Genomic DNA, 72,089 nt, shown 5'->3' with positions numbered 1-72,089 from the left:
ATAGAGACCAATGGAATGATCATGGATCTTCCATGAATGGTTCCCCCTAGGTGTGAGATAGGTTACTGAGACTATTAGGAGGTTAACTACATGATCCTTGAGCCAATTGACCATTGGTGGTAGTGGACTCAGCCAAATGCTGAGTTCAGCTTGTATAGTGCTACTGGTCGATCACCAGCGATCGATTGGTTTGACACAAGGTGAGCTTCTCTCAACCAGTAAGTCTTCTCTCCTCAGCATGTCAATTGGTAGTGGTCACGAGGGCGAAGTGCTCATCAGAGTGGGTGAGGGCGTGAGTCCGATCAGAGAGCTCGTCGCCCATTCTCCCACTATAGACTTGTTGGGCTCGACCTCAGACGAGCTCGTTGTAGTGAAGCCTCGCCAGGCCGATGCTGCCAAAGTTCCCCTGCCCCCAGAGTCTAGCCATGAGGCCCTGCCAATAACTGGAGACCGAGCCAAGAGCTCGAGATCGTCCTTAACAGACGATGATGAGTCAGACGAAGAGAAGTCCTCCCAAGATGGGGTCGGCTCGGTCGACTCTTCCATCGACATTCCCGAGCCAGAAGAGGGAAGCGTTGGTACAGTGGAGAGATCGATCGACGAGGCCGACCTCTGACGCCTGAGGGCCACCTATGCCATTCCCGAGGACATCCAACTCTGAGTCCCCAACCTTGAGGAGATGGCCTGCTTCATTCGGCTTGGCGAGGTGGCCTTGTATGAAATAGCATTCAGGTACACCTTTAGGTTCCCAATGCTCGGACTGGTGGACCAAATTTTGGACCATTTTCACCTCTCTCCGGGTTAGCTGACTCCAAACGCGTGGTTGCTGCTGTACGGCTTCCACGTCTTCTTCTGGGAGATGGGTCGAGCTGCGAGTGTGGCCCTCTTCTCTCGGCTCTATTACCTAAAGAAGTCTACGGAGAAGGGGTGGTACTACTTTACCCGCCGAACAAAGAAGGGTTCAGCACTAAGCAGCTACAAGTTCTTGGTCGGGGTGCCGACCTCCAATAAGCACTGGAAGCCTCTGTTTTTCTTTGCCTCCATCTCTAACTATCCATTCCGAGCCGAGTGGAAGGAAATAAAACTGAGCTATGTTAATAGGGAGTTGCCTCTGAATGATAACGAGCAAACCTCGCTCGATCTGATTCGTCAGCATCTGCCATTCGACGTTCAGCAACTCCAGGATGAGGGGTTCCTTCAGAGGTGGAATATGACCCCCGATAGGGTATCCGAGCCGAGCTCGCTCCTTGTGATATTTTTCAAATTTATTTTTAATTTTTCTTCTTTTTGCAGTGGGCGGCCACATCCCCCGATGCATCTGGCTCGGCTCAAGGCCGAGCTTGTAGAAGAGAGGAGGAAGAAGGCTACCGATAAGGGCAAGTCAAAAGCTGGGACCTCCAAACCCCGGAAGGGCAAGGCGACTATGCTGAATCTAAGGGAAACAGTGGTCTGACTCGAGGCTGAGATGAGCAAGGGTGATGTCAACCCTTCGAAGAAAGAGAAGTTCAAAGGGGACCAAGGCGAGCGGAGCTCCCGAGGGAGATCTAGCGGCAAAAGCTCTCCTTCAACACCACGGGGGGTAACCCTCCCGGGGTTGCCCTGGGCGTGGACATTGCTCGGCTAGCTTTGGGAAGGCCCTCGGCTAGCAACACCCACATCCGATCGCCCTGGCGCCTCTTCCCCGGGGACTCGGCTCTGACTTCGGCTGCTCACACTAAGGAGTGGTTGGATGCTGGTCGGCTCCCCCAGGACAAGGTTATGTTGGAGGAGCTCTCCGACCCCAAGCTCCTATCCATGCTTTTTTAAGATTTTACAATGGTGAGTCTTTTTCTTTTCTTACTAAGGAGTTCTTCTTGCTTTAGGTCTGACCTTACCAGTGCTCGGCCTATTTTCTCAGGGTTTTTCCATGGCAGTCGAGGCGATCCTTCGATTTGAGCGAGTTCTTAACGAGACCGCCTCCCTTGAAGTTCAGTGTAAGCAGGCCGGGAAGGAGGCCAGCAAAGCCATCAAGGTGCACCGAGAGGTAGAGGCATTGCTCAAGAAGGCCGAGGTTGACCTCGAGGCCGCTCAAGATGAGGCGAGTTCCCTTCGGTCTCGACACAGGAAAGAAATGCAGGCCTTGAAGGGTGAGTGTGAGGAAGCGAAGAAGAAAGCGGAGGCCGACCTGAAGCATGCTCAGACCGAAGCGGTGGACGAGTACCTCTTGTTCGAGGAGTTCACCGAGGTGTGTCATGGGCTGAGGAAACCTTCATACGCCGAGGGTTATGATGGGGGTCGAGTTGACCTCCTTGCCGAGCTCAAGGCCACTTTCCCCAACCTCAATCTCCCCCAATTCGACAACGACGCAGCCACAGTGGTTGAGGAGTTGGGGGATGAGGAAGGGGTGGAGGTTGCACAGACCGTCCCTACCGAGGTCACATCGTAGGCCGAGCCTTCCACCTTTGTCTAGGACCCGAAAGGCTCGCCCACAAAGATCCCCGTCAAGGACACTGCCGAGGTCGTCTCCAAGGATTCCGTCGAGGAAGCTACCCTTTGACGAAACCCTCTTTGTTTGGCCCCTTCTGATGTATATGTCCCCGTGTTTGAGGTTTGAAAATTTTCTTTTTTTTGTATGCACCGAGCCAAAAGGTTCTTTTTGTACCATGCCGAGCTTTTCGGTCCTGAATGAATGAAAAGAAACTTTTTCTCAAATTTTGTCCAAGTGTTTAAGCTTGGTAGTCCTTTTTTCGCTTCTTCATTAACGTTCCTCTTATGATTGAGTACCGAGGCCGAGCATCTAGTCCTAGTGTTCTGCCGAGGTTTGTCCCTTGGCAATTTTCAATTCTTTTGGCCTGGGCTGTCGGCTCGGTTTTGGTGCTTGGGCGTGTCTCAAGGTGCTGGGGCGAGACCGAGCTATCGGCCGAGATTAATGTCTTAGCTAATTCATTAGCAAGGTTTTGAGCTCGGCTCGGTCATGTGTCACATTAGCGTTGGATTGTGGCACTGAGCCGTTCATTCTGTCGAGGTTCTGAGCCGCTTGCTCGACCATCGTGCTCGGTGCTGAGGTGGCTATTTCTTGAGTAGTTCAGCCAGCCTATGAGGACCGATCTTATAACCTTGTTATCGACCTATGAGGGACAGTCTTTGCCGTCGGCCAATCTATGAGGATTGGTCTTGTGACCTTGTTGCCGACCTATGAGGGTCGGTCTTTGTGGTCAGCCAACCTATAAGGATTGGTTTTATGACTTGTTGTCGATCTATGAGGATCAGTCTTTAATGTAGGCCAGTCTATGAGGACTGGTCTTATGACTCGGCATGTTTTAGACTCAAAACAAACTGTAGAATGGCGGAGAATCTCAATTTATTGACTTTCAAACTGAAAAGAACATCCGAGCTTAACCTTACAAAGTCGAGGCCGAAGCTGAGTACATAGGTGCTCGGACTGAGCCGAGTTGATCAGAATACTAATTGGAAAAATTTCTTCAAATTTTTCGAGTTCTAAGGTCTCGGTACCTTCTTACCCCCTGGAGTCTGCAAGTGATATGTCCCTGGACGGATTTGCTTGGAGACTATATACTGCCCTTCCCAATTTGGTGCTAACTTTCCTTGCTGCTGATGAGCACATTTATGTGTGAAATCTTAGGGCATAAAGCATATATTTTACCACATTGGACAGAGTTACTTTGTTGCTTTCTTGTGTTTTTCAGGTTTTGGGCTATTTTGGACTATCGAAAGTTACATGTCCCAAGTTTCACGTAAAGTTGCCATTTTTCCTTCCATGGCTGTAAAGAGGACTAAATTTGGAGCAAGTTGGACGTGATGAAACGCAAATACGCATTCGTCTAGCCCATCGTACAGTTGATTATTCTTTTCAGCCCAAGAAAGGATAATGGGTCAGAAAAGGAGCTGTAGTGCAAGCCCATAGTCAATCTACCACTGGCCCAAGGACATTTTTGATATTATAGAAGATATTTCTAAGCAATGGTGGAGATCTACTGCAAGTACAAGGCCATTTTAGTAATTTTGCATTCTTGAAGAGAGAGAAGGACTGCTACCCACATGGAGGGACCCACACTGCGATTAGATTTCATTAGTTTTGAAGGCCCACAAGGTGTCCACGATTTTTATGGGCTACATTTAATGGCCCATGATTTTTAGAGGATACATTAGGGATTTTGTTATTTGGTTGAGTGGAATCTTAGTCATCACTATCCTAGTCATCGTTCTCTCTCTCTCCTCCAATTTTTCAAGGGCATTCTTAGAATTTCACTTGGGATAGATTTATTTTGAAAGATATTTTCTTATCTATGGAAGGTTGAAAAATCAAAGATGCTTTGCTTGGAGAAGATATCTACAAAGAAAAGGAAGCACAAGTTAGAATTAGAAATTTACTTTTCTAGAAATAGAAGGTTTATGTAAACAATATTCTCTTCTTTTCTTCTTTCTATTTTTTTTCTTTTTCTTACGAGCCAAGGCAATGTAAAGGGGGAAGGAGAAGAGAATATTCTCTTTTCGTAGGGAATATTTCTCCTACACTTCCCTCTTCTCTCTTCTCCCCTTTCCCCTATAAATACCCCCTACCTCTCTTGTAAAGTTTGCTCATTCACTTAGTGAAATTTCTTCTCTTCTTCTCCTTCTAATTTATGATTTTTTACTTTTCTAAGTTCTAGTTTGCTTTTTTGATTTTCATTTAATGGTTATAATAGGTTTAGTTTATGCTTTAATTTCAATTTAAGTCTTCAATGGATTGTAATTTCTTAATTCTAGTTCAGGTTTTAAGCCTTCTAGTCTAAATTCTTAAGTTGATGACAAGACTTGAAGATTTAGAAGAGGAGGCCATGGTAAGTGTATGCAGGTATTCAAGCTTTTCAATTACATTCATTCAAGCACATCCAGGTTTTAGTATCTAAACTCTCAATCTCATTCTCCATCTCCTCTATCTCTCTCTATCTTCTTCTTCTTCTCCCTCTATTTCATTTATTTTAATTTTATATGGTTGTGGTTTGTGGATGCATTTTTATTCCCTTAATTCTTTTTATGTGGTTAGTATGTGTGGCTGCATTTTTATTCCTCTCAATTCGCATTAGTTCGATAGGTTAGATGTGGTTAGTATGTGTGGCTGCATTTTTATTCCTTTCAATTTTTCGGTAAGGGTAGCGGCGGTGGTAGGCTTAGCCCGTTCAAGTTTGGCTCGACCTGTGTCCGATCAGCCGCTGTGGTGTCCAGCACACTTCCACCATTCCCACCCTCCGACGGGGGAGTTGGATTGGCTGCGGTGCCCGTGCTGGGCTGCACACCCCCTGCCGGAGGGGGTCTTCCGATCTCGCCTTGCCATGATGCCTTAGGGGGCGGCGAACGTCTCGCTTGCCTATCAGGTTACGGCTCATCCCCGTGGGAGGCGGAGCCGTGCTGTCCTGATCTTGTTTGCACCATTGTTCCTGCTCTTGAAGTTAGTAGAAACGACGATGGCTTGCTGACGTCGTTCCCACAGACGGCATCAAATCTGTTACATGTGAAAAGCTCTGTCGCTCGGTTCACCCATAGATGAGCCTGCAAAAAACCGAGTGAGTGCAAAACAGTCGGTGTGGCTCCGGCCTAGGACTCTCCGATGCACAAGTCAGGTCTCCAGTGCAATAGCGTAACAACTAGTAAAAAGGTGAGATCCTCAATGGTACTCCATACCTGGGTATTTATAGAGTGAGGATGAGGTGAGGCGGTTGGGAGAGTCCTAGTATGGTAGGAGTCCTTCTTTTGGAAGGTTCTATTGCGCAGAGCGGTGTGGAGAGTCATTTTCGGGGTCGGACTCTTGTTAAGGTAAGAGTCCATACTTGGCGTGATTCCATATCGCGTTGGGATTGTGGCTCAATCCTTATCCCATGATTCTCGGGACGTGCTGACAGGGCTCTGCGATTCTCGGAGGGCCGTTATGAGGACCTTGGGGAGGGCTCGGCCTCGGAGGTCGGCCAGTGAGGTTAGCATGGGAGGTCGACCTCGGCAGTCACCTCGGCCTAGGCCGCCCTGTGTATGCTCGGTCGAAGTTTTAAGGCTGACTTGGGTGATGTGTTATGGGCTCGATCGAGTGCTCGGCCCAGCCATGCGACCTGATGGAGATCGGGTCAGCCCGGATTCCGATTCAGCTTGGTTTGGTTCTTGGGGTGACCTCGGCTCGGCCACATGGCAGCTTCTGACTGGTGAGGTGATTTTATGCTTTATCACCAGGTACAAGGCCAATAGCTTCAAGGGCCCTTCAGCCAAGTTAATGCTGTCTATGCTTTAAGGAGTGGTCGTGAGTATCAACAGGCTAGTATACCTCAGTCTTTACCATCTCATGCTCCTATTAACTCTCCCCCTTCTGAAGAGGCCATTGAAGTGCCTACTGTTCCTGGTTCGTCTGTTGAACCTGAGGAGATCCCAGATAATTTGGTTAAGGAAACCAAAGATGATTATGTTGAGAAAGTAAAAGAGACCACCCCTGAAAGAGTTTATACCCCACCTGCCCCTTTCCCAAATAGGTTGGTTAGCAAGAAGTCTCCTTCTGTGGAGAAAATTTTGGATGTTTTTAAACAAGTTCAGGTGAATATCCCCTTGTTGGATGCTATTGCCCAGATTCCTGCTTATGCTTAAGTCCTCAAAGACTTATGCACCCAAAAGCGGACCACCAATGTGCCTAAAAAGGTATTCTTGGCTGCTAACATTAGTTCTCTCATCTCACAGCCAGTTGCAGCCAAGCATAAGGATCCTGACAGCCCCACCATCTCTTGCACTACAGGCAATACCACTATTGATCATGCCTTATTGGACCTTGGTGTAAGTGTGAACCTCTTACCCTTTCATGTCTACTAACAACTGGGATTGGGAGAACTAAAACCCACCAAAATCACTCTTCAGTTTGCAGATCGATCGGTTAAAGTTCCTAAGGGAATGATTGAGGATGTCTTGTTGAAGGTTGGGGAATTTATTTTTCCTATGGAATTTTTTATTTTAGATACCCAACCTACTGCCAACTTCAAGGACCAAATCCCTATCATCTTGGGTAGACCATTCCTAGCTACCAGTAATGCTTTAATCAATTGTAGGAATGGTCTCATGAAACTATCTTTTGTCAATATTTCTGTTGACTTCAATGTGTTTAGGTTGGGCAAGCAGCCTGATATGGATGAAGAGGTGCATATGCTTCAAGGATTTTCCGATGATATTGATACGTTCTTTGAGATTGATTTTGATTCGGGATTTTAAGAATGTATGCAGGAATTGGAGGGTGTTGATGATACCCCCTTATCTGAGGTCTGGAGCATCCAACCACCTTTGGAGCCCCTTGGACCCCTATCCACCTCCATTCCCAAACCCTCGGTTATTGAGCCCCCCACATTGGAGTTGAAGGCATTGCCCTCCAACCTCAAGTATGTCTTCCTAGGACATGATCATACTCTCCCTGTTATTATTGCTTCTGATTTGACTTCTATTTAGGAAGAAGAGTTAATTAAACTTCTAAAGGACCATAAGGAAGCCATAGGTTGGACCATGTCTGACATCAAAGGTATTAGCCCCTCCATTGTTCAACATCATATATATCTGATGGAGAGTTCCAAACCTTCTAGGGAACCCCAAAGGAGGGCTAATCTTATGATGAAAGAGGCAATCAAGAAAGAGATCCTAAAGTGCTTGGATCATGGCATCATTTATCCTATTTTTGATAGCCAATGAGTGAATCCTGTGCAGGTTGTGCCTAAGAAAGGAGGAGTCACTGTAGTTGAGAATGCCAATAATGAGTTGATTCCAACCCGTATCCAAACGGGATGGAGAGTGTGCATTGACTACAGGAAATTGAATGCGGCAACATGGAAGGACCATTTTCCCTTGCCTTTTATTGATCAGATGTTAGAGAGACTAGCTGGCCATGAATATTATTGTTTTCTTGATGGTTATGCAGGCTATAACCAAATCCCTATTGCTCTAGAGGACCAACACAAGACCACTTTCACATGCCCTTATGGAACTTTTGCTTACCAGCGTATGCCTTTTGGGCTTTGTAATGCCCGTGTTACATTCCAAAGGTGCATGATGAATATCTTTTTTGATATGGTAGAGCACTTCTTAGAGGTGTTTATGGATGATTTTTCTATTCATGGCTTTACCTTTTCTAATTGCTTGCATCATCTCTCTTTGGTTCTCAAAATATGCATAGAAAAGAACTTGGTCTTGAATAGGGAGAAGTGCCACTTCATGGTGAAGCAAGGCATAGTTCTTGGTCACATTATGTCCAAAGAGGGGATTAAGGTTGATAGATCTAAGGTGGACCTCATTGCCAATTTACCACCAACCAAGAGTGTGAAGGACATTAAATCTTTTCTTAGCCATGTAGATTTTTACAGAAGATTCATCAAGGATTTTAGCCAGATAGCTAGACCTCTCACTTCCCTTTTAGCAAAGGATTGCCCATTTGATTTTTCTCCTGAGTGTCATAAGAGTTTTGAGCAATTAAAAAGAGTATTGACCTCAGCCCCCATTATGCAAGTTTCAAAATGGACAGTGCCATTTGAGCTTATGTGTGATGCCTCTGATTTTGCTATAGGGGCTGTTCTTGGGCAAAGAATCCGCAACTTGTCCCATGTGATTTATTATGCTAGTAGGACTCTTGATAATGCACAGCTTAATTATACAACCACTGAGAAAGAATTCTTTGCTGTTGTGTTTGCTTTAGAGAAATTTAGGCCCTACTTGGTTGGATCACATGTTATTGTTTACACTGACCATGCAGCTAAGGGTGTCAAGTTGGGATCAGAACTGGGAACCGTCCCAATACCATCCCGTTAAAACCCGGTACCAGACCGTCCCAATAGTAAATGGGACGGTACTGGTATCTGATTTTGGTACTGAATGATAAATGGGACGGGACGGTTCTGGGACAGGATTCCCAATGGTACCAGTACCGAAATACCAATTAGGTACCGTTTAAAAAGAAAGAGTATATAAGAACTTTAAAAAAAAAAAGAGGGTATAAGAATTACGACTCATTAGGGTTTCACTAATTGCCTTTTGAATATGAAGAGGAACAATAGGTCAACAGTCGTAGTTTGAAGTCTCTCCTCACAAAACCTGCTATGGTGCTACTCCCTCCTCCCTCGACCAACTACATCTACTAAGTTCTTCTTTTTAGCACTTCGTACCATACTACCATGTGACATGTGTGATAAATAGAGTTTTGTTTGGAAAAATCAAAGAGGAAAACACAACGAGATTCTTCCATTTTGTAGGACTTCCCTAGATCTAAAAAAATGAGAAGCTTATCACATATGATCTTAGGGAATTTGAAGAAGTAAAACTAGGATTTCATAATTTTTTTTTGGTACGAACTATGATTTCATAATTTAAGTTGCTTTATAAAAAGCTGTAGACAGCTTAGATCTCATGATAGTGATAAAATTCTACAACAGTAATAAACCCGCCTTGTTAGAAACAATCAAACTTCTTCTCCCTTTTTCTACAGTGCCTACAACCGTTTAAGAACCGATACCGTCCCATCCCGCTAGTAATCGAGACTGGGATCTAGGTTTGGTCCCGTTAACTAAATGGGATGGTACTGGGATTGACACTTTTGGTGTCGGTACCGGAACCGTCTAGTCCCAAATATCGGAAACCGTCCCAATTGACACCCTTACATGCAACTATCAAATATCTTGTGTAGAAGAAAGATGCCAAGGTTCGCCTCATTAGGTGGCTCCTTTTGTTGCAAGAATTTGATCTTGAAATTAGGGATAAGAAAGGGTGTGAAAATTTGGTTGCAGACCATTTATCCCGGCTGCCTAATTCTTTGACTGTTGATTCTCCTATCAACGAGAACTTTCCTGATGAGTATTTGATGGCAGTGTCTAGTGAACCATGGTTTGCTGATTTTGTCAATTATCTGGTTACGGGTGTGACACCTGCATATTGATCCACCCAAGATAAGAATCGTTTCTTTTCGCAAGTTAAATATTTCTTTTGGGACGATCCTTATCTTTTTAAGACTTGTCTGGATCAGGTAATCCAGAGATGTGTTCCTGATCATGAGCAACAATCTGTCTTATCTTTTTGCCATGATCAGGCTTGTGGAGGCCACTTTGGGCCCAATAAGACGGCAGCCAAGGTTTTACAGTGTGGATTTTATTGGCCTAGTCTATTTAAAAACGCTTTTACTTATTGCAAGGCATGTTCTTTATGCCAATCTTTAGGACGTCTTTCTAAGAGGAATATGATATCCCTCAACCCAATTTTGGTGGTTGAGGTGTTTGATGTATGGGGTATTGATTTCATGGGGCCTTTCCTTAACTCTTTTGGTAACCTGTACATATTACTTGTTGTGGACTACATGTCCAAATGGATTGAAACTATTGCTTGTAAGACCAATGATCATAAGGTGGTTGTGAAATTTCTGAAGGAGAACATCTTCTCCCATTTTGGTACTCCTTGGGCTATCATTAGTGATCGGGGCAAGCATTTTTGTAATCGACCTTTTGAGGCCCTCATGAAAAAATATGGTGTCATTCACAAGTTAGCCACACCCTACCATCCCCAGACTAGTGGCCAGGTTGAGGTTTCAAATCGACAGATAAAGCAAATTCTTGAGAAAACCATTAATCCGAACCACAAGGATTGGTCTAACTGGTTGGTAGATGCTTTGTGGGCCAATAGGACAGCCTTCAAGACTGATCTTGGTCAATCTTCGTATTGTCTGGTGTATGGACATGCATGCCACTTACCTGTAAAGATTGAGCACAACGCCTTTTGGGCTACCAATAAGCTTAACTTTGACCTACCCACTACAGGTGCCTATAGGAAACTCCAACTATCTGAGTTGGAAGAGCTTAGGAATGAGGCATATGAGAATGCCCGAATTTACAAGGCAAAAACCAAGGCTTTCCATGATCGGCACATTTTGAGAAAAACTTTTGAGGTAGGCTAGAAAGTTTTGTTGTACAATTCTCATTTGCACATCTTTCCAGGTAAGTTGCGCTCTAGATGGGATGACCCCTATATAGTTCAGACTGTCTATCCTCATGGGGCTGTTGAAGTCCTCAATCCAAGTACAAGAGCTACTTTCAAGATAAATGGCCAACGTTTGAAGCCATACATAGAGATGCCTACTCCAGTTGAGGAAGAGGTCATGGATCTCCATGAGCCTCTTTACCTTGACCGCTGATATCCTGGTATGTATCCCCTCCCTTGTCCTTATTCTTTCTTTTCTACATGCATTGAGGACACTGCATAACTTAAGTGTGGGGGGGGTGTGTTAAGACTTTATTTGTAAATTTTATGAATTTTGATTGTGGTGATAGTTTGGTTATGTGCATAAGTCTCTTTGATTGCAAAGCGAGAGAAAGAGGGAATTAGGTTCCCTAGCATGCGTAGTAATAAAAAATCTCTTTTCGAGGATGGTAGTTGGTTTGTATCCAGTGATGGGGATTGAGTTTGAAAATATGAGTGTTATTTCATTTGATGGTTAGATTCCTCTATGTGTTTATGGACCCTTTAATCTTTTGGCTAGTAGTTGATACCAATTTGTTTGTGGCAAGGCAAGGCATGAAAGTGAAAGTGAATGGAAGAAAAAAAAAATGAAAAAAAAAGATAATAGAGAAAGAGGAAAGTGGAATTCCTTGGGACTAGACAGGGCACTGTGCCTCATGAAGCAGGGTGACTTGATCGAAATTCCTTGAAAGAAAACTCAAAAAAATTCTTGCATCAATGTCTCAAAGTCTTCATAGATACATGTAAAAAGCGAAGCTACCAAGTATTTGGGTGTCTGGTGTATGCTCCACCATGTCATTTAGGGAACAGTAGTGGAGTAAAAATAGAGTTTATGGAAAAAGGAAAAAAAAACTTTTGCCTTAATGCCTGGAAAAAAAGAAAGTATGGTCAACAATGCTCAATGCCTAAGTCTTTGGTTCCATCAATGCTATGGGGGGTTTACTTGAAGGTGAGTAGTGTTCAGAAGATAAGAGGAGATCCCTTCATCTTGATATATGCTAGTTGCTTGAATTGATGTGGGGTGATAAAATTCAAGTGTAGGGGAACCTTTGGCTCCTTAATCTTTAGTTGAGTAGTTCTTTGAGACTGTGTGCACTATCTTACTTATGCCATGAGAAAAAAATTTACATCATTCTTTTTTATTTATTGAATTTTGGGTGTATATTCACTGCAAATACTCACGAGACACAACTCGTCCACTAGGGGTAACCTAGGGGTTTAAAGGCTTGTTGCATATGCTAAGTGCAACCGTGATTCCTACGAAAGTGAGTCAGGATTTTCTACATTCTAGGTTAGTTTTTCTTTTGTTTACTTGAGGACAAGTAACATTCAAGTGTGGGGGAATCTGATGAGCACATTTATGTGTGAAATCTTAGGGCATAAAGCATACATTTTACCACATTGGACAGAGTTACTTTGATGCTTTCTTGTGTTTTTCAGGTTTTAGGCTATTCTAGACTATTGGGAGTTGCATGTCCCAAGTTTCACGTAAAGTTTCCATTTTTCCTTCCATGGTTGTAAAGAGGATTAAATTTGGAGCATGTTGGACGTGATAGAACACAAATACGCATTCGTCTAGCCCACCGTACAGTTGATTATTCTTTTCAGCCCAAGAAAGGATAATGGGTCAGAAAAGGAGCTGTAGTGCAAGCCCATAGTCAGTCTACCACTACCCAAGGACATTTTTGACATTATAGAAGATATTTTTGAGCAATGGTGGAGATCTACTGCAAGTACAGGGCCATTTTGGCAATTTTGCATTCTTGAAGAGAGAGAAGGACTGCTACCCACATGGAGGGACCCACACTGCCATTAGATTCTATTAATTTTGAAGGGCCACAAGGTGTCCACGATTTTTATGGGCTGCATTTAATGCCCCATGATTTTTAGAGGATACATTGGGGGTTTTGTTATTTGGTTGAGTGGAATCCTAGTCATCACTATCCTAGTCATTGCTCTCTCTCTCCTCCAACTTTTCAAGGGCATTCCTGGAATTTCACTTGGGATAGATTTATTTTGAAAGATATTTTTTCATCTATGGAAGGTTGAAAAATCAAAGATACTTTGATTTTATTGCTTGGAGAAGATAACTACAAAGAAAAGGAAACACTAGTTAGAATTAGAAATTTACTTTTCTAGAAATAGAAGGTTTATGTAAACAATATTCTCTTCTTTTCTTCTTTCTATTTTTTTTATTTTTCTTAGGAGCCAAGGCAATGTAAAGGAAGAAGGAGAAGAGAATATTTTTCCTACACTTCCCTCTTCTCTCTTCTCCCCTTTCCCCTATAAATATCCCCTACCTCTCTTATAAAGTTTGCTCATTCACTTAGCGAGATTTCTTCTCTTCTTCTCCTTCTAATTTGTGATTTTGGCTTTTCTAAGTTCTAGTTTACTTTTTTGATTTTTATTTAATGGTTATAATAGGTTTAGTTTATGCTTTAATTTCAATTTAAGTCTTCAATTGAGTTGTAATTTCTTAATTCAAGTTTAGGTTTTAAGCCTTCTAGTCTAAATTCTTAAGTTGATGACAAGACTTGAAGATTTAGAAGAGGAGGCCATGGTAAGTTTATGCAATTATTCAAGCTTTTCAATTACATTCATGCAAGCACATCTAGGTTTTACTATCTAAACTCTCAATCTCATTCTCCATCTCCTCCATCTCTCTCTATCTTCTTCTTCTTCTCCCTCTATTTCTTTTATTTTAATTTTATATGATTGTGGTTTGTGGATGCATTTTTATTCCCTTATTTCTTTTTATGTGGTTAGTATGTGTGGCTGCATATTTATTCCTTTCAATTCGCTTTAGTTTGATAGGTTAGATGCTCATGTGTTAGGACGCCGATTTAATCCCTTAATTTTGTTAGATGCTTATGAGTTAGGATGCATTGATTTTCGTTAGTTTAATTAATTTAATTAGTTTAATTTAACACTTTAATTTGGTTCACTTTGCATTACTTTTAAGCTAGTTAAATAGAGTGGCGTATATCTCCTCGTGTTCGACCCGTAGCTACGATTGACCCGTACGCTTGCGGTTTTATTTTAACTCAAACAGCTGCCTTGGTTGAGATGCGCTAAGCTTTCTGAGGATGAGGTCTCCTTGGCGAAAGTATCGCTCCTTCACCCTTGAGTCATAGTATCTCGCTGTCTTCTGCTAATATGCGGTGTTCCGGAGTAGAGCATTCTCCCTTACTTCATCAAGGAAGTCAAGGTTAGCCCTCAGTCCATCTTCATACGTCCTCTCGTCAAAGTTGAGCACTCGATATGACGAGGCTTTGACCTCCACGGGGGTGAGGGCTTCAGTTCTGTAAACTAGCCAAAATGGGCTTTCTCCCGTGGGTGTTCTCACCATCATCCGATAGGCCCAAAGGACGTTTGGGAGCTCTTCCACCCACCTTCCTTTGGCTTTATCTAATCTTCTTTTGATTCCCGCAAGTAGTGTTCGGTTTGACACTTCCACTTGCCCATTGGCTTGTGGGTGAGCTACTGCTACCGGGCAAAAATCTATGTAGAAGTGCTTGTAGAATTCCCGGAAGCTCGGGTTATTGAATTGCGCACCATTGTCCGTGATGAGAACTTTTGGGAGCCCAAACCGATAGATGACTTTATCTTGGAAGAATTTTTCCATGTTCTTCTCGGTGATGGTGGCCAGGGGCTCGGCCTCGAGCCACTTGGTGAAGTAGTCGATGGCAACCACCAAGTACTTTTGATTTTTGGACACCGGGGTAAAGTCTTCGAGTATATCCATTCCCCACATGGCGAAAGGAATCAGGCTCAGCATCAATGTCAAATTCGTCGTAGGTCGGCTCAGAACTGGCGCGAAGAGCTGACACTTTTCGCATGTCTTCATATACTTCATAGCTTCTTCTTGCATTCTCGGCCAGTAGAACCCTTGCCGATGTATCTTGTACGCCAATGCTCAGCCCCCCACGTGGCTTCTGCATATTCCTTCGGGTACCTCGGCCAAGGCGTACTCGGCCCCTTTCGGTCCAAGGCACCGGAGGAGGGGAGCGGAGATGGCTCTCTTGTACAATACTCCGTCGATCATTGTATACTTGGCCGCTCGAATCTTGACTTTTCTTGTTTCGTCTCGATTCTCCAGGAGTTGATCATTTTCCAAGTAGTTGACGATCGAGTCCATCCAGGTCTACCCGTCTTCTTTAATGTGCATAACACTTTCTTCTTGTAGGGATGGCTTTTCTAGAATTTCAATGTAGACTGATCAGCTCAGATTTGGGAGGTCGGCTTCGGCTAGCCGTGAGAGTGAGTCAGCCACAACATTCTCTTGCCTCAGTACTCGAGCCATCTCAAAGTGCTCGAGCTTGGAGATCAATGCTCGGGCTCGGCTCAGGTATGCTATCATTCTTTCATCTTTGGCTTCGTACTCACCGTTGACTTGGTTGACTACTAGTTGGGAGTCGCTTTGTACTTTTATATGGTCGACCCCTATAGCTTTGCTGACTCGAAGTTCGGCTAGGAGGGCTTCATACTCGGCCTCGTTGTTGGAGGCTGGAAACTTGAATCTCAGGGCGTATTGTATGCGAAAGCCCTCGGGGCTAACTAGCATCAAGCCTGCTCTACGCCCGCCGAAAGTGCTCGAACCGTCAACATTCATGACCCATGATTGTTCCGCTTCGGGCTCGGCCTCAGCCTATGGGGTTGATTCGACATCCCGCACCTCGGGGTCTGGTATATTGCATTCCGCTATGAAATCCCCCAAAGCTTGTCCCTTTATCGCCATCCTCGGCTGGTAGCTAATGTTGTACTCACTCAGCTCTACTGCTCACGCTATCAACCGACCTGACACATCCGGCTTATGTAGTATTTTCTTGAGGGTTTGATCGGTTAACACCGTGATTGGATGAGCTTGAAAGTAGGGCCTCAACTTCCTAGCGGCAGTGACAAGGGTAAATGCTACCTTCTCAAACTTGGAGTACCTGGTCTCAGCATTGATGAGAACATGGCTAATGTAATATATGGGCTTTTGCGCTCGGCCCTCCTCCTTCATCAATACCGTGCTGACTGCGACTGGGGTCGCGGTGAGGTAAATTTGGAGCTCTTCTTTCGGCTCAGGTCGGGAGAGGAGAGGCGGATTCTCCAGGTATTTCTTCAAGTCCTCGAAAGCTTGCTGGCATTCTTCTATCCACTTAAAATCCTTCGGGCTTCGAATGTTCTTCAAGGTTTTGAAGAATGGGAGACACTTGTCGCCTAATCTCGACATGAACCGCGCTAATGCTGCGACTCTTCCGTTCAACCTTTGTACTTCTCGGATCATCCTTGGGGGCTCATGTCTTGAATTACTTTGATTTTTGCCGTGTTGGCCTCGATACCCCGTATGGAGACCATGAAGCCAAGGAATTTTCCCGATGTTATGCCGAAAGCGCACTTGGTAGGGTTCAGTTTCATTTGGTTCTTCCTCAGCACGCTAAAAGCCTCTTCTAGGTCAACCAAGTGGTGCTCAGCCTTCAAGCTCTTCACTAACATGTTGTCCACGTAGACTTCCATATTCCTGTCGATTTGCTCACGGAATATATGGTTCACCAATCGTTGGTACGTCGCCCCGGCGTTTTTCAATCCGAACGGCATGACCTTGTAGCAAAAATTTTCTTAGCTGGTTCAGAAAGCCGTGTAGGACTCATCCTCTTCGTGCATTAGAATTTGATTATAGCCAGAGTACGCATCCATAAAGCTCAGCTTCTCGTGTCCAGCAGTGGCGTCTATCAACAGGTCGATTCGAGGCAGCGGGTACTCATCTTTTGGACACACCTTGTTGAGGTTGGTATAGTCAAAGCACATCCTCCACTTCCCATTTGGCTTGGGAACCATGATGACATTTGACGACCAAGTCGAGAACTTTTCTTCTTGGATGAACCCTGATCGTTGGAGCTTCTCCACTTCCTCTTTGATCGCGGCTTGCCGATCGAGGGCGTAGTTCCTCCTCTTCTGGTGGATCAACTTTCGGGTTGGATCCACATGAAGTCGGTGCTCGGCCATATGCCTCGGTATGCCTGGCATGTCAATGGTTGACCAGGCAAAGATGTCGGCATTCGCCTTCAAGAAGTTTCTGAACCAATTCTTTTGTTCTTCGCTCAGCAATGATCCGAGTTGTACTGTCTTTGTTGTATCTTCATCGCTGAGGGAGAATGGGATGAGGTCTTCTACGGGTCTTTGGCGCCTTTTAGTGAGCTCATCCCGCTGGTCTTCAGGGAGGTGCTCGACGCACATTGCCATTCCACGGACATTTCCTTTATTTTGCTTGACGAACATCGCGTAGCACTCTCGGGCCTTCTTTTGGTCGCCTCGGATTTCTCCGATCCCGTTCTCCTTGGGGAACTTCATCTTCAAATGCATCGGCGAGATGATGGCTTGGAGGCCGGTGATCGATGGTCGACCATGTGTCGCATTAAAAGCCACCACCGATCGTACCACCATGAACTTGACCTAGATCGTTGTTTGACATAGAGCTTGTTCGAATGTAACTAATAGGTCTATCGAACCCTTGATTGTGGCGGCGGCCCCCGAGAACCTGTGGAGGGAGGTCCCTTCTGGCTTGAGCGTGTAACTAATAGGTCTATCGAACCCTTGATTGTGGTGGCGGCCCCCGAGAACCCGTGGAGGGAGGTCCCTTCTGGCTTGAGCGCATCATCTCCGTATCTGAACTGTCGATAGGCGTCGAGCGACATGAGGTCCACGGATGCTCCCGTATCGACCAATACCCGATGAACGGGTCTCTTTGTAATTTCTACCTGTACCACCAAAGCATCATCGTGAGGAAAACTTATACCTTCGAGATCAGCCTTCGGGAAGGAGATTGTCACCTTAGACTTTGGCCTTTTGCCCGGCATCTCTGCAACCCCTACGAACTGCGCATTCGCCTTGGCCTTCCGTGTGGACTCTTGTCCGGGCCCTCCAAGGATGGTGTATATGGGGGCTCCCTTGTCATTGCTTGGCCCGGATCCATCATCTTTCCTTTCGGTTCGGTCCTTGGGCTCGTCGTGTTTGGCCCTTCGGCCATCTATCCTCGGCTCGACCTTTCTCCTGTCGTGATCCTCGGGTCACCGATCGCCACGTTCTTCTCAGCTTCCTTTGACATATTGCTTCAGGTACCCTGCCTTGATCAGCTCTTCAATTTCTCTTTTCAACTGATAATAATCCTCGGTGTCATGATCGGTGTCTTTGTGGAATTGACAATACTTGTTAGGATTCTGAGATGACCCGGCTTGCATCGATCGGGGTTGGCGGATGTACCCGCCATCCTATATTTGCATCAAAATCTCCTTAAGCGAGGTATTCAAGGGGGTATACTCGAGGTTCCAAGCTCGGTCTGATCTCTCGGCTTGGCGGTCGGTCTTGGTCTACTTCTCATCTTTACGGTCATCAGTCATTGGCATTTTCTTCTCGGCCTTGCCTTCGTTCCCCTTCTGGGCTTGGAGCACCTCCGCCATTTTTGCGAACTCGTTACACCTCTACAGGAGCTCGGCCATGTTCTTCGTCGGCTTTCAGGTCAAGTCTTTGATGAGGTCCATATCTGTGAGACCATTGCTCATCACCATGTGGGTCATGGCCTCATCCAAATCCTTGATGTCCAAAGATTCTTTGTTGAAACGAGAGACGAATGCTCGGATCGACTCATCAGGCTTTTGCTTCATGCAGAGGAGGTTGACCATCATGAGGTTGACCATTGTCTTCTTGTGCTTCATGATACTCTGAAAGCGTGTGATGAAGGCTCGACAGAGCTGAGCAAAGCTTGTGATAGAATTCGACGGCAACCACGAGAACCAGGAGGTTGCCGCAGCCTTGAGGGATGAAGGGAAAGCCCGACAAGAGACAATCTTAGTTCCCCCGTACATGGTCATCATCGCATTAAAGTAGTTGATATGATCCATCGGGTCAGTCGTCCCGTCATACCGGTCGAAGGGAGGAGGCTTGAACCCAGCCGATAGTGGTGCAGTCATGATCTCAGGAGGATAAGGGTGTCGTCCGACTAGGGAGTAGGCGTCCAGGGTCTCCTATTTCTTCAATCCCTCAACCTGCTCGGCCAACTCTCGCAGCCTTCTTTCTACTTCGGTTTCGGGTGCTCGACAGTTCAGCTCGTTCGCCTGGTGGAGGTTATCATGTTCATTTGGCCGAGGTCAGCCATTCTGCTCTTCAGCTCGAGATCGGCTCGCCCGATCGTCCCATTGAGGTCGACCATTGTGTTCGGCTCGATCAACTTGGAAGTTGGACCCGTGGGGCTTCCCTACTGTTCTTCTCGGAGAGGCGGGCTTCAGCGCCGGGGGCTATGGTGAGATCTTTCTCCTTGCCTCATGACACGACTCCCATTTGGTTCCTCCCCTTGTTCTTGTTGCCCCTTCGGCTGCCCGTCCTCTCTGATCCGACCGAAAAATGCCAACCTTCTGGTAACCGACGCCGCCATTTCAATCTCTCGTCCTGCCCTTGGGCTCCGACGATGCTCCAGCTCATCCCACCGAGCACTCCTATTGAGACGATGCTGCTCGACTCGGTTCGGCCCGATGCCGGGCCCCATTCTGCTGCAAATTCCCCTCAACGAGTATTGATGCCAAGGGGGGTGCCACCGGGGGCTGGCCCAGCAACCCGCCTTGGGACATCTGTCCCGTGAGAGTTCGCAACATCTCATTAGTGCGAAGCACTTGTAGCTGAAGGTCCATAACTTGCCGATTATTTGTCGGGGCCTCCGGGTCCAAATTTTTCTGTAAGGACGGCGGCGGGGGCAGGTCCAACCCATTCTGGTTTGGCTTGGTTCGGTTCGGGGCCGGCCCTCCACTGCTGTCGCATCCAGCATACTTCCACCATTTCCTCCCTCCGACGGTGGAACCAGGTTGGCGGTGACGCCCGCGCTGCGCTGAGTTATTGCCCCTCGTGGGGGTCTTCCGGCTGCGCCTTACCGCGATGCCTCAGGGGGTGGCGAGTGTCTCGCCTGTCTATCAGGTTGTGGCTCATCCCCACGCGAGGCTGAGCCGTGTTGCCCTAACCTTGTCTGTGCAACCATTGTTTTTTCTCTTGCAATTGGTAGAAACGACGCTGACTAGCCGATGTCTTTCCCACAGACAGTGCCAAATCTGTTGCGTGTGAAAACCTCCGTCGCCCGGTTCGCCCATGGATGAGCCTGTAAAAATCGAGTAAGCGTAAGAGAGCCGGTGTGGCTCCGGCCTAGGACTCTCCGACGCTCAAGTCAGGTCTCCATTGCAACAGTGTAACCGTTAGTAAAAAGTGAGATGAGCGTTTGAGCTCCATACTTGGGTATTTATAGGGTGAGATGAGGCGGTTGGAGAAGCCCTTGTATGGTAAGAGTCCTTCTTTGGTAAGGCTTTTCCGCGCGGAGCGAAGTGGAGAGTTATTTCGGAGTCGGACTCTTAATGGGGTAAGAGTCCTTATTGAAGTGTGATTCTGTATCACGTTGGGGGTTATGGCTCGATCCTTATCCCGTGATTCTCGGGTTGTGCTGATGTGGCACTGTGATCTCCGATGCGCCGTTATTGACGTTTCTGGAGAGGGCTCAGCCTTGATCGGCTGTGGCCTCAGTGCTCGGCCTTGGGCCGCCGCGGCCTCAGTGTTCGACCTCGGGTAGCCGTGGCCTCAGCACTCGGCCTCGGCGTCGGCACATGTGGCATGGAGTGCGGGAGCTCGGCTGAACCATGGCGCCCTACCTATGGCCAACTTGTGTGGGCTAGGCTTAGGGCTCAGCAGGCCTGAGCCTCGGCCATGGAACTTGGCCACGTCGGGGAGATCACTTTCTTGTTCTGCGCTCAGTGTAGCATCGCACACCGGTGCTCGGCTCGGTCCTCAGCAGGCTAAGTGCTCAGTTGCGGTGGTCGGCCAGGCAGGAAGTAAAGTGCTGCCTTTTTCTGGGTGAATGGTTCGGCCGGCCTTGTACGGCTCGGCTCGGTCCTGGGATTTGGTCTCAGCACATCGACGTGGCAACTTCTGGTTGGTTGGGGATTTCATGCCTCATCATCTGTTATTGAATTCAAACAACATTTCAACTCATAAAATATATACAAATAAGGTCAATTCATGTACTAACATATTGTTCGTCTTTGATCTACCTTCCTCATGTAATCGATGGTATAACTATATTATCACATAGCAAAGGGTATTGGTATCCGTTATTGAATTCAGATTGACTTCCCTTGTGAGAGAGACCAATATCCTCACACCATTAAGATGTGACTAATGTAGTCATACCATAAATCCTTCATTGTTTGGTGATTCTTAGGCCAAACAGGCATTACTACACAAAGAACAAACAAAGTGACTCAGTTAAGATTGACCCTGCAGTTAACCGTACACTAACATAGGATGCCTTTTAATCGAGGGACAATCCAAGCTTCTCTTTTGTAGGCACACTATATCAAGTAATGTATGTCTCCAAGAGTATTACTCCAATGAGTACACCTAGTGGATCTAATAAGAATATCTCGGTGGTTAACTCTTTGCTAAAATAGAGTCTTTTATCGCAGGACAAATTGAGCTTCCCTTTTGTAGGCACGCTACAGTAACTAGAGTCTACCAACGAAGAGTCTAATCAGAGCCCCTCACACAATTTACAAGTTACTTTGTAGACAATCCTAGTCATGTATGGTCTAATTTCCTACATGATGGATGCAAATAGGTAGGCTGATAGGACATAAAAGGTCACCCTTAACAGAACAGATATACTTATCACTTGTGACAACGAGTCGTGGGTACGTGGTTCCTTTGATATACCTAGGGAGTAGATCAGTCAATCTCAGAATAATCGAACTAGTGCCTTTTTTAGTATTGAATGTACCTCACAACACACTAGTGACCATCCTCGCTTATGATTCTATACCCGTACAGTAAAGATCAAGGGGTATGACTTAACTATGAATTACCCATGACTACACATTGGGTCCAACAACTAAACCACCTGGCTGAGTGTTTTCCATGTATTGTGTGTGTACAATGAGTGTAGTGCAGAAGCGGACATCATTTGATCTTAGAATGTCCACTGAGAACATCCTCATCGCATGATTTGGCTTCAAACACTCTTGTCTAGGAAGCGGCTATCATTTGATCTCAAAGTAGTTATTATAAGGTGTCTCACGTCCCCGGGAGTAGAGACATAATAGGGAGTGCCCTCGTTGCTTGATTCCACTCCGAGTACGATGCATGATGCAGTTAGTACAATCATGGTACAAACAATGTTATCAAACAAGCATATTGTCAAACAAACCAGTATATAAGAGAGAGAAAATCTATGTATTTACACAGAAGCATCTAGTATCGAAAGCTTGATCGTAAACCTTCCCCAGCAGAGTCTCCATTGTAGGTACAACGTGTGCCGACCAATTGTGCAACCTTTTGCGGGGTTGCCTTCATGACGCCTCATAGCATTGATGTCCATTTTCGTTAATGACTCGAATAAATCAAAGATGTTCTGGTTCACTCTTATAAACTGGTGATGGGTGCGAGGAAAGCACAATTTAAAATAACAAAAGGGAGTCACCACCTAGGTTGTGAAGGGCCTAGAACCCTAAAGGTGTAGCTAAAATCTCGATTAAAAGACAGGGCTACTGTCACGCCCCCATCCCGTTTGAGGAATAAACTAATGATAAAGGGGTGACTAGGACGATACGTGTCGTCCCATAAGACTACCGTAATCACGATTTGCAGTGTCCCAACGCACGCTCTTAGTCTAAAAGAACATACCATAAGATTCGAGTACAAAAGGCAAGGAATATTCCATTTCCAACGATCATAAAATAAGCGGAAGCGTTTGTAGTAATTACCTCATGTTCATACGGTTAAAAGATACATAAATAGTTTGGATGGATATCCCGAATGACCATAGCATAACTACCCCAAAACAAGTATAGCAATAAATGTTTATACAAGGCACGCGCCCCAAAAAGACAAAAGAAGGGAACACGTCCCATGTATCAATACGCCCGTAGGCGCGATGCGTCACAAGGACACCCATCACCGTGCTCCTCGGTCACGGCCTCAGGGTCCTCTGTACCGATATCATCGTACTCCGAGGCCCGAACCTCGAGTCCTGCAAAATAAGCATCTCCTGCAGCCTCACCTAAAAAGGTGTGCACAAGAGGGGTTAGCTCCACCGAGCCGTGAGAGAGAAAAGGGGATGCACAATCACACAATCACAAATAGTCCATGGTGCATGCCATTATTAATTCATTTACCACCTAACACACAATGCTAAGTCAATGGGTATATGCTACCGCAATAATTCGGGAAGACAACGTGGATCCTTCCATTCTCACCACAATGCAACCTCAATTATTACCATGGAGCCCGCGCGGTCGTAGTCATCACCACCCGCAGGCGGACCCGATAACCATTACTACCCCGGCCTGGCCTCTCTAACTCTCCACAGAGCAGCGGTGCTCGGCTACCCAACACCTAAACCCCTGTTGGTAAGGGTCGTAGCATAGGGAACCGAGCCTAACCACGATATACTACATGAATCCTATCGTGTTGAGAGGTACATCCGGGTGTGTCAACGTCCCATTCCATCTAACACCCGGTACCAAGACAACACGGCGCATACGAGACAAGAATGAGATGCAATATACAATTCCACGTAATTGGGGTTCCGGTGCCGATTTCCGGCACTGTAACCCAACACAGATCCATATCATCCTAATCAATTATCATCATCAAATAAGAATAAATGCAAGTATGCAATCATGCTTGAATGATAATGTCATAATATAATTCATAAATGCATGAATAAACAATAGTAAACAAGCTCAAATAGTCACCCAAACCCACTCACCGTTTACTTGAATTAGGAATTTGATTAAGTGTAACGATTCCCGACGAGATCACCCCCTAGCACAAGTGTTGGCGCCACGAAGTGAATAAGAGTATGAGAGAGTGTAGGAGAGGCCTCAATGAAAAGCCCCGCAGTTTGCATAAGTCATAGGCCTTGAAAACCATGTCGGAGGCAACGCCGGACTCAGCAGCTTGCCTCCGACCTTGCCTCCGACCTTTCTCTGCGAGCTCGGCACCACACGGAGGCAACATCGGAGGCACACGAGACTTGCCTCCGATGCAACCCAAGTGCGATTTCAAGGTCTTAAAAGCCCGTGGTTGTCCCATTTGGTTCTCTAAGCCTCAAGGGACTAGGGAGGGGGTGTCTTGGAGTCTATTTGGGTCTTAGAAACACCCAACACCTAAAGATCTAAGGGGGTTTAAAGGAGCCAACAACTCCGAGTCCAGATTTGGGGTTCCTAGGTGGTTGGAACCTTAGGTCGAGAGACCGGTTGGAGATCCCAAGGGATGTAGGGAAAGTAGGATAGCATCCTACAAGGGGAAACCAAACATGGTTCAAGCTACCCCTTTGGGTTTCAAAGGAAAAAAACCCCAACTTGGGGCTGCAACCAACGAACCACCCAAGCTCAAACGAGCAAGGGGAGGAGAGAAAAAGGGGGAAAAGGGCACTTGGCTCACCTGGTTTGAGGTACACTCAGGTGCCCTCTTTAAAGCTCCAAACTCAGCATCGTTTCCTTCTTCTTCTTCCCTTCCTTCTCCTTGCTAGCCCTCTCTCCTCATAACTCCCTTCTCAAGCACGGTTAGGTTAGGTTAGGTAGAAATGAGCCAAGACTAATGAATAGTCCTACCCACCTCTCTCTTATAGAAAACCACTATTAATGGTCTATAAGGATAAGGCCTCATAAGTGCACCCTAGGGTCTATTTGGGTAGGGTCAAACATGGCAGGGCACCAATAGCACCTTAGCCACAGGGTCTCACTCACAAGGGTCCTTGTCGGCAGCATTGGATGCAAGGTCGGAGGCAACAAGAACCTTGCATCCGATGCGAGTAGGAAGGTGGTTCCCACCATAAGGGTCGGGGCCTTTGGGCCACACTTCGAGGGCTTTGAGGGGGCAAAACACACAACAAAAATTTGGTCAACCACTTACCCCGTCCACGTCAAGGTGCAACCTCCGTGATCCCAAGAGTTTTCCCACCGCGACGCTAAGTTCGTCACCAAGTGAAGTGTCTAAGTAGGGCGATACGGGTGTGCCCCGATACTCCTCACTCTTGGGACCGGTACTTGGAGGGTAGTCGATGAAGTCACCGTCGATGAATTTTCCCCACTCCCGATTGAGGAATCTTTCCTCGATCGGCAAACCGTGTCGAAGTCAACAATCTTGTAGCTTGGTTTGACCACCATTGTGAACAGCTCACCGGCATACATGGCGGCACCCTCTACACGTCACAAGGATAAAAGAAAGAAAAATATTAGGGTACCGGGTGCGGGTATAACAGCTACGATTCATTCTAGATGATCTGGCCAGAGAATGGGTAAGAGGTCAAGTTACGGAGATGGAAGGTTTTACGCACCCCACTCCGCCCGAAGGAGCCGCTCCTTCGTGTTAGATGCTAGGATTCAAAGATTCTCTCTAAATAATGTCTCATATAACAATATGCAAGGTTGATCTAAGGTCAAAATATCATGATCATGCATCATAAGACATTAAATATGCAAACCAACATAAAGTAATGGAAATACCAAAATGCCCCTGAGGGCATAAAGGCATAAAATGCAAATAAAGTCATGTTTGAACATCACTACTGATTTAAATGTGACTAAATTCATTAATAACATATATATGAGATATTGTAAATATAAAAAAGGCAAACCAGGTTAGAATGACAATAATTACAAACACCCTCTGAGGGCAGAATTGTGTATATAACCATATTTAAACATCACAAATGATATTAAACATGACTATATGTTAACAAAACATAAGTGAGGTATTCCAAACACCTGAAATGCAATTTAACTTAAAATGACAATAATTAACAAAAGGCCTCTGGAGGGCGAAATTATAGAAAAACATATTTAAGCATGACTATATATGTTAACAAAACATATGTGAGGTATTCTAAACACCTGAAAGGCAATCCAACTTAAAATAAAAATAATTTCCAAAAATGCCCCTGGACTGCAGAATTATAGAAAACCATATTTAAACATCACCAATAATATTATACATGACTAGATATGTCAACAAAACATAAGTGAGGTATTCCAAACACCTGAAATGCAATCCATCTTAAAATGAATATAATTATCAAAATGCCCCTAGAGGGCAAAATACAGAAAACCATATTTAAACATCGCTAATGATATTAAACATGATTAGATATGTTAACAAAACATATGTGAGGTATTCCAAACACCTGAAACGTAATCCAACTTAAAATGATGATAATTACCAAAACACCCCTAGAGGGCAGAATTGCAGAAAATCATATTTAAACATCACCAATGATATTAAACATGACTAGATATGTTAATAAAACATATGTGAGGTATTTTAAACACCTAAAATGCAATCCAGCTTAAAATGACAATAATTATCAAAACACCCCTTGAAGGCAAAATTGTGCATAAAACCATATTTGAACATCACCAATATCACATGACTAGTTAACAAAACATATGTGAGGTATTCCAAACACTTGAAATGCAATCCAGCTTAAAATGATAATAATTACCAAAATACCCCTGGAGGGCATAATTGTAAAAAAAATGCATGGAAATGATGCCTTATGTCCCAAAACATTTTTATTAAATCAATACACGTGTTACAATTATTAGGAGTCCTTCTGGGGTCCTAAACAATTTTGGTGGCAAAATAACCAAAATGCCCCTCAATGGCATAATGGTAAAAGGGTATCAAAAAAGACACTCTGGGGATTGCAAAGATCAAAAGTGATTTTGATCAACTTAAGTTGACCAGACATACTAAATAATATAACTGGAATGGGATTTCGTGCCTGTAATTGGTAAATTATCAAAATGGCCTTGAAGGGCATAAATACAACGAGTGCGAATAAAATCATATTTGGGAATCACCATTGATTAAAAACATGAGTAGAATGCATCTTTATGCATGGAATAACATTCCGAGCCTAACGGGGGGATCGAACATATTTTAGAAAAAAAAGTTAGTACCGTGATGATACTGGGATTGATAGGTGTTTTAATAAAACGTGACGACATAAGACCCGAAAAACTGAATCTGGAATGACCACAATGAAGTGATAAGATTATGTCAATGCCAAAGTCATTTATTCTACAAAGCAATAATGACCGATGGTGGGTACAATCTCACGGCATCGAATAGATCATTAGTAAAATAACACACACACATTAAAAACTCCAAAAAGCAATTAAAGATTGAGGGTAGGAGTAACCGAACGCAGTCAATTGGATTGTTAATGAAAATAACACACACATATATCACTAAAACTCTGGAAATCAATTAATGATTGAGAGTAGGTCTAGCCAAACACCGTCAATCAAATCGTTAGTACAAATAACGCACACAAACATCACTAAAACTCTATAAAGCGATAATTAAACGCCCGATGGAAAACGTCCTAAAACGATTAAATACACCAATTTAGTGATAGTGGATGACCATTTCGGACTCTTTTTGGATAATTATCAAAATGCCCCTAAAAGGCTGGGATGATATTTTATGTAAGATTATGATGCATAATGAGCATACATATGCATGAGAATGACATAAAACACCCAACAAGCACATGCCATAACCTAGTCATTTTACCGGGGTCTACATTATGCCAGAGTTGATATGAAACAAGAAGGTGAAAATACCTGGATACGACCTTCCACAAAGGTTGGAAAGGGAAGAAATTATGTGCAGTAATTTCGATGGCACTGCCGCTCTATCAAATGGGATTTGTTGATAAAATTCAGGTAGAACCCCCTGACTTATCAAACAAACTTTTGTTGACGAAAATCAAACAAAACCTCGGCGTATCGGATGAACTTCGTCAGAAATCGAACAGAAACTCGGTTCAGGTGAAGAGGAAAAGACTTCTTTTCTCTCACTTAAAGTGTTATACCTCCCATAGTGTAGGGTTTGCAAACGTTCCCATTATTTGCGGATTCGAGACTTTGAAGGACTTATCGAAGGATTTTTTGTAGAGTAACGGAACATCGGGGGACAAAACCATGTTGGCAAAGGGTAATAACAAATGAAAAGAAAAGAGGGACACAGAAGAGAGGACCTCACAATCTCAAAACATCCGAATGAATTTTTTCAAAACAGGAAGAAAGGTGAAATGGGAGAGTCGGCCTAAGTGCTCAAGAGGTGAGAAAATGACCAAAGGTTCGGGTGATTTTCAAAACCAATAAGTTTAAAAAAAAAAAATCAAAACTTCAACCGTCCCATTTAAAACAAAAGTGAAAATTTCAAAGCTTTATCCTTTTGCTGTCCTTTTCAAAACCAATTAGTGAAGAAAGCTTCCATGGTTTCCTCCGTTTTTTTTTAAAAATAAAAAAAGAGCGGCGCGCCGACGCGATAGGTCTTATTTATAAATCAGATTTTTTAAAAAGATCTTCTATTTATTTAAAAAAATTTTAAATCTTATCCAACACCTCATGATTTGATAAACCAATATGTGAATCCATGTAACCACCCATAGATTCATGTAACCATACATAAAATATTGTGGTCCAATTAGATTCTCAGATTTATAGATCTTAAGTGGGTCAATATCATTCGGATTTTTGCCAGTTTTAGACCCTATTTCACACTCGGATGTCGGATTTTGATGCACAATAAATGGTTGGATTCATCTTTTCGAGTACTATCCAAAGGAGAAAATTTCAGTCCAACTTGAGTAAAAATCTATTTTAATTTTACACAAAGTGAATATTCTTAATTTGGTGCTGGGGAAATTTTCGGCAAACATTTTGAGTAATGCTCCTGCACCCTTGGCAGTACAAGTGTGCATCTCATCTTTGTTGTCCTTAGAAGTGAAGGCAATATTGCAGCGTGTAAGACACTGCTAGCATGCCATCATACTTTCTATAGCCTAGATTATAAGGTATTGTTCACATAGAATATTTAGTGTTTTTAGGTTTTATTTAAATAAAAAAAAAAAAAAATAAAAAAAAGAGGGAAAATATTTGGTTTGTTTTGGGGGGGGGGTTTTATTTTTTTTTTTTTAGAGGTGGAGAAAAAAGGGAAAAATTATTTAATAGGGGGGGGGGGGGGGGGGGGGTTTTAAGAATGGAAAAGTAAAGGAAGGGGGAGGGGGGGGTGAGAATTAGGAAGGAGGGGGGGGGGGGGGGGTATTGTTTTTTTTTTTTTTTTGGGGGGGGGGGGGGGTTTTTTTTTTTTTTTTTTTTTTTTTTATTTTTTTTTTTTTTTTTTTTTTTTTTGGTTTTTTTTTTTTTTTTGTTTTGGGTTTTTTTTTTTTTTTTTTTTTTTTTTTTTTTTTTTGATATTTTTTTTGGGTAGTGTTCCATTCCATCGTTTTTTTTGTTTTTGGGGGGTGTTTTCCCCCCGGGGGGGGTTTTTTTGGTTCTAAGGGAGTCACTAGAATATAGATATTTCAAAAGTCATATTGGGCTTAATTAATTATTCCCTAGCTATTGATGTGGGTTCATGGGCATAAAACCCGATTTGGGACCATTTTAAGGCTAATGTGGGTATACTAGTCCTTTCCATTGGGGGTGGACAAGGATTATAGTTTTGTATTATGCATACATGGTTGGGGTCCCTGCAATCGCTTGATTTCATTCTCTGTTCTTCCCACCAAGAATTTGAGAGGTGCATGTGAGACAAGAAAACTGGAGAAGATCCTGACCAAGGCTTGATTCGTCAAGGATAGCGACATAAAAGATTATTATATATTGTTCTTCTCCAACATACGTAGGGCCAAGGTACACACCGTTTCTCCCGTTTTCTTTTTTCAATTGTGCTAGTTCATTGTATGGAGATTGATTAGGGTTTCACAAAACCGAAAGAATTTCTAACATGAAAATCATAGAGGCCGTCGGCATTGTAGTTAGTAGCCACTGCAGTTGCTGCACTTTTTCTTGAATTTTATTTAAATGATGACTTAAAGGTCTTTCTACTATTGACGGACCGACGGATCTTTCTAGGTCTAGCAGGGTAGCCACAACTAGATCTTTATCCCCTGCAATTCCTTGCCCGGTCTAGTTCCCCTAGTGCCCCTAACAAGGGGGGCAATGACCATTCCACCCTGCCCAAACACTCTACCCGGCTGGGGTCCACCCCCCCCCCCCCTCTTATTATAGGCACTAGGGAATTGGACTGGGCATGGAATTGCAAGAGACACCTAAAGACTCTGGGTCCGTCAAAGGACCAAGATAGTGGGAGTTGACATGCAATTATAGCATGTTGACCTTCACTAATGGCCGGTCGATGTAGGTCCATTGACTGAGGGTAGTCGACGTCGATTGACCCTCACCGAGGGTCGACCCGAGGCTATTGAGGATCGATTCTTGGGTTCCCTACTGTGAGAATCATGTGCGATCACAAGATTACCACGTGTCCTCCACCTCACATCTTCTTTGGGGTAAGAGAGGGATGAATCAAATAAAGAGTCGCCAATTAGATTAAGGTCTAAGATATACATAAAACACAAATTGACTCTAAGACTATTTGTAGGTGAACTGAGGGTGTAGATTTTAGCACCACCATCCTCTCTCTTTTTGGAACTATATTCTCCGGCCTTTCACTTGGACGTTTCCATCTAGATTCGAATCTTGGGGGGAAAGAGGGATTAGGATACTCTCTTTTTCATCTACGGAAGTCACCACCTAGATAATGGCAAAATTGTGTTGGCTTTGCATGTAATTTTGGACCATTTTGAAAAGGTTTGATCAGTTAATTAGCAGTCCCGAGAATCAGCAATTTGTCTAGTCGCAAAAAAAGTAATTTACATAAAATAATGGCAAAATTGCATCACCTTCAAACAAAATTTTATATTTAAATTAAGAGTAAATTACTCTGACCTTCCCTGACCTTTCTGACAATTTAGCGAACTTCCCCTATATTTTTGACAATTACTCAAACCTCCCCCAGTTTTCAAACTTTGTTTCACTTTGTCCCCGTCTGTTAGTATCTTAAGGTTAGTTAACGGTTAAATTTGAAAAAATGAAGGAAACCTGACCATAGTACCTATTTTTCCCTTTAGGAAGTTATCCTATTGCCCTTAATGAATAGTTAACTCAATCCCAGTCACATCATTATCTTCTATCTCCCAAAACTTCTCAACTCAGCCCTAGCCTACAAATAGAAAAGATTTATCTAAAAAAAGAAAATTCTTGAATCACACAAAGTTTGTAAATGGAACTTGCCTTTGAAATCAATCTCCCAAACTTTTTAGAATCGGACAGGATTCACAAGAGGGGAGTGTTACTCACCGACGTGAAACCCAATCTTTTTTTTTTTTTTAAAGCCATTGCTTTTTCCACGATCTTAAGCAATTCATCCAACGCCGGGGTAGTGGGACTAACAGTGTTTGAAATTCTCTCTCTCACTTGAATGTTTAAGGTTACCAGCAAACTGGGTTTCAGCGCTTCCTTAGTTCAGGTCTCTGTTTTATGATTTTTCTTCCATCTTGTTGGTGTGATCAGATCCCTAATATAGGCCTTTCAATTATTTCCCCCCTAAAATGTGCTTTAGTTTTGAGGGAATAAAACCATTCCCAAATACACTTCTTTCCGTTAATCGATGTTCTTTCTTCTTCTTACCCCTTCCCCACGTCCTCCCACACACATTCAAAAAGGAAAAAAACAAATCTTCAAAACCCTAATGCAGCACTTGGTCCTCAACTCCAACCCTACCCAACCTGATGCTGAACTTGGGCTGGCATTTCCCAACCACGCAAGCATGTCGATTAGGCTCTATCAGATTTCAGAGACTTGTTAGCCCAGCCTAAGTTGCGCCTCTGCTTCAGCAAAATTTGCTTCTCAATTTTAATGGTTGGGCTTGCTCTCTGTAAATTTTCACATCACAGCTAATTGGGTTACATAACACGCTTAAATAAAAGTCAAATAACCCATCATACAGTGGCAAACCTTGGGCTAAAATCTCAAGTTACTAGAAGAAATTAGATGAAAAGAAACAATTTGTCCTGGCTACTGTATTGCCACCACCAATTCTCTGCGGTGTACTGCAGAACAGAAGAATTTTCTTCTCCAGAGTATACTGAGAATCAGGTTGCACAGGAAGAAAACTAAAAAAATGATTTATTTTCATACAAATCAAGAATTGTGGTGGGGGCAGGTGAGTTTGCAGAACAAGAAGAGGAAAGGGAATAGGAAGACGAAGAAGAAGAAGAAAGGGAACGGATGCATTGATGTTGGCCCTGTATAGGGGGGGGGGGGGGGGGGGGGGGGGGGGGGGGGGGGGGGGGGGGGGGGGGGGGGGGGGGGGGGGGGGGGGGGGGGGGGGGGGGGGGGGGGGGGGGGGGGGGGGGGGGGGGGGGGGGGGGGGGGGGGGGGGGGGGGGGGGGGGGGGGGGGGGGGGGGGGGGGGGGGGGGGGGGGGGGGGGGGGGGGGGGGGGGGGGGGGGGGGGGGGGGGGGGGGGGGGGGGGGGGGGGGGGGGGGGGGGGGGGGGGGGGGGGGGGGGGGGGGGGGGGGGGGGGGGGGGGGGGGGGGGGGGGGGGGGGGGGGGGGGGGGGGGGGGGGGGGGGGGGGGGGGGGGGGGGGGGGGGGGGGGGGGGGGGGGGGGGGGGGGGGGGGGGGGGGGGGGGGGGGGGGGGGGGGGGGGGGGGGGGGGGGGGGGGGGGGGGGGGGGGGGGGGGGGGGCAAGTTACAAGCAATGCACAACTGACAGGCCAAAAAGAGATCCCTTGGGAAATAACTTGACTGAACCATCTACCCCTACCCCGAGAGTATCAGTTCTTTACCATCATTTCTTTAACTACTTCCCACATTTCTTACTTATAAACTATCTTCTAAACACTATCAGAAATCACATCTGAGCAAACTAAATGGTGGATTCATGCCAGCAATGTATGCATGTTTTAGTATGTACATTTACAAGTACAGATATCTGTGTGAATGCATTTGTGAGCATCTGCTGATAAAGAGACGAGGTTTGAAAATTCGATTTCAACCAGGGTTTTGACCTGGGTCAAAACTGTAATATTTTACGAAATTTCAATAGAAAAATTGCACATTTCGGCGTAAAAAACTGAAATATGAATACTAATGGTTAAACAGTTGAGTTTTTCCTGAAACTTCGAAGCAAGCCTATTTAAGCATGAGTCCACATATCCAAACCATTAGATTGAAAAAAGAAAAAGGTAGTTTGGCTTCAGACCCTAGGTTGTTACTGTACGTTATAACCAACTGTATACTTTCTCATATATAACCTATTCTACACATAATTTAGTACTGGAAAACACATTATTCAATAAAAGCAATTGAAATATGTATTAGATAAATTATTATTGTCAGAAAGGTCTATTATTTTTCCAAATGTCACAAAGTATCTATTTTGCCACGTGGACAGATGATATGTCCATTCCGACTTGGACAGAGAGTACATGGTCTAGATTAGCCATGTGTCAAATTTTAGAGTCTATTCAATCAAATACCCCTTTTTGTATTGGCACACATCCCGGGTATGTCCATCATCCATGCATGTGTACCGGTACTCTAGACATTATTGTGCACTCCCCTACTCGAGTGGGAACAGACGGTTTAGATTTAAAAAATAAAAAAACATAAAAATGGATAGCACAGATTTGTCTTGTGATTTCCAAAATCATCACCTTCCATTGTTACATGGATAACTACCCTAAGTACTAAGAATGAAGAAAAATCATTTAATAGCACACCAATGTCAAAAATTGTCATCATAGACACTTAGGCTCTATATGGTAGTGCTTCTGTTTTTTTTAGTGTTTTTGGGTCTAGCACACTTTTATATATTTCTAGGTTTTTTGAGCGTTTCTGGGTCCTGAAATGTTGCATGGTAATCCTAAAAAAAAAATGTTTCTAAAGTTTAGAAGAAACAGAAATCTTTATGGGTTGCACTTAGCAGAATCATTTCTGTTGTTTACCAAAAATTACATAACTACCACCTACACCATGGCTTTTATACATCACAATTAAAAACTACTTAAATTGTTTAGGCGGGATATAAAATCTTAAGACTAAATTCAGGAAATTGACATATAAATGTATGGTTGTACCAAGTATTTGCTACAGATTGAAACCATGGAGATGATCAATCAAAGTGATGTTCCCAGAAACTTCAATAAGTCTCAGAATTAATCAATCAAAGATGAGATTGGAAACGAAAACCCAACCAAAAGGTCCACATGATGTGTAAAGATATTGACATCAACTATCAGAAAAGAAAGTATTGAATCTTCATTTTTTGGCAGAATTTGGGCCATCAAAATTTAACTTAGCTGAGAGACTCCAAGGAGGTTGCAGAGGTTTAGATTACAGCCGACTCTACCCATGTCAGATCCATGACACTCAAAACTCAGGATTACCGAGATGGATGCGAAACTGGACTTCAACATCACCGAACCAAAACAGAACAAGAGAAACTACATGGAGAAAAGATCTCAAAGACTGTACAGGGTAAACATTTGATGGGATTTTCACGGGAAATTACAAAGAAGAAGAGATGACAAAATGAAAAACAATAATAAAATATTTGTCCTTTCAAGAGCTCAGTCACAAGGCTTCAAAGATCCAAAAACAAAGCTAAAGAAGCAAAACCAGATTGAGAGAAAAGTGAAGAGAGAAGAAAGAAAACTCAAAAGGAATCTTCTCCAAGATAGGAGCTGCAACAATAATCTTGCATCCTTGAATAAAAGAAGCACAGTGACTTAAAGCAGTGATCAAAGCCCATTTATTATTGAACAGTCATTAGACAATCTATAAAAAAAGAATTATCACGAAATTAATCCATAAAAGGAATTCCCTATCTTCATAAACATAGTGCAAATTTAACCAGAGTCATTTTTTTCCTTGATGAATTGCCAATCAACTTCAACATGGTTTGTATGATCCTGTTGAATAAGATTATGGGACTATGCTAATGATAGCCTTGTTGCACGGTTCTGAGTGAAAGTTGCTCCTATGTATCATGAACTGATGGAATGGACTTATTTGTTACCGTTTGCAAACCTCAGGGGGGTATGCAGAATTTTCCAAAACTGGGGGGTGAAAATATCCTTTCGTCAAACCTCAGGGGTGGTATGTGTAAATTTCCCTTTAATTTTTCATTTTCTTCTACAAATCGCCATTTCTGAGCGTCTTTTTATAAAGAATGTATAGGATGCACTCGTTGAATTATTTCAATAGCAGTCCTCAGCAAGACGCAATTACCTGTGCAGTGATCTTGAAATGATTTTTAAAAATGGGGCTCCATCAGGCCATTACTGAATTCGTTCATCGCATCGAGTATTTGGCCGACTCTCTTGCAGCCATAGATGAATGGCCGTATTAAAGATCTAATCTTGTAAGCTATATCTTAAATGACTTGGGATTTTGATACAAAACCTTCATTATCACAATTGAAAGCAAACAACACCAACCTGGTTTCCTTTTCTGAGCTGCGTGCAAGCTACTCACGCATGAACGACTCCATCGTGGCTACGATAACCATGCACTCTACTTCCATTACTGATGTTAAATCTCAATTGACTCTCCTTTCTGTCAATTCCAATCATTTTAGGCAGTACCTTCAATTATTGTAATTACTAAAATAATTGAGTTACAATGGTTTAATGCCTTGTTATACAAAAAATATCTTTAAGAGAGATTAAAGGGAAGATAAGGTAAGTTGTTAGCAATCACGCAATTGATTTGTGAGCCGTATCATCAATTGTAACGAGGCAAAATTCTCTGCAATTCCTTCATCTTGTGGTGCTTTGTAATTTGGGTTTGAAAGCTCGACATGTGAAAGATACTTTATCCAACGATACAAGCTCAATTGACCCAATTTTTGTTTTTTTTTTGCTTCGAAAGACTAGAAGAGAAGCAGACTCACCTATAGATATACCAAAATTCTAGAACTATTGGAACGCATTAAATCAAGCCCTTTAACTTATTCCATACTGGTTGGTTCAATCTAGCTAGTGTCTATACACTAGAGTGAGTTTCAGTAGACACATAACAAACCACCACGTTTCCGTAATCGTCGTCCTCAGCGGCTCTCACTCTAGGTAACCTCAAGCCAACTTTCTTTTTTTTTTTCTCGTGCTATAACTTTAGAAAACTATCTCCAAATGAAGGGTGCATGGCAATACATGGATAACCAAATATACATAGGTGCCTATACTTTATTGGAGATTATCTACTACTATTGAGTTTGGAACTTCACTTATGACTTATCTAAATGTCCTTTCCATCCAATTGTTGGACTTGCCACATCATTCTACCATGCGACAGAATTTCTTGGGTAAACAATGAATAAACTTATCTAGTTTAGCTGTGAAGTGACAATGTTCTGATATTGTTGATATTAAGCCACACTCATATTGAGAGTTTTCAATCAGTTCATTGTCGAACCTATCCATCTAATTAACAATTCGTATTTGGATTAAGATTTTCTATGATACAAGATTCTTGGACTCCACCAGCACATTCCCACTAATCAATGCAACCTTAACCTTAATACTTTCATTTAGGTTAATTTTTGTTTTGGATAAAATTTTCCTTCATCATGTGTGATGAAAAGTACAGTCATCAACGGCTATCAATGTGTACCCTCGAATGATTGCTAATACCACTATTATTTACTTCTATAGATACCATTCGAATCCACTACTCATTGGATTCCTCCTTAATCATGAAGAAAAGAATTGGAATGCGTTTGATGCAATAAGGGTTTGAGATGTACTCGTATTGTTAGAAGTAGGGGTGTCAACTGGTTGGTTTTGATCGAGCCTTAATCAATTATGAGTCAAAATCAAATTGAATCCGGTACCCAGTTCCAAGTTCTTGTTAACCTTCATAACATCCAGAAGTCCAGAACCCTCATCACAGAGAAACCTTTGTTTACAACTGCAAATAATGACGCAAACAAAAACCATGTCATATGCCACAGTTTATCTAATGGGATTTTCTTATTAACACCTCCTCAGATGATGTAAAATGACCTGTAATAGCTTAGGAATTCTCTCATTAATGTGTCAATAATCATTTAGGATGGCCAACCATGACATTGTTTCTTTTGAAATGGAGAAAAAAAATTAGTAGGTCGCAAGCAATTTATGTCGAATTGAATAAGTACGTAAACATGGTTTGCATAATGAAACCAACAAGGGGGAAAAAAAATCAATGAGCTGCTGCTTCTTTCTTCTGTTTTTTGTTTTGCAAAAAACAAGAAAAAGGAAGTCCAATATATTCAAGTAACCACATTTGAACTAAGGACATGCATTACACACCTTTTTTTTTTTTGTTAAACATCTGCTTCATATAAACAATCAAACATCATTAACAAGAAATATCATTCAGTGACTTAACAACAGGTTGCTCCATAGCCAAAATGCCTATAATATGGTACAACACTGGTTTGTCTTCTTCGCTTGCTTGTAGAACATCTGTTTCAAAATTCATCAACATACTTGTCAAAATTGAAAAATTCTCTGACAAAATAATTAGAAGCTCCACAGATTCGAAAACATACATGTATTCAAAGATGTCGCAAACTCATTCAATGCAAAACTGTTGTAGTCCTCGTATCTATGTATATTATCCATGTGTCCTACATCTCAAAATATGATAGTTGTGCATGTATGCATTCGGCAGAAATTCTAGGTAGATAACCAACAAGGACGGGATAACTTTCTTATATTAGCCCGTGTAGGACAGAAATAGAAGATTGGGAGCCAGAATTAAATATTCCATAAAAGTGCCCTTATTGCCGCATAAAAGAATTCTACTGCTCTGGCAGTGGTAACAATGAGTTGTAAGATATGGAGTTCATACAGTCAGAAACATGATAGATGATTTCAACTTAAGTATACAGCATAAGACATTATATCAAATAGTTACTACTGATTGCTCAGGTTAATTTCGAACTGAACAACTAATGGATGAACTCATCTAGAGGAAATTCTTACCATCTTAACCACCTAATTCAGCATGATAGCACATCTGTCATGATCAATAACAACAAAGACACGATTGATCATCAAGAAGAAAGACATGATATGCCGACTCATGAACATGCAACTTTGTCACATGTGGATGCATTCAGCAGGACCCCTACATTTTCCATACTCAAACATGACACACATCCATCATGGTCAAACAGAAGGGAAAACTTAACGTGAATAGATTTGGACAGCTATACACATAATTTGGCTTTGACACAATAATCTAGCATCCTTGAATAAAAGAAGCACAGTGACATAAAGCAGTGATCAAAGACCATTTATCATTGAACAATCATTAGACAATCTATAAAAAAGAATTATCACGAAATTAATCCATAAAAGGAATTCCCTATCTTCATAAACATAGTGCAAATGTAACCAGAGTCAATTTTTCCTTGATGAATTGCCAATCAACTTCAACATGTTTTGTATGATCATGTTGAATAACATTATGGGGCTATGCTAATGGCAACCTTGTTGCACGGTTATGAGTGAAAGCTGCTCCTATGTATCATAGACTACCATCCATGGAGAAAAGCAGCTAATCTGAGAGATAATAATTATATTCTTACTCAAGCAAAGGAATGGAAGAAAGAAGCAAATAGTTTATACACAATATCCATCTTTTTTTCGATCGGGTTCTTCTACACCACGAACCCCATTTAGACATTTAGATTCAGGCATGATACATTTTTTAGTTACTTGGAGAATCCAAGTACTTTCTTTCTGATCCATGAAACAACTCTCAGAGATCTTTGTTTTTCTTTTGGAAGATACATGAATGAAACAATCAACCTATTGATATTGGAAAAGCCAAAAGATTCTTGTAATGTATCTTTTTTGGGTTCAATGGAATTCATAGGTATAGGAAGAAGCTCCATCAAATAGAGATTTTTGCTTTCGATCGTATTTCGATTTTTAATACGATATGGAATGACCGCTATTACAAACAGTATTACATCTTTGATCGTGAAATATTGATTGTTTGTTGAACCCTGTGAATCACTTGAAATGTTTTAGCCTTCCATAATAGACCTTCAATTTGAGCCAAGCTAAAACTGGGTATTTAGAATAGGGGGAATTCTCTGAGGCATTTCAATCTTCCCTGCACTCCTCTGCCCCAAAAGAAATAGATTAAAAGATATCTTCAAGCTTACTCATGGTTACTTAATTAAAGAGGTAGTATAGATTTACAGTCATGTAAGAGACTGAAGCTAAGAAAGGTTCCATGAAAGCCCATTTGCAAAATGAATGTTTCTCGCTTCTTCTTTCGTAGAAGGAGAAGAATGAGTCTTTCTCAGAACTACTACAATGCTGTTATAGTTTAAGCATATGGTATCCTTTGTTATGTGGATTAAAGAATATTATATGAGAAAGGTTTTTTTATTTTTTATTTTTGGAATTGGAAGCTTTTATATATTTTTCTTAGGGGGGGACTGGGGAGGGGGAAAGGTAACAGTCAGGAGACTCAAACTTGAGACCTCCTGGTTAGCATGGACATGAAGTGCATCACAGCTCACCAACTGCGTTAAGCAGCTGTTGTTTTTGAGCAAATCGAATCCATCCTCTCATAAAACTAAAAATAAAAAATCTTGAATTCATCCTCTTCATAAAAAAACATGTTGGTGGTGTTATTGGTGAAGTCTGATTTAGGTCTAGAAAGTGGTTCAGAGTATCTTTGGAGGGTCGTTTCGGCCTCGAAACGACCTCAAATGGTTTAAAAAGTGCGTACGTCACCGCTTAAGGCAATGTGTCATGTAGAGCTTGTTGAGACCTTCGAATCAATATGTATTTCGACATATGATCAGTTCTGGTCCGACTCTGATTGGATGGTCATTTTTGGGTTCTAGGACAATTTTGTACTTTCTGGGTTAAAGTTTATCTATGTATTGCTCTTTTCTTTAGGAGAGTAGTTAGTTGTTGCTTAGCTGTGAATGTAGTTTCCCATCTTGGGGGTGAACGAACTTGTGTGTTTTGTAGGACCAAGCGCTTGCCAATCCCCCAAAAGACGCCTTGTGAGGGATAGTGTAACTTTAATTTCTTATTGCACACCAGCCAACGCGCATCGCTCCGTCCGAACCGAGATCTGGACAGGACATTTTAGGTACATTACACCCCCAACAATCCCCCCCCCCAAATGCACGCCCAACAACAGAGCACCAATGGCATCGGGGAGACTTGAACTCACGACCACCTGCTCTGATATCAATTGTAGGACCAAGCGCTTACCAATCCTTCAAAAAACGCCTTGTGAGAGAAGGTGCAACTTTAATTCCTTATTGCATACCAGCCAGTACGAATCGCTCCGCTTGAACTGGAATCTAAGCCGGGCATTTTGGATACATTACACCCCCAACATGTTTGTGTGTTGCTTCTTTTCTTTTAATTTTAAATTTTCTTCTACAAATCGCCATTTCTGGGCGTCTTTTAGGAAAGGATGTATAGGATGCACTCATTGAATTATTTCAATAGCAGTCCTCAGCAAGACACAATTACATGTGCAGTGACCTTGAAATGATTTTTAAAAATGGGGCTCCATCAGGCCATCACTGAATTCGTTATTCGCATCGAGTATTTGGCCGACTCTCTTGCAGCCAAAGATGAATGGCTATATTAAAGATCTAATCTTGTAAGCTATACCTTAAATGACTTGGGATTTGGATACAAAACCTTCAATATCACAATTGAAAACAAACAACCCCAACCTGATTTCCTTTTCTGAGCTACGTGCAAAGCTGCTCACGCATGAACAACGACTTCATCGTGGCTACAATAACCATGCACTCTACTTCCATTGCTGATGTTAAATCTCAATCGACTCTCCTTTCTGTCAATTCCAATCATTTTAGACAGTACCTTCAATTATTGTAATTGCTGAAATAATTGAGTTACAATGGTTTAATGCATTGTTTTACAAAAAATATCTTTAGGAGAGATTAAAGGGAAGATAAGGTAAGTTGTTAGCAATCACACAACTGATTTGTGAACCGTATCATCAATTGTAACGAGGCAAAAGTCTCTGCAATTCCTTCATCTTGCGATGCTTTGTAATTTGGGTTTGAAAGCTCGACATTTAAAAAGATACTTTATCCAACGATATGAGCTCAATTGACCCAATTTTTGTTTTTTTTTTTTCTTTGAAAGACTATAAAAGAAGCAGACTCACTTATAGATACACCAACAGTTCTAAAACTATTGGAACGCATTAAATCAAGCCCTTTAACCTATTTCATACTAGGATGGTCCAATCTAGCTAGTGTCCATACACTAGAATGAGTTTCATTAGACACATAACAAACCACCACGCTTCCGTAATCGTCGTCCTCGGCGACTCTCACTCTAGGTAGCCTCATGCCAACTTTCTTTTTTTTTTTTTCTCGTGTTATTACTTTAGAAAACTGCCTCCAAATGAAGGGTGCATAGCAATACATGGATAATACATAGGTGCCTATATTTTATGGGAGATTATCTACTAGTAGTGAGTTTGGACTCCACCAGCACCTTCCCACCAATCAATGCAACCTTAACCTTAATACTTTTATTTAGGTTAATTTTTGTTTTGGATAAAATTTTCCTTCATCGTGTGTGAGGAAAAGTATAGTCATCAGCAGCTATAAATGTGTACCCTCGAATGATTGCTAATACCACTATTGTTTCCTTCTATAGACACCATTCGAATCCATTGCTCAATGGATTCCTCCTTAATCATGAAGAAAAGAATTGGAATCCGTTTGATGCAACAAGGGTTTGAGTTGTACTCGTATTGTTAGTAGTAGGGGTGTCAACTGGTTGGTTTTGATCAAGCCTGAATCAATTATGAGACAAAATTAAATTGAATCATGTACCCAGTTCCAAGTTCTTGTTAACCTTCATAACATCCAGAAGTCCAGAACCCTCATCATAGAGAAACCTTTGTTTGCGACTGCAAATAATGACGCAAACAAAAACCATGTCATGTGCCTTAGTTTATCTAATGGGATTTTCTTATTGACACCTCCTAAGATGATGTTAAATGACCTGTAATATCTTAGGAATTCTCTTATTGATGTGTCAATAATCATTTAGGAAGGCCAACCATGACATTGTTTCTTTTGAAATTGAGAAGAAGAATTAGTAGGTCGCAAGCAATTTATGTCGAACTGAATACGTACGTAAATATGGTTTGCATCTTGAAACCAACAAGGGGGAAAAAAAAAACCAATGAGCTGCTGCTTCTTTCTTCTATTTTTTGTTTTGCAGAAAACAAGAAAAAGGAAGTCCAATATATTCAAGTAACCATATTTGAACTAAGGACATGCATTACACACCCACTTTTTTTGTTAAACATCTGCTTCATACAAACAATCAAGCATCATTAACAAGAAATATCGTTCAGTGACTTAACAGATTGCTCCATAGCCAAAATGCCTATAATATGGTACAACACTGGTTAGTCATCTTCGCTTGCTTGTAGAACATTTGTTTCAAAATTCATCAACATACTAGTCAAAATTGAAAAATTTTCTGACAAAAAAATTAAAAGCTCCACAGATTCGAAAACATACATGTATTCAAAGATGTCGCAAACTCATTCAATGCCAAACTGTTGCAGTCCTCGTATCTATGTATATTATCCATGTGTCCTACACCTCAAAATATGATAGTTGTGCATGTATGCATTAGGCAGAAATTCTAGACAGATAACCAACAAGGACGGGATAACTTTCTTATATTAGCCCGTGTAGGATATAAACAGAAGATTGGGAGCCACCATTAAATATCCCATAAAAGTGCCCTTAATGCCGCACAAAAGGATTCTACTGTTCTGACAGTGGTAATAATGAGTTGTAAGATATAGAGTTCATACAGTCAGAAACATGATAGATGATCTCAACTTAAATATATAGCATAAGGTCTTATATCAAATAGTTACTACTGATTGCTCAGGTTAATTTCGAACTGAACAACTAATGTGTGAACTCATCTAGAGGCAATGCTTACCATCTTAACCACCTAATTCAACGTGATAGCACATCTGTCATGATCAACAACGATAAAGACACGATTGATCATCAAGAAGAAAGACATGATATACCGACTTAAGAAAAGGCAACCTTGTCACTTGTGGATGCATTTAGCAGGACCACTACATTTTCCATACTCAAACATGACACACATCCATCATGGTCAAACAGAAGGGAAAACTTAACGTGAATAGATTTGGACAGCTATACACATAATTTAACTTTGGCACAATAATCTAGCATCCTTAATAAAAGACGAACAGTGACTTAAAGCAGTGATCAAAGCCCATTTATCATTGAACAGTCATTAGACAATCTATAAAAAAGAATTATAATGAAATTAATCCATAAAAGGAATTCTCTATCTTCATAAACATAGTGCAAATGTAACCAGAGTCAATGTTTTCCCTGATGAATTGCCAATCAACTTCAACATGTTTTGTATGATCATGTTGAATAAGATTATGGGGCTATGATAATGGCAGCCTTGTTGCACGGTTCCGAGTGAAAGCTACTCCTATGTATCATAGACTACCATCCATGGAGAAAAGCATCTAATCTGAGAGCTAATAATTATATTCTTACTCAAGCAAAAGAATGGAGGAAAGAAGCAAATAGTCTATACACAATATCCATCTTTTTTCTGATCTAGTTCTTCTACACCACAAATCCCATTTAGACATTTAGATTCAGGCATGATACATTTTTTAGTTACTTGGAGAATCCAAATACTTTCTTTCTGATCCGTGAAACAATTCTCAGAGATCTTTGTTTTCCTTTTGGAAGGTACATGAATGAAACAATTAACCTATTGATATTGGAAGAGTCAAAAGATTCTTGTAATGTATCATTTCTGGGTTCAATGGAATTCATACGTATAGGAAGAAGCTCCATCAAATAGAGATTTTTTCTTTCGATCGTATTTTGATTTTTAATACGATATCGAATGATCGCTATTACAAACAGTACTACATCTTTGATAGTGAAATATTGATTGTTTGTTGAACCCTGTGAATCACGTGAAATGTTTTAATCTTCCATAATAAACCTTCAATTTGAACCAAGCTAAAACTTGATATTTAGAATAGGGGGGAATTCTCTGAGGCATTTCAATATTCCCTCCACTCCTCTCCCCCAAAAGAAATAGAATAAAAGATATCTTTAAGCTTACTCATGGTTACTTAATTAAAAAGGTAGTATAGATTTACAGTCATGTAAGAGACTGAAGCTAAGAAAGGTTCCATGAAAGCCCATTTGCAAAATAAATGTTTCTCGCTTCTTCTTCTGTAGAAGGAGAAAATGAGTCTTTCTCAGTACTACTACAATGCTATTATAGTTTAAGCATATGGTATCCTTTGTTATGTGGGTTAAAGAATATTATATGAGAAAGATTTTTTTATTTTTTATTTTTGGAATTGGGAGCTTTTATATATTTTTCTTAGGGGGGGACTGGGGAGGGGGAAAGGTAACAGTCAGGAGACTCAAACTTGAGACCTCCTGGTTAGCATGGACATGAAGTGCATCACAGCTCACCAACTGCGTTAAGCAACTGTTGTTTTTTAGCAAATCGAATCCATCCTCTTCATAAAACTAAAAATAAAAAAACTCGAATTCATCCTCTTCATAAAAAAACATGTTGGTGGTGTTATTGGTGAAGTCTGATTTAAGTCCAGAAAGTGGTTCAGAGTATCTTTGGAGGGTCGTTTCGGCCTCGAAACGACCTCGGATGGTTTAAAAAGTGCGTACGTCACCGCTTAAGGCAATGTTTCATGTAGAGCTCGTTGAGACCTTCAAATTGATATGTATTTCGACATATGTTCAGTTCTGATCCGACCCTGATTGGATGGTCATTTTTAGGTTCTTGGACAATTTTGTACTTTCTGGGTTAAAGTTTATCTATGTATTGCTCTTTTCTTTAGGAGAGTAGTAAACTGTTGCTTAGCTGTGGATGTAGCTTCCCATATTGGGGGTGAACGCACTTATGTGTTTGTGTGTTGCTTCTTCTCTTTTAATTTTTCATTTTCTTCTACAAATCACCATTTCTGGGCGTCTTTTTGTAAAGGATGTATAGGATGCACTCATTGAATTATTTCAATAGCAGTCCTCAGCAAGACGCAATTACCTGTGCAGTGACCTTGAAACGATTTTTAAAAATAGGGCTCCATCATGCCATCACTGAATTCGTTCATCGCATCGAGTATTTGGCCGACTCTCTTGCAACCATAGCTGAATAGCTGTATTTAATCTTGTAAGCTATACCTTAAATGACTTTGGATTTGGATACAAAACCTTCATTATCACAATTGAAAACAAACAACACCAACCTGGTTTCTTTTTCTGAGCTGCGTGCAAAACTGCTCACGCATGAACAACGACTCCATCGTGGCTACAATAACCATGCACTCTACTTCCATTGTTGATGTTAAATCTCAATCGACTCTCCTTTCTGTCAATTCCAATCATTTTAGGCAATACCTTCAATTATTGTAATTGCTGAAATAATTGAGTTACAATGGTTTAATTCCTTGTTGTACAAAAAATATCTTTAGGAGAGATTAAAGGGAAGATAAGATAAGTTGTTAGCAATCACGCAATTGATTTGTGATCCGTATCATCAAGTGTAATGAGGCAAAATTCTCTGCAATTCTTTCATCTTGCGGTGCTTTGTAATTTGGGTTTGAAAGCTCGACATGTGAAAGATACTTTATCCAACGATACGAGCTCAATTGACCCAATTTTTGTTTTTTTTTTTCTTCAAAAGACTAGAAGAGAAGCAGACTCACCTACAGATACACCAAAAGTTCTAGAACTACAGGAACGCATTAAGTCAAGCCCGTTAACCTATTCCATACTAGGTTGGTCCAATCTAGCTAATGTCCATACACTAGAGTGAGTTTCATTAGACACATAACAAACCACAACGCTTCCGTAATCGTCATCCTCGGCAACTCTCACTCTAGGTAGCCTCATGCCAACTTTCTTTCTTTTTTTTCTCGTGCTATACCTTTAGAAAACTACCTCCAAATGAAGGGTGCATGACAATACATGAACCAAATATACATAGGTGCGTATACTTTATGGGAGATTATCAGTAGTGAGTTTGGAACTTCACTCATGACTTATCCAAATGTCATTTCCATCCAATTATTGGACTTGCCACATCATTCTACCATGCGACAGAATTTCTTGGGTCAAAAACGAATAAACTTCTCTAGTTCAGCTGTGAAGTGACAATGTTCTGATATTGTTGATATTAAGCCATACCCATATTGAGAGTTTTCAATCAATTCATTGTCGAACATATCCATCTAATTAACAATTCGTATTTGGATTAAGCTTTTCTATCGTACAAGATTCTTGGATTCCACCAGCACCTTCCCACCAATCAATGCAACCTTAACCTTAGTACTTTCATTTAGGTTAATTTTTGTTTTGGATAAAATTTTCCTTCATCATGTGTGAGGAAAAGTACAATCATCAGTGGCTATTAATGTGTACCCTCAAATGATTACTAATACCACTATTGTTTTCTTCTATAGACACCATTCGAATCCACTGCTCAATGGATTCCTCCTTAATCATGAAGAAAAGAATTGGAATGCGTTTGGTGAATCAAGGGTTTGAGATGTACTCGTATTGTTAGCAGTAGGGGTGTCAACTGGTTGGTTTTGATCGAGCCTTAATCAATTATGAGACAAAATCAAATTGAAACCTGTACCAAGTTCCAAGTTCTTGTTAACCTTCATAAAATCCAGAAGTCCAGAACCCTCATCACAGAAAAACCTTTGTTTGCGACTGCAAATAATGACGCAAACAAAAATCATGTCATATACCACAGTTTATCTAATGAGATTTTCTTATTGACACCTCCTAAGATGATATTAAATGATCCAAAATAGCTTAGGAATTCTCTTATTGATGTGTCAATAATCAGTTATGATGGCCAACCATAACATTGTTTCTTTTGAAATTGAGAAAAAGAATTAGTAGGTGCAAGCAATTTATGTTGAACTGAATAAGTACGTAAATATGGTTTGCATCATGAAACCATCAAGGGGGGAAAAAAATCAATGACCTGCTACTTCTTTCTTCTGTTTTTTTGTTTTACAGAAAACAAGAAAAAGGAAGTCCAATATATTCAAGTAACCATATTTGAACTAAGGACATGCATTACACACCCAATTTTTTTTTGTTAAACAACTGCTTCATACAAACAATCAAACATCATTAACAAGAAATATCGTTCAGTGACTTAACAACAGGTTGCTCCATAGCCAAAATGCCTATAATATGGTACAACACTGGTTTGTCTTCTTTGCTTGCTTGTAGAACATCTGTTTCAAAATTCATCAACATACTTGTCAAAATTGAAAAATTCTCTGACAAATAATTAAAAGCTCCACAAATTCGAAAACATACATGTATTCAAAGATGTCACGAACTCATTCAATGCCAAATTGTTGCAGTCCTCGTATCTATCTATATTATCCATGTGTCCTACACCTCAAAATATGATAGTTGTGCATGTATGCATTCCGCAGAAATTCTAAATAAATAACCAACAAGGACGGGATAACTTTCTCATATTAGCCCGTGTAGGGCACAAACAAAAGATGGGAGCTAGCACCAAATGTCCCATAAAAGTGCCCTTAATGCCACATAAAAGGACTCTACTACTCTGGCAGTGGTAACAATGAGTTGTAACATATCCATTGGCATACAGTCACAAACATGATAGATGACCTCAACTTATGTATAGAGCATAAGGTATTATATCAAATAGTTACTACTGATTACTCAAGTTAATTTCGAACAGAACAACTAATGGGTGAACTCATCTAAAGTCAATTCTTACCATCTTAACCACCTAATTCAACGTGATAGCACATCTATAATGATCAACAACGACAAAGACACGATTGATCATCAGAAAGAAAGACATGATATGCCAACTCATGAAAAGGCAACCTTGTCACTTGTGGATGCATTCATCAGGACCTCTACATTTTCCATACTCAAACATGGCACACATCCATCATGGTCAAACAGAAGGAAAAACTTAACGTGAATAGATTTGGACAGCTATACACATAATTTGGCTTTGGCACAATAATCTAGCATCCTTGAATAAAGAAGCACAATGACTTAAAGCAGTGATCAAAGCCCATTTACCATTGAACAGTCATTAGACAATCTATAAAAGAGAATTATAACGAAATTAATCCATAAAAGGAATTCCCTATCTTCATAAACGTAGTGCAAATGTAACCAGAGTCAATTTTTTCCTTGATGAATTGCCAATCAACTTCAACATGTTTTGTATGATCATGTTGAATATGATTATGGGGCTATGCTAATGGCAGCTTTGTTGTCACAATACAACAACATAAAGCCCTTAGTCTTAAACCCCAATTCTTGAACAAGTCTCTTCATCCATAGAAGTTCACATACTCCATGTGCTATGGCTTTAAACTCTGCCTCTGCACTTGATCTGGCCACCATAGATTGCTTTTTATTTCTCCAGGTAACCAGGTTCCCACCCACAAAGGTGCAGTATCCTGATGTAGACCTTCTATCGGCAACAGAGCATGCCCAATCAACATCAATGCACCCCTAAATTCGTAGGTGGTCATGTTTTGGTGAACAATAGTCCTTTTCCTGGACTAGACTTCAGCTACTTGAGAATACAATACACATTATCTAAATGCCCACTCTTAGGCGCATGCATGAACTGACTCACTACCCCAATAGCATAAACAATATCCAAACGAGTACGGGAGAGATTGATAAGCTTCCCCACCAGTCTTTGATACTTCACTGCATCAATTTGAGGATGTCCATTGTCGTCACCTAGTTTATGATTCTGATCAATAGGTGAGTCGATGAGTTTACAACCCAACATTCATGTCTCTTTCAAAAGGTCCAAAACAAATTTTCTCTGACAAATATTTATTCCCTTTTTTTATATTGACACTTCAGATCCCAAGAAGTATTTCAAGGGACCAAGGTCTTTAATCTCAAACTATTGTGCTAAGAAGGATTCGAGTCTCTTTATTTCTACTTGATCATTCCCAATTACTACAATTTCATCCACATAGACAATTAAGGCAGTAATATTACTACTACCTTGACGGATGAGTAGTGTGTGATCAGTTTGATCATGGGTGTATCTATTCTTCAGAATAGCATGTCTACACCTCTCAAACCAAGCCTTTGGGACTTGTTTAAGATCATAGAGAGATTTTTTAAATCGGCAGATTTTACCTTCAGCTATAGGAAACTTGAGGCCAAGGGGAACTCGCATATACACTTCCTTTACCAAATAACCATGGAAAGATGCATTCTTCACATCTAACTGATACAGAGGCTACTCTTGGTTGGCAGTCATTAATAAAAGGACTCTTATTGAGTGGTGCTTAGTCATTGGAGCAAATGTCTCCTGATAAGCAACTCCATACACTTGACTACATTCCTTGACTACCAACCTAGTCTCATATCTTTAAATGGTGCCTTCTGATTAGTATTTGATTTTGTAGACCCATCTGCAACCTACTGACACTCTTCCTTCTGGAAGGTCAATAAGATCCTAGGTATAGTTCTTCTCAAAAGCCCTCATCTCCGCCCTCATCTCCTTGCTCATAACTTCCTTCCACTTGGGACTAGTCGTGGCCTCATTGACATTCTTGAGAATAGGAGGAAAGGGCAGCTGAATAAGCAAAAGACATATAGGAGAGATTGAATCATAGGAAACAAATTTGGCAACAGGGTTGGTACAAGCTCTTGTTCCATTCCGAACAGCTATGAGGAGATCTAACTCTGAAGGAAGAGGAGTGTTACCTGAGGCAGCAGAAAACAAGAATTCCATAGGGGATTTAAAGCAAAGAATGGAGGAAGGCATACGATTAATCAATGTGGCAACAAGAAGAGCATCAGACCAAAAATCTTTAGGGACATGCATGCCAAACAGCAACTTCTTGTTGTTTCTAACAGATAGTGATTTTTTACTCAGTCACCCTATTCTGTTTGGGGGATATCACCGCATGCAAGCTGATGAACAATACCATTATCGCTAAAAAAAGGTTCAGAACCCTACCATACATGATTCACCCATTATCAGATCAGACAATTTTGAGCTTAGTGTCAAATTGGGTGCATACCATATAGTAAAAATTCTTAAAAGCATTATAAACATCACTTTTATGCTTCAACAGAAATACCCAAGTAGTACATGGGCAATCATAAACAAATGTTACAAAATAGAGGCAACCAAACAAAGAAATGATGGTAGAAGGTCCCCAAACATCAATGTGCACAATATGGAAAGGAGTAGCAAACTGAGGACCATGATAAGGATAAGGAGACCAACAATGTTTAGCAAACAAACATGGTTCACAATGAAATACATGGAAACTAGAAATAGAGGAAAATAAGTGGGGCGATTGTTTTTTCATAACAAAAAAAGGAGGGATGTCCCAAACGTCGATGCGAAAGCATCACAGTATCAATCGTACTACTGTCAGTTTGTCACGATGCCCTTAAACACGAGATTGTGATTCTTTTAAAAAATATCGACTGGGATCAAGGAGGTAAGAGTCTTCCCTCATGTCCACTACCAATAATCCTCTTCGTCATCAAATCCTGATATAGACAAGGAGAAAGAATAAAGTAACACAACAATTCAAGGACTTGGTTAAATGATTGAATGAGATAAGATGGATTTAGCTTATTTAGAGCACTACACTGCGATTGAATGGCGGATTTCAATGATGAAGAGAAAAGTCTAGTTCTCTTTTCATTTGAAAGAGGAATGGATGTCTTATTGAGAGTGATTACGGAAGAACCTTTTCATAGAGGAGAGCAATAGGCCGGTTTGAAGAGCAAGCTTGAAAATGGAGAGGTCATTCATTCATAGCAAAAAAACCGCTCACTCACTCGTATCTGAAAACGCAAGCGGGGGCTCTCTATCCTTATATAATAGTTGATTCTTTTTCTGTAGCAGCAACCTTCTTTCATGGATAATTAGTAGTATTCCTTGGTAGCAACATTTGGGACATGAAGAACAGAATCAAGAGATGGGGAGAAAGTAACACAAACACTACCCTTACCAAAGATAGAAGAGAGAGAATTATCAGCAACTTTAACTTTATCTCTACCAACGCAAACAGAATAGGAGAATACTAAGACCTACTAGTCATATGATCGGTAGCGCCAGAATCAATGACCCAAGAGGAGAAAGGTGCGGAAGTAGAGGCATGAGGGCCAGAAGCCGGCATACCTGAGGTGATTGAGTGAGATAGGACGTAGTTATGGGATAAGAGCTGCCAAACTGTGTCATAACCCGTCAAAAAGCTGCAATATCATCATCTTGTATGAGGGAGTAATTGTCCCCCTAAGGTCCGGAAGCAGCCTCCATGTGTTGAGTAGTGGCAGCCATCACTGTGTGAACCTTGGCTCCCCCTCATCGACGACTTCAAAAACCTCGAAAACCACCACATTGAGTGTTGGTCTAGGGGGACGTCCGTGCAGATCCCAACAAGTCTCTTTAGTGGGATGGGAGTAACCACAATGTTCACAGTTGGGTCTATCTTTGTCATCCCTACAGACTTTGGCCTCATCCTCCACCACGCCAACTTCACAGTGATGTAGAGGGTAGGGTGAATCTCTCAAGAGGTGGTATTGGTTCCATAGCCACCCTTCTTTTTTCTTCACTTTGCAAATAACCATACACCTCATCTAGAGAAGGAAGGGGGGCTTTACCCAAAATTTGCACCCTGGTTGGTTCATATTTTGCGTTTAGCCTACCAAGGAGGATCAAGACACGCTCCTTCTCAAAATTCTAGAACCTTGGCCTCATCTTCAAGGTTGGAAAGACAGAGATCTCTATAGTGATCATACTCTTCCCAAAGACCAATATTAGTATTATAGTAATTAGAGATAGACATATACCCTACTTCATTGTAAGAATCTGCTGGAGAGTTGATATACCTTGGCGAAATCGCCAACACGGTAAAATGTCTTACCTACGCTGTCCCAAATATCTTTGGCGGTATCCTTTCGCATAAATCTCCTACAAATTTCAGGTTTCATGAAGAAAATCAACCAAGTCATAACCGTTGAGTTTTCTGTCTCCCATCTTGGGTATGCTGAATCACGAGGTGGGGCCCAGATGGCACCGGTGATGTAACCCAACATTCCACGGCTCTGTAGGGAAATCTTAACAAAGTGAGCCTAGACTGCCTAGTCCAAGTACTTTGGATTATCCAACTTGACAATGAATATCAGAGTACTGGTAGTTTCCCTAATGACTGGGCTAAGAGTAACACACTAACACCACTTGTTCCCCCAATTGAGGTTTCCATTGGTCCACTAACTTCAGACATGATGTGGAGACACACACAGGGAGCTGGTTGGATACCCAGACCAGACGGGGAGTTAACACTCTACACAGAAGTTCCTCCCCAACACACACAGTGACTCCAGCCAGCAAAAAAAATCTCAGCAACAAGACCCCAAGTATCTCATAAAAACTTGAAAAATCTCCAATCAAGTGAGTCTTTCAAAGTAGGAATCCATTGTATTTTAACTTACAAGCTTCAAATACTATAACCAGCAACAAACAACCACTGATTAACTCAAACACAGCACTCGCAGCAAGAACAACATCCAACAGTCCAAACCTAGCAGTAAAACAGAGCAGCAAAGTTGGGAGCTGCAGAGAATGAGGGCCAAGTATTATCAGCTGAACCTACAGGCTTGAAAGAGGACCCCAGGGTTACTCCAAGGGACCAGGTTCCAGCTCCAACAGGTTTCAGATGAAAGAGAAACATGTAAGTGTTTCCAGACCTGGCGGTAGTGCTGTTCAGTCTGAGATCTCCAACGATTGTGTTAACAGCTCCCAGCTTCACTAGCAGCAACTTCTGTTGAAAGTTTTGAGTCATCACTGTGATTTACACATGGTATTCCCTGCTCTGAAACCCTTTACTGTTGTTGGGTTACAAAGCTAGAGAACCCAGGTTGCAAAGTCATTGGTCGACTCTCAAACCTAGTTGCTCTGATACCAAAAGTGATAATAGAGATAAAGAAGAGGAAAGAAAGTAGGAGGAAGAAGAAGATGACAAGAGGAAGGAGGAGAAGAAGTTGCAGTTAAAGAGAAGGGAGAGATGGTTCGATACCTCTCCTATATCCATATAGTCACTAAAATTAGATAAAAACAGAAATTACATGAATGCCCCTGTACTAACAGAACATACATATATATGCTTATTTCCATTTTATTACTATTCTATCCTCACAATATGTGCTTCTAACAGAATCTTCTTATTATATAATCAGTAGGCCTACCTCATCAATGACATTGACAATATATCAGTTGCATAGGTAAATGACAAATGAATAGAACATGCATCTATTGTAAGGTGTGTCTTATGTGCACATATAAATGAACACACTAATGCTCTGCACCATGGGCATGAATATGTGTGTACCTGTGATGCTGCACTCAGATCTGAACTTTTCTCAACCAAACTGTCCAACCTCTCCCCTCTTGCAAGCACACTGTCAATGGTCTTGTGCTGTATCCACCAAAAGAATAGATAAATAATTGAATAAAACAATCAAAATACAATCAATCTATATATATATACCATGGACAACAATGATATGCCACCACTGTGGTTTAAAACAATCATATGCCATAAAAGCTCCGCGGGGAGGAGGGGGGCTTAAATATTATCAACAATTAACCATTACCAAGGTTGGGAAACCAGGATCTTGACTCAGCTTGTGTGACAAAACAAAACTGACTTGGACAAGTCACTAACTCAAGTTTTAAAGATATCATATACTTTGATACAATGTCCCGTGGTCACATATGTAAGCAAAATGACAAAAATAAGAAAACTAATCCAAAAAATTGTGATATGGCAAAAAGTAGCCGACGACAATACACAAGGAATCCAAAACCAAAATAAGTTGATTGGAATGTTATGTATTCTCATGTGGTCAAATATGTTATTGAAAGAAAAAAAATATTAAAACAATTTTTTGTTCCCAAGTCCAATTAAGTGAACATTCAACACAAATGATATTAGGTATAAAGATGCATTAATGAAATCATTCTACCGCCTACTTAGGCTCTGTTTGGCTCATTAAGAATTCAGCTTCCCAAGTAAGGTATTTAGTTGAATCTGTATTGTTTTGTTGTCTGCTCGATCTAATTTCCATAACAAATACAAATGTCTACCTAAATGTTGAAACTCAAACCCCAAAGAAACATGGGAATGAGTACGGTAGTGGTTTTCTAATTTAACTACTCATTTTAAACCTTATCTTTTAGTCAGAGTAGTTTAAATATTATAAAGAAAAACTAATGGAAGTTTGAAATCCTCAATTTGAAGATAGCATATTCTAAAGGTAAGGGAAGACGATACATGACACAAAAGCAGCGGAATGGGACCCAGATAGAGTGAGTTCTTAGTTCTGAATGGTCAAATCAGATGATATGGTTGTTGATATTTGTGGAATTCCATTGATTCAGAAAGACAGTTCTGAATGGTCAAATCCAGAAAAAGGTACAATTCAATCGATCCAAAAAGATGGAAAAAGATAAATATCATAGTATCTGAGTTAAGATGAAATGTAAAATTAAGTTAATGCAATCCCGGGTTCGAAAACCAAGTTTGGGATCGCTACGGGCCCACGCAAGTGTCTAAATAGGTCGATATGTAATGGGAGTGGCAATCTAGTAATAACCAGATTTTTCAAGGGGCTATTTGGTAGGCAAAAGAGAAAAGGATATAGAGGCGTTTATGATTTATATATCAGGGGTAATCTTTGAAGCAACACAAAAATAAGGATAAAAGGGAATAAAGACAAAAGAAAAGGGCAAATAAGGAACCTAAGGCCAAAATGTAATATATTGTAGAGGGGTGGGGGTCCTCATCTACCTCCAGCTGAAACAGGAGGTGGAAAACCAGCAACAACATGAAGGAGTAGAGTTCTGTTGGTTCTGGGATTTTGGGGTAAGGTTCTCAACTCTAAGGCCCTATCGAATACACCCAATCGACACATAAACAGTACATAAAGAAGAGGGTTTAAGGTCTGCAACTGAATCTGGCGGGAAGCACAGGTTCATGTCTGATCTAAGGTGTAGAACTCATGATTCCAGCAAGGTTTCAAGCTGAAATTTTGCAAGTATTGACACCAAGGGATAGCGACTCCATCCCCCAAATATGAGGCTAAACAAAGATTTTCTGAGGGAGATCTACACTCCTTAACATTAAAACAGAGAAAGGAAATAGAGAAGTAGAAAAGAGAGAACAAGAAAAGAAGGATGATGGAGAGAGGAAGAAAATCATACCAGAGGAAAAGGGGGGAAAGAGGACGACAACCAAGCTGCCTTAGACCACACAGGCTTCAACTAAAACAAACTCTAACAAAATTCAATCTCTGCATATTTTGACGGTTGCAAGCATATTTAAAGATAACACTCCTAGCTACTTTTTAAATAAACTAGTAAAGTTGCACGTGCAAATGCATGAGTTTGTTTTTTTTCATGAATGAATCACCAAAATAAACACCCAACATTTTAGATGTTTTACTTAAATAATAAAATTGGTTATATAAACAAACATTACAGTAATCCATTTTTTCTTTTATTTCTTTAAAACTTCTTTTTATTTTATAATATATACCTTTTTGATTGTGTCTTAGTAAAGACATTGAGCAGTATTTAAACTATAATTCTAGCTTAAAATCAATTCTGTCATCAAGATCTAGCAATAACACTTTAGAAATATTGTTCATAACATCTTTAGCATTTTTTTCTATCAATTCAAAAGCACCGTCAATATCATGGATAATATTGTAATATATATACATTTTTAAAGATAAGATGTTATTAATGGCAGAAGAATTGCATTTAGATTTAAAATCGTGAGAAAACTTTAAAGATAAGATGTTATTAATGGCAGAAGAATTGCATTTAGATTTAAAATCGTGAGAAAACTAAGTAGTGAAACGAATGGTACCTTAATTTTTATAAAAGAATAATAAATACAACATTGAGGGGGGGTTTATCATGGATAATATTGTAAATTTTTTTTATTCTTTTTTTAAGATAAGATGTTATTAATGGAGGAAGAATTGAATTTAGCTGAAAATTATAACAATTAATTGAGGGGGGGTTTATCGATTGTTCAAGGAATAATGGATAATATTGTAAATCTTTTTTTTGGTAAGAGAAGATAGGATTATTTTATACATTGAAAAGTGGGGTTTTATAGATTGTTCAACGAAAAATAGGATTATTTTACTTTCTTTCTAATTTATAATTTCTAATTAATAATTAGTAATAATTATCTCTTATTGAATTTATTTGAATTTGCTTTGAAGTTTAAATTTTGGGTTTTGCTTGTTATTTTTCAGTAGGCGGTGGGTCCATCCTTTGCACAAAGTTGATTTAGCACAGTATGTTTCCTTTTTTCCTTCACTATTGCTATTCCAAACGTTTCGGGTTTTCTTTTGGGATGCCTTTTGGGTTTTTCTTTTCTTTCTTTAATGGCTATTAGTATGTCACTGAGTGATGGTGTTTGACTATGAGTTATATTAGTGGGCTGTGTTATTGACTATTAGCTCTGAATATTTCAACGTCTCACAATGCTCTTGTGAACTGTGGAACGATCCTATTTTCATGGTTGGTGGCAGGTGGTGGGTCATGGGTAATGGTTTCCCTCCTTGTTAAATGGTCCCACCTTATGCATGTTCAGATTGGAAAGTGGGGTTTTATAGATTGTTCAACGAAAAATGGGATTATTTTACTCTCTCTAATTTCTAATTAATAATTAATAACAATTATCTCTTATTGAATTTATCTCTTATAAAAAAATAATTAATGTAACATTGAGGGGGGTTTATTAATGGAAGAAGAATTTAATTTAGCTGAAAATTATAACAATTAATAATTAATCATTAATGAAGGATATTTTTTTAGAGTTATTGATATTGTTGAAGGGTATTTTTGGTATGAAAAGATTTGCCATGATTTTTGAGTTCCTACTTTTATAATATAGTATGATATGATATAGACCTCAATTAGAAAACTACCACTAAAATTACGAAACCAATCTCCTATGTATTCTACCCAAATGAAATAAAAGATTACATGATTATCCCAATATAGAAATAAATAAAAAACTAAATATCCTACTGGACCAAAAACTCAAATTTGGACCCAGTTCTGTTTGGGCCTCCAATCGGGTTTGGCCCGGTCCACAGAAGCGATACTGCATCATAAGCTTTTCAACTCTCCCAAAAACAAAAACAAAAACAAAAAAAAAAAAAAAAAAAGACACGAAAAAAAGCTTTTCAACTCTAGACCTCATTTCAGAATACACCAATAACACTGGCAAGTTATGAATCCCAATCCAAGACGTTGAGTTGCACAGACTCCAGCTCTCAGACAATATCATGAAAAATCTTAAATTCTTATCCAAGTTACCAACCATGACTCTTGACCAAGTTGGACTCAGAACATGAATCAACTTGGCCAAGCCAAAAATTAAACCTTTGGGCCAGTTGATCCCACCCACACAGTGCATTCAGAGGTGCTCCGTGTTCCCATCTCAGCCTCATAGAGTCAAACCTAGTACAAGCCCTTTAATGAAGCTGAAACAGGCACTAAGCCTCTATTTAAAAGCTTTTATTAAATCGAATTATTGAACATTTGCAGAGATTTTTTTCTTTTATTTTCTATGAAAAGAACATTATATCTGAAGGCATGCAAAAGAAGAAACACAGGGACAAATACTTTAATTCAGTAGATGAAATTCTTCATTTCTTAATTTGGAAAGGTAAATGAATTTTACTATAAAAGGGCAAGATACCCAGCTATAAAGAAAGAACATGCCATGATGAAAGAAAACAAAGTAAAGAACATCAAAAGAATATGACAGCAGCGATCCATTTGATCTGGTGAAACCAATGGTCAACGAAGTCTGCTACCCATAATATGATCACTTGAGCACAGTTAGGATGTGGCAAAAATTATACTTCTAAAAAATGACTTTTTCTAAAATTTAAAATAAAATAAAAAAAGAATAAGAAAACCTAACGCAGGCCTGATTTAAGGCTCGGTTTAAATTTGGGCCAGGTTTTAGTATAGGTTTGGGTTAGGCTTTAGTTTTGGGGATTTATTGTTGTAATGGCCAGAAATATAAATCCTAAAAGTAGGGTTTTAAAGAGATGCACGAAAATTTTATTTTATTAATGGGTCCCATGTTGGTGATAGTTAAATAGGGGTTTATCTTATCCTAAGTTGTTAGTCTTTGAGTTAGTTTAGGAAATTTAGAGTCCTTAGTTGCCTAATTAGGAAAGTCTTAATAGTGGAGTCAATTTAGGAGATTTTCTTATGTTTCTATAAAAAGTAATGGAACAAACTCCCTCTCCATGATTTGGAATTAATGGATTGAATTGTTTTTTTCGAAACTTGTGAGCTCTCTCTCTCTCTCCACGCACCCCACAACTTTCTCATTGTATCTTTTCTTCTCTCTCTTCTCATTGTTTCTCTCCCTCTCACCCTCCATGGTACGAAGATTCCCTCCTTCCTTTTCTCCTCCTATTTCATTCTTTAAACTGCTGAATCAATAGCCTTTATGCTCTCTCCTCTATCAGCTTGTTTAAACTTCAGATCCTATTTTTTTGGAAAGAAATATCTTCTTTCTTTCTCTCATTATTCTCTCTTTACACCCATCAACCATCCCTTCTCTCTTCTCTCAGCTCATTAAATTCTATTAATTCGATGTCTAGGTTTGATTATTATTCTGAAAACTAATTAATCATATCTGATATTTATTCACTTAAAATCTGATAATTCTTTCTACTATTCCTTCCATTAGATCTAAATTCAGATCTAGCCATATCCACCATTAGACTGAATTCTGACATTTAGATCTGAATCAGATCTGACCCATATCTAGCCGTCAGATCAAAGTCTATTCCATTCCATTAGTAGGTCCATTACTCACAGACCAATCTGATCCGTCACATCTGCTTGATCTGCATCAAAACCTATACCGAACTTGCTTATAATTAGTTTTCCACCATTATTTCAATAACTTCAGGTTCTTATAAATACTTGATCAGTATTCTTTTATGGCCTTATACTTTCTGGAACACGGATGCAGGTTTCTCAGGCAAAAAAAAATGAACAGCTAGATAGGAATTGCCAAGTCTGCATCTAAGTGACTATTGTAATATCAAAATGAAACAAATATGCGGCAAAAGAAGGAGATCCAATATAAGGACAACAATAAAGAATACACCAAAAAACTGAACATATGCAGAGCCCACCAACTGCTTCTCTTCATTGGTGAAAACAATTCATCTCAAACAATAGAATATAAGTTATTTTGCAAAAGAATATAAAGAAATAAATAAAACTCAATGGAAGATGCAAAATAGATAAATAAAAAAACTAAAGGCAACAGTTTGCAACCTCGAAAGCCTACAGTTGGAAAGTCTCCCAGCCACAGGGATGGTTGACGTGGCAGATACAGACTCCCCCCTTGGACCCTCTGAATTGCCCACATTAATTCTACTGTGCATTTTGTATTGCATTTTACACACTAAATAATAGCCCATAAATATTTCCTTTTTTTAATTAAAAAGGCCTGGAAATGGTTCTCTTTGCCACATGCCAGATGACCTTTGGGCTGGAATCGCAGAGAAAGGGGGTGAAAAGAGGGATGCATCCTTTTAGACATCAAGTCAGCTGCCATGTGTCAGAATGAGTCCATGGTAGCAACCTTTTGCTTTCTTGTCACATCAGAAAACCACACCCTATATATAATTTTATAGTATAAGTAAAATAAATTACACATGCACGTGCACGCATGAAAGAGAATGGCAAGAATTAGTAGAAAGAGCAATACTCACTAAAATAATTTTGGTTTCGTCCAGCTCCCGCTGTATTTTCAACAACTTATCAGCCTCTGCAGGGTCCTGAAGCAAAAGAATTGGAAAAGTTATCCTCAGCGAAAAGCAAAATAATTTAAAACCAGACAGTAGGACAGTTACAATAACGATACAAATAATCTGAAAAGAGGAAAGGGGAGAAAGGAACAATAGCTGTATTCAGTCTTATTACTTTCTTAAATATGATGAGACAGAACATAGATAAGTACCTGAAATTTTGTTAGAGCTCCAGTCAAATATGGCCATGGCTGAGTTACATCTGCCTGCACAGTCCTCCAAGATTCCCCAAAACTCTTCTGGTATTCATCTAGTACCTGGGGACCATTTTATTTTATTATCTTATCATCCTCCTATGCAACAAAATAAATGATGAAATGCAAGTATACATGCACAAGCACATATACAGGTTGTGATCTAACAAACTGCCAACCTAAATGTACCATAATCCTTTAGAGGTATATTATTAACTTTCAAGGATAAATTACAAAGCATGGTGAGGAGTTGGCAGAAGTGTCAAGTAGTTATTCTTGTATTTCCACCATTTGATTGCTTTATAGGCCAGGTTGAGTCTGGTTGACAATAAGGCCCTGACATATAGTTACATAGTTCATAGGAAGTGATCAGAACCAATACTACAGTCAAGACCATGCAATTATAAAAGAAAAAAGTTTCTTTACCGACCCAACTCAGCCTTTTCCAACTAAATGGGGTCGGATACATGGATCCTTACCCTCCAATCAGTATTCAAAGCCATACTTGTTACAAGGTCTAAGCTATGCATGTCATTCCTCACCACTTCTCCCAGAGTCGTTTTAAATTAAATCTACCCCTAGCTCTTTTAGCTCCTTCAATCCGAATCAAATCAGTCCTCTGTACTGGAGCATCTAAAGGCCTCCATTGTTCATGTCCATGCCACCTCAAACGACTATCTCACAGCTTATCATGTATTGGAGCTACTCCCAAATCTGCTGTAATTTGTTCATTCCTTATTTTATACTAGTTTTACCACACATCCATCTCAGCATCCTCATTTCAGCTATACCAATATAATGTTTCTTACCTGCACAACACTCCGCACCATACATCATAGCCGGTCGTATGACTGACCTAGTGTTCTCTAAAATTTTCTGCTAAGTTTTAAAAGAATACATTGATCATACAACACTCTAGATGCACCTCTCCACTTTACCCATCCTATTTTAATTCTCTGTGTAACATCATCCTCTTTTCTCCTTCTTTAATTATGATTGAGCCCAAATACCTAAAATAATCACTTTGTGGAATCTCCCTCTCATCACCTAAAACAATCACTTTACCCCTCTTCAACATAATTCTAAAGATAATTTGTGCAATAACTTTATTCACAAGAAAAGGGTAAAAAAGATTCAATCTTCTATATTTCACATGACAATTATGATTTGGTGGTCCAGCCACAGTCGAACGGTCTTTGATTAATTAAATGATTCATAGTGTATAATATATGATTCATGTACTAAACAACGTGAGCAGCAGTGGTGCTTTATGATGTTTTAGTACTGGAATTATGCCCCACATCCTGGGTTCAAGTCTCCGCATTGGAGATTTAATGTTTCATTTATTTGTCTTGAACATAAATAATATGTTTTGAATGTTTGAAACCAAAAGGCCCAATTGACGCAACGCTTTCCCGCTTGAAATTCATGAGCAGAGTCTCAGGTTCAAACCCCACAATTTCAAAATTTGGGGGGAATATTTAAAGAATGATTAGCGGTCCAATGGTTTTTTGACGGTCCAAATGATCCAATGGTCCAACCGTAAAAACCGCTTGGTCCACTGCCATCATGACAGGTCTTGAGGGATGAGTGGGAGATATTAGGAATGGACCATTCTCTTAAAAGGTCGACGATTTGGATGGTCCAACTGCAGTCGACTGTCCAGCCTGATGATCCTTAAAAACAATTGATTGAAGAAAATTCCTAGAGTAATTTGGACCATACAGGGAATCAGAAGGACAATAGAGATGGCTAATCCTCTTGACCTTTTAACTTGGATGCTAATATTGTGTACAGTCCTGCTCCCAGAAATGCCATACACATGTAAATTCACTGGAGATGTGCGTGACAGAACTGCCCATTTCCGTGAAATCCATTTGAGAACTTACATAATCAAAAGGCCATCATACCGATCAGTTACCCCCCCCCCCCAAAAAAAATAAAATAAAAATTGGAGAGGCTGATACAAATGCTCGGGACGAGGACTTTGAATTCATCCAATGGAACTAATTTTGCTGTATCAAATGCATATCTTATACATGCAGGCATACCATATTATACCATACTATATGGATTATTAAGTTTCATGATCAAATATCGTTACTGTTATAAACCTAAAAGAAAGACACCCAAATTTTGAGAAAGCAAGATCATTCATAAAAAGATATTTATTTTTCCCACTCAGCAACCCATGCAGCTACGCATACTCCAAGTATTCAAGACCCTAGAAGGGTGTCAATACAGCTGTCAGCATCTGTATGACATGAATAAATATTGTGCAAGACAGCAACTGATGTGAAAATTTTTTATGAAGGCAAAAGTGTCAGTTTCCTCGTTGATACAAGAAATGATACTGCAAACGTTTGGAAAAATAAAGACTCCTTGGCATGTATTCTAAAGGTTTTGGAAAAATAAAAAGTCCTTCATATGTTGTCAAGACCTGATAGACTAATCCATTAAAACGGAGCTCCTACAGCAGAGTAGCAAAATATTAACCATTATTATGAACGGATATTCATAACAGATAATCTCTAAAATTTACAACACAGTCAAATAAATACAGAGTTTTTTTACATCTTTCAAAACTTCTTCTAGGACTCAGCACTTAAATTATTCCTAATGGAATTCAGATTCTTCTTGATGCAATCTCGGGTCACAAAACCCGTCTTTTGGGTCGCTATGGAATCACTCAGCTGAATTACTTTCCACATATGAAAATGAGTAGAAATTTCATAATTTTTTTATGAAGGCAAAAGTGTCAGTTTCCTCGTTGATACAAGAAATGATACTGCAAACGTTTGGAAAAATAAAGACTCCTTGGCATGTATTCTAAAGGTTTTGGAAAAATAAAAAGTCCTTCATATGTTGTCAAGACCTGATAGACTAATCCATTAAAACGGAGCTCCTACAGCAGAGTAGCAAAATATTAACCATTATTATGAACGGATATTCATAACAGATAATCTCTAAAATTTACAACACAGTCAAATAAATACAGAGTTTTTTTACATCTTTCAAAACTTCTTCTAGGACTCAGCACTTAAATTATTCCTAATGGAATTCAGATTCTTCTTGATGCAATCTCGGGTCACAAAACCCGTCTTTTGGGTCGCTATGGAATCACTCAGCTGAATTACTTTCCACATATGAAAATGAGTAGAAATTTCATAATTATCCTGGAGTTCAGAACAAACAAATGAAGAAAAATCAGAATTATTAACAAAATTGGAAGCAAGTATTTAAGTGGGGGTGGCTTCTGGAAACTAACAATAAGGATGGGGAAAAAACCTAGAACTATAGGGGCATTTTATGTAAATATGGAAAATAGGGTCTAATTAATAACGTAGAGAGGTTGTCTTCAACCTATTGACCAAGAGCAAGAGGTGGTAACCTGAAGCTGTTCAAGAAGAGAGAACTCATACGATCACAGATCAATCTGAAATTTTAGGGTATGATCCCCAACTCATAACCCTCTTGAGTGCACCCAATGATTGATTTAATAATCATCTAACACCACCAAGAAAATCCCCTAAAACATAGTAGGGTGGTAAGAACAGTTTCAGCAATGCTTCCCAATTTGGTTCCCACAACAGGGAAGGTTTTATAGGACAACACTCGGGAGGCAACTGATGCCCAGAATCTCAGGCTGAAAAGGGAAGGGATGAAAGAGATCAATCTCAGCCTATGGGAGGCAGTGGTTTCATTAGAACATCACAGGAAAGAAGAAAAAAACAGGAAGAACAAAGAGAACAGAACAAAGAAGAAATAAATGAAGAAGGAGAAGAAGTAAGGAGCAACAAAAAGAGAGTAAGAGAGAGAGACTGAGAAGGAATAAGAAAATTGGACCTGAGAAGAGGAACAGCTTGAGGGTTGCGCAAAGAACAGAAGGGAAACAATCGTGCACAGCAGCTTACCACGAACTAATAATCTTCATTCAATTCATTCCCTTAACTGACGGGTACAATGGTGCATATATAGAAACTAACAAGAACGGGTACAATGGTGCATATATAGAAACTAACAAAATCAAACCATTCCTGTAAGTATCTAAAACAAAGGTGGAAAGTAAATTGGACCTAATCTCCTACTCTACCAATGTTACCTAAACTCCCGTATTGCAAATAACCCCAAGCAAATGACAATTCCTTACCAAACCTTATTGGACCAGAATCCTACTTTGGGCCAGGATCACCTCAGTCTGAGTTTCCAGAGTGGGTCATGCCGGTCCAGACACGATAATGCTACTGCATCAGTTCTTATCCTTGACTCTTCAGGAACTCAAAAGGATCTGTATTATATTGTTCCTTGTAATGAAGTGCGAATCAATTATCAAAATATGAGACCTTAAGTTGCACATTTTGTTGCTAGCTAATAGTTAAAACTCAGTCCCCTTTTCACATCATTTCTTCAAAAGATTTATTTTAATCATCACAACCTCAGTTGACAGGAAACATAACGGAAAAACCTTTTTTATCTTTTATTAACTGGCATGGATACTTTTGAAGGTGACTTCATCTCATCTTGGCAGATCATTTGATTCACAGAATTACTAGTTATATTCTACTCAACCTAATTACAAGAAGGGGAAAAAAAATTGGGCAAAGATGTAAAGATCTTCATTTGAATCCTCTTGTAACTGCTTGTCTATAATGGAACTCAAATCATGAATTACCTTGGTATTTGGCCCTACTATATCAAAAGGCAGTGGGAAATTTTGTATAAAGCAACAAAATACTCAAACTTATACAAAGGTTTGATCACATCTACTATCATAGCCAACGAACAAAGCATTTTCCAAGTATCAGAGAAAATACAAATATCTAGTACCATAACAGGAGATGGAAGTTAAAGTGCCGCCTCCCTCCCCCAACAAAAGACTTAACCTTTTAGCAACATACGAGCTCTGCTTAGCACCACAGAGAGAAGAGAGCTAATTCAAAACGAAGTAGTTTACCTGGTTAAGAAGAGAGAACGCACTCCGCACGGGGTAATGGTCATCCATAAATCCCAATGCACAGATTCCATTTCTGTTGTAAGAATGAACCTTGTATTCTACAACAAAAACAAGAAAAGAACAAAGTCTCACAACCATGTACTCAACTAAATCAAATGATTTCCCATTAAATTTAATTCCACAACTACCCGTACAGAACAATTGGAAGACGTAAAGAGCATAAACCAAATCAATATATTATAAACGCATGGATCCCTAAAGAAACGAAGAGAGAGGACGATCAATTTGCCCTGATAATGATTCATCTCTTAGAAATTAAAATTAATAATTAACTTCAGCAATTCATTTGTTTTTAATATTTCTTGCAGGATCACACGAGCAGACGAACCTTCATGTTGAACGGATTGGCGTTGCCCCGGTGGAGTTCGCTTGGCGACGGTTCGGCCAACGAAGACGATGAATTCTCGGATTCCTGTCCTTTGAAAGTACCCGAAAGAGCTTACATCAGAGGCGTTGGCCAAAATAATGGGGTCCGATCCATCAGAATTGTATTTCAGAACCAGAAGAGCTGTGATCTTCATCTCTCTTTCTCTCTCTCTCTCTCTCTCTCTCTCTCTTCCTCTCTGCAACTGTTGAAATCGGTCTGTATCTCTCTGTACACGATTATAGAAAGGGAGACCGCTTCGATCGATTTTGATCTCCTACGCTGGTGTCGTGACGTCGGTTGATTGATTCTAACGAAACATGAGGTTATTCTGGTGCTACCATACGTATCGAACTACTGTACTACCCGCCCTAGTTTACGCTGATCTTGCATTCGTTAAGAAATCTGGACCGTATATATAAAACCAATGGGAGCCAGCTGGGATCTCAAAATCACGGGCCCAAGGGGAAAAAGAAGGGTGTCTGGTTGCAAAAGTATAAATAAAAGGTCGAAGCTCGTTCACCTAAACATATTGTGGTAGTGGATGGACCTAATGAGAAGAGAATTTTTGTTTATTCCATATTCTTATCCCTGGTTGATTGTAGGACCTCGAAGAACTCCCTCCCCACTTTGATTCTTCAAGAAAGCTTCGGGAAAAAGGCAGTGATAAGAAGAAGAGTCCCTTGTCTTTTCTTCTTCTTCTCTTTTTTTCATTTTTTTGTTTTTAAAGGGGTGGGGGATAGGGAGGGGGTAAGGTACCAGCTAGGAGACTCGAACTCGAGACCCCCGGATGAACATGGGCATGTAGCACACCACGGTTCACCAGCTGCATTAGATAGCTATTGGTAAGAGAATCCCTTGCCTGGACACAAGAATCCATGAGATTTTTCATTTCAATGACCGTCATTTGAAAAATAATCATTACAAAAAATAAATAAAAAAATATAATCCTCTCCAATTCTTAAAAGTGTGTAGTGCAGTAGTGTCGATGGAGACGTCGACGACACTTGGCAGCTTGGACATCCAACAGTGCCAAGTTCAAGAAGTCAATGAGCTCGAACCGTTGGATGTTTGAGCTACCAGGTGTCGACATCTCCAATTGGCACTGCCGCACTACACACTTTTAGGGATTGGAGAGGATTAAAATCCTGGTCATTTCATCCTTTTTTATGTTTGGACGCATGTCTTATTCTAAGTGGTATGATAGAATTGGATATCGTGTATCCTTTTATACTTATTATATTAAAATTGGAAGGTAATCTTATTGAACTTACTAGAGGTATTAGACAGGTTTTCTTAAGCCCATTTTTGTTTATCATTGCTATGGAAAGCTTGTCTATAATCTAGACATATTTTTTACATGTGTACAATGTATGGTTAAGAGTTTCAAATCAACAAAATCTATGAAGCCAAGGAGTGGAATATGGACAATCTGTAGACACATGATAGACAGAGTTATCCTTGACAAGGCATCTACAATACTATTCAGATCCCATGGTGTGTAGTGAAAAGAAATTGAACCAAAAGAAACAATGCAAATCATCAAGGGTTGTTATTGTAGCAATAGGAAGAATCCAAATTGAATCACTATGTAACCAATGACTTCGTTATTATCGAATTCAACTTGGAGATGGGAGAAGCCTTCTTCAAGAGCCTTTGATAGTGCACATTGAATTGCTAATGCTTCACCATGGACATCAAAGCTAAAACAATGAGGAGATAAAGTAGCCTTCAACCATTGTGATCTTTGAAGATAAAACATTAAAACCCATTCCACCAGTTGATTTTCCTTGAGGAAGCACAACGTCGACATTCACCTTAATATACCCTAACAGAGGTGGTTTCCATATGCCATTCGTTGGAGACCCATTTAGGCCACAAGAAGAGCTGGGCTTTGGTAAGGTAATAGTTGTTGAATAGAACTCAAGATATGCCTTCTCATCCACACTGATAACCTCTCGAAGTGTCCAAGTCTGTTTGTTGAATGCAAGATCATTCATAGCCTGCCAAAGGTACCAGGAAACAAAAGAAGCACAAGATAAGGATTCTCGAGCTAATTTCTTAATTTGATGAAATAGAATTTCCCAGGTACTTAGCCATTCCGATAATTTTGGAACTTGATCAGCTGGCGAAGAATATGATAACATCCTCCCAAACCATACAATTTTAGCAAATGAACTTTCAAGAAGTATATGATATACATCACATCTATGGCAAGATGGATCTATTGGAACGCGACAAAAATGAAGTCCTTCACCGTAGGCAATCCTTGCTACACAAGCTCTTCATATAAAAGATTTTATCTATGGAAGAGAGAGAATAGCCTGTATTATTTTCAAATTGAATCCAGAATTTTGTCCCAATGATGAATGTGTGAAGTAGAAGCAGTTGAAGTAGTCATGGCCTAATTTATATTTGATAACAGATGATATGTCGTTTTTAAAGAAAATAGTCTATTCTTTGATATAGCATCTCTATCCTATGGTTGAAAATATTGCTACAACAAGTATGTTCTACAAGATCAGTTAACAGAATCAATAAGATCATAGTGAAATGATGTGTAGCATCAGAGTCAAGGTACTAATAAGGATCATAGTGACCAATGGATGGAGCAGCATACATAGAGGAGGGCAACGATGAAGGAGGCCGGTAATTGAGATTGTAAACGTTGGTGGCAAGTGAAGGACGGAGTGGCCATGGTGTTGATAGACTTGACAGGCAACACGAGAACGAGAATCTAAACCATCAAAGAAAGAGGTTCCACAATAGTGCCTGCAGCTACGACCACACCCCTGCCACTCCCATAGTGGAAAGAATAAGAGGCTGTGTGTATAAGGAAATTTGATGGTAGCATGGTAGCGAGGTTGGGATCGACAGGTGGTTCCACAGTATGGGATTGAAGGAGAAACTCGTGGTTGAAGAGCAACCCAAGGAAGTCATCGAGAGCTATTGGATCCAGGCGTAAGGTAATGGACATCACAAACACATCATATTTAAACTTGAGGCAGCTAAGAATGCTTAAAATAAGTTGCTATTTTGGGATTGGATGTGCAGCAACAACAAAATGATCAACGAAGGATTTCGTCTTTTGGATGTTGTCTGTGCTGGAAAGAGCTCTCTTCTTGAGGGAGCAAAGTTGCAATTCAAGTCGCATTATGCGCGTTTAAAACTAAGGAGAATACGTCTTCTCAAGGGCTCCTCAACGCTGCATGGGAGGTGTCAAGGCCGACGATTTGAGTAAAGACGGATTTGGTTAGAGGTAGTTGCCATGGTCTAACTTGATTTGAAAGACATGGGAGATGTTGCTAAGGGTGAAAGGAGTGGGAGATGGAATAAGGGCAATGGACAAAGGGAGAGATGAAGTAGAGGAAGAGTAGGACAAAATCATAATAATGAGTAATAATTAAGAAGTCAAGGTAGCTCTGATACCATATAAAGGTTTGTAATGAAATTTCTCACACACCCTTTCAGTGTGTGGTGTTTGTATATTTATATTGAGTTGTACAGTGCATGAGTCTAAGACTCTTATTATAAAGAATAAGAGTTACAGTGATTTAATTGTTACATGATATATGTGAGATGAGTTTTGAGATACGATTTTCGTGGATTTAGGTGGTTGACCTGATCTTAAACTGTTGGTGCAGATCGATGTGGATAGCAACTTAGATGAGGGAGAATGTATTCTATCATTATCTACCAAGATGCCTACCATTTCCTCATTACTGATCTGTCACAATAGATCCCTTTGAAGGGTTTCCCTACCTTTCAAAAGATTGTGCCAGCCCCATGAGGGCTTGTTGCCCAATTTAGCATGCAGAAAATATGTAGTTGGAAAGTAAATTAATTTGATGAAGCGAGCCCAATGAGAGTTTGTTGATGACTATAAGCACTATGCCACCTTTGCCAAGAGAGCTTGATTTTGCAGCTTTAAATCTCTAAACCCTAGTCCTCCTTTTTGTTTTGAATGGCAAAGTTTATACTATGAGATCCAATGGATCTTTAAATCATTCTCAAAATCACCCCAATAGAAGTCAGAAGTGGCCTTCTTGATGGAGTCATGATGAGAAGCAGATAACTTGAAGTATTATCCTGCAAAATTAAACATTAGGGAGATAGTTGCTTTAAAGAGTACCTCCTTACCAACATGTGATAACAAGTTTTTCTAGCCCTGTAATTTATTAAGAGTCTTCTCTTTCACATCTTGAAATAAAATATTTTTGGAGATACTAAAGTTGGCAAAGCCACATACTTTGAAGGAAAATCAACATAAGGCATTTTTAATAATCTAGAGAACCATCTTTTAAATTGCACATGAGTATTTGGGCTAAAGATGAGACTGAATTTTTGAAAATTAATGGACTGACCTGTTGCCTTGCAATGCAAATCCAAATAATATTTAAGAGATATAATTTCTTAAAGTTTCACCTAAATAAAAAGGAGGCAATTGATGATAAAAAGAAGATAAGAAATAGGTGGCCCCCTATGTCAAACATTGATACCATGTAACAGTCTTCTGCCTTGTTGATGATTACAGTGAGAGCTTGAGAACACAAGATAAAGATAGCTGAAGATATGGGATCTCCTTGATGAATACCACCAGTAGGGGTTATATATCCTTTGGTAGCCCCATTGATAAGCAACTTATATGATACAAACCGAATGCATGCTATTACAAGAACAATCCAGTGTTGACAAAATCACATCTTCAACAACATGCTTTCAATAAAATTCCACTCTAGTATATTGTATGCTTTACGCATATACAACTTGAAGGCGAGAAATTTATCCTTTTAAAACAGCATAATGAAATTTAGATTTAAATAACATTACAAAAGTTCATCCTCTACTAAAGGTAATATTTTTGGGAAATAACATTATATTTCTGATGTAAGCAACGCATAAAATCGTGTGTAACAAAAAAAATTATATATTTCTCACAGAATTATGTACGACATACAAAAATGTATGTGCAAATATAATTAGAATAGAAAATAAAACAAGCACATACACAGGAAGCATGAGATTTATGTGGTTCAACAAAACCACCTATGTCCCACAGAGCGAGATTCAATCATCAACTACGAACAAAAAGAAGACAAACAGTACAATCCTTACGATTTGATACCCAAACCCAAGCCTCTGGTACAACCCTTACAATTTGATACCTAAACCAAAGCCCTTGATACATCCAAACACAAGAAGCATAAGATTTATGTGATTCGGCAAAACTGCCCATGTCCACAGAATGAGATTCAATCATTAATTAAGAACCAAAAGAAGAGAAACAGTATAACCCTTACGATTTGATACCCAAGCCCCCGGTATACCCTTCTCCCTCCTCTCATTCTCTTTACATTGGCTTCTCATTACTTGGATCCTTCCGTAGTCCTTGTACATACATTGTGCCCATGTTGTACCCCATAAACTCTCACTTGGATCATCACATGTTGGTTGCTCACTTGGATTCTCGTTGCCTTCTTTGGTAGATACCTCTCCCCTTTTAAAAAACTCATGTTTCGCTCTTGGAATACTTCACCTCCTTGAAAGACTCTAGCTCCTCCATTTTTTTGGAAGACTCAACTTTTAGAGACTCCACACCTCTTTTACTCTCTAAATCTTGACGTGTCTCCACCTCTCCATTAGAAGACTCTCATGGACAATTTAACTGGATTATTGAACCAAACCCATCAACTGATCTAGATAAAATACACCAAAACACAACAAGTAATCAGATCAATGCAACCATCACATATCAAGATAGGGTGATCTTCATATGGTAAAATTTGTTATTCAGTAAGGGACATGGTTGAAAAACTCCTAGAAGCATTGGTCAAAGGAGCAACAGGATATAAAGTCAAGTCCGCAATCCCTTTAAAAATCAGTGAAACAGCAGTATAAGGTGATGGTGGCTAGTCATGAAATACACATATGTTACAATGTTATTTTCTTTCTAAACTATATTTCAAATGCCTACATTACAAAAAAAATTCATTTGATATCCTTCCATCAAACCTTTATTGTGTATAACCAACATATGGAAAAATTTTATGGATTTTTCATTTTTTGATTCATAAAAAGGAGAGGAGAGGTTGGTTAAGAATTAAGTTAGACATGTCAAAAGCCTATGAAAGAGTAGATTGGGGATATATATATATATGTGGTTATTTTTAGTTTTTGGGGTTTAGTGACGCATGGTGTAATATGATTTGCTCTCTTATGGCCTTTTGTACTTATTCTGTTAAGATTGAAGGGAGTTGTTTTAACTATTTTGAACTCTTTAGAGGGATTAAACAAGTTTGCCCTTTAAGCCTTTTTTGTTTATTATTGTTGTAGAGGAGCTTTCAATGTTGTTAATGGCTCATAAAGATCTTGAGTTTTTTTTAGAGAGATTAAAGTTTGTAGGTCTGCCCACAAACTTAGAACTAATTAACTCACAATAAGGTTCTATTGATTAAGTTAGGTTGGAAGTCTCTCAACTGCCGGGTTCAAGTTCTTAAAACTAGATATCTTCGTAAGATCAATTTTTTTTTTCTTTCGATGAAACAGAGAAAATTATAT

The 72,089-nt window shown here is 40.3% G+C and overlaps 1 protein-coding gene across 3 annotated transcripts; it reads right to left on the bottom strand.

Moving 5' to 3' along the window:
• Positions 1–37,113: 37,113 nt before the first annotated feature.
• On the bottom strand, positions 37,114–65,808 carry LOC122660102 (VAMP-like protein YKT61). Of its 3 annotated transcripts, XR_006332622.1 has the most exons (8): positions 65,496–65,808; positions 65,108–65,205; positions 60,112–60,216; positions 59,864–59,929; positions 53,416–53,502; positions 47,155–47,265; positions 45,250–45,255; positions 42,196–42,353 (listed from the first exon to the last, which is right to left on the bottom strand). XR_006332622.1 is itself a non-coding variant. In XM_043855282.1 (6 exons), the coding sequence occupies exons 1-6, from the start codon at positions 65,686–65,688 to the stop codon at positions 37,320–37,322; spliced, it is 600 nt and encodes a 199-aa protein (XP_043711217.1). In that variant the 5' UTR covers positions 65,689–65,807; the 3' UTR covers positions 37,114–37,319. The 3 variants fall into 3 exon arrangements, 2 of the variants coding, with proteins under 2 accessions (XP_043711217.1, XP_043711216.1); XM_043855282.1 differs by lacking the exons at positions 42,196–42,353; positions 45,250–45,255; positions 47,155–47,265 and adding an exon at positions 37,114–37,370 and having other exon boundaries at positions 65,496–65,807; XM_043855281.1 differs by lacking the exons at positions 42,196–42,353; positions 45,250–45,255 and having other exon boundaries at positions 47,083–47,265.
• Between the last annotated feature and the right edge of the window lie 6,281 nt (positions 65,809–72,089).

Source organism: Telopea speciosissima, chromosome 4 (genome assembly GCF_018873765.1).
Source record: "Telopea speciosissima isolate NSW1024214 ecotype Mountain lineage chromosome 4, Tspe_v1, whole genome shotgun sequence".
Lineage (NCBI taxonomy): Eukaryota > Viridiplantae > Streptophyta > Magnoliopsida > Proteales > Proteaceae > Telopea > Telopea speciosissima.
Note: the sequence above shows the minus strand (reverse complement) of the source record. Positions and strands in the feature narration are given on the sequence as shown.

Coding starts and splice junctions, on each gene's coding strand:
- LOC122660102 (XM_043855281.1), bottom strand. CDS start 65,688: ATGAAGATCACAGCTCTTCTGGTTCTGAAATACAATTCTGATGGATCG. Junction 65,206..65,495: donor CCAATCCGTTCAACATGAAG/GTTCGTCTGCTC, acceptor TTTTTGTTGTAG/AATACAAGGTTCATTCTTAC. Junction 47,266..53,415: donor ATCTGAGTGCAGCATCACAG/GTACACACATAT, acceptor ATTTTGAAACAG/ATGTTCTACAAGCAAGCAAA.